Below are 72,089 nucleotides of genomic sequence, written 5' to 3'. Positions count from 1 at the left end.
AGCTATGGACACATATGCAGAGTTTCACAACATGAGGTACAAATAACATCACAATTATAATAGATAAAGGGTGGTAGATACGTGGGTCTCTGAAACTATTATAGTTTAAATTCGCCCTAAATATAGGATATAAAATAGCAAAAAATGTTCCAGTTAAGGAGCATAATTACTTATGAAACATAAATATTGAGCTTATATGGTAATGACAGCACCTGGTCTTTGCCTGTATGTAGAAGCTAATGCAGATTCTGCTCATATAAAGGGTATTATAGGATATTATTTTAGGGATAGTAAGAGTCCTATAAAAAAAAAAACTTGGACAAAGTATATCCTGGCAGCAAATTAGTTGTGGCTCCCATAAGGTGTCAAGTGTCCTACAGCTGGTGGAGGCTTAAAGGGAAATTAAATACTCTGCCTCAATAGGTAGAAGATGCAAGCATGAAGTATAGGGTAGTATAACAACAAGAGCAACTTGATATAAGTTAATATGTCGATAATATAGTTATGTTCTAACTAACTGTTGTGTAAGGTAGCGATAGTAGGAGTATCTTAATACCCAGGAATATATATATATATATATATATATAAGGCCAAGAAAATGTGTAATATCTACACTAACCACTTCATGTCACCTTAAATTTACAGGTTGTATATTCATATCGTAGATCTAGTATTATATCAACATTTGGCATGAAACAGTGCTCTGCAGTTAAACATATATACATCTTAATATTCACCTCCAATTAGTAAAATGTGAATATGGTATGGGGATATAATCAGTATAACTCTATACTATAGGTTAACTTAAAGCAGACTTAGGTATAGGAAAAACTATTATCAAACCATACAGCCGTCATCTACAGTATATGCCAATACAGTCTTCATGACTAGTTAGATGGGTCTCTGCGCTGCATACACTGAAAAGTGAAGTAAAGTTGGACATTCTCCTCAATTCCCAGCATGACCATATTCCCAAAATATAACAGCTGAGAAATGCTGGCGTTGATAATGGGACTGAAGAGGGTCCGGAGACAAATTCTGGTTAACCTACTCCTGAAGTCAAGAACTGAGTGATGCCTGGCGGGTAGGAAGACTGGTATGGTAGCCTATATGTAGGAAGCTGCCACTAGGTAACTTCAGATAACTGGTATGCCCTGCCATAGCTCAAAGGTTCCAATGGGACAAGTGTCACATAGTCTAGAGTCTTTTGTAGTCCTTTCTCTTTCTGCGCCGCTAACAGTAAGCTGTCTATAAGCCTTGTATTTATGTTAGAGCTGCCATGTGTCAGGAGGCCGGCCGCACCATACTGGGTATCGTCTAAGGAGAGGTCAATGTAGAGGCTGTACTGATGTGTAGTGTATCTATGGCTAGATGCGTAGTGGAGGTTACCTGCATTCCAGTTATATAAGGTAGAGTTCAGAACGTTTTCACCCCTCTCAGATTGGATTAAGTAGCACTTGACTGGGACTGCCCTGTAGAGGGGGATGGTCAGATCAGTTTGTGGTTTCCTGTTCTGTAAAGGATCATCGCTACTCTCTGCCATCTTAGGCGTATCACTGTCTCCCTGAGCACCTGGATTTCTGAGCACAAGCGTAAGTTCAGTAAAGTTGGCTTGCATCTGCAGAGAGAGCTTTGACAGCAGTGCTTGTATCTCCTCCATAGTCATGGTAGATGGTGTAGTTAGTATGAACTTCAGTATTCTTGTCAATAGCTACTCTGATCTAGATTATTGGGGAGCGCTATGAGAAATGCAGGGCTGATTCACCTTTGGCTAGATCCATTCCTAAAGCGTGTATGTAGGAATAAACTTATCTTATTAGAATCACCATATGATTAGGTAGCCAGGATGTAAAACTTTTAAGTAGTATGATAGCTATTTGCGCCAATATTTGACAGATTAATAGTTTAGCTTAAGGAGCTTCATTCAGTGCGACTAGTCATGGCCGCCTCTTAGCCATGCCCCCCTCCATGTTTTTAATACCTCTGCTAATGCTTGGTGAAAGTATATTGGCTAGCTATGAAATCCCTGAGGGAGCGAATTGAAGCAATATTGCCTGTTAGAAAAGCAAAAAGCAAACTTATATTGGCAATCTGGGGCTAGTCTGACACTCCAAAAACCATTACTTATATCCAGAACGGAATACCACCTACATGTGGCACTCAGTTTGGATACAACTTCAGGAGTAGAAGCAACTAGATTTGTAACAGGTGGGGTAACTTTATTCACCATACGAAAATCAACAGTTAACCTCCAAGTATTATTTGCTTTCTTTACTGGCCACAAAGGAGAATTATTAGAGGAGGAACATTTTCTAATTATCCCTTGGCTTTCAAGCTGACTAGGCCTGCCTCACAGGTTCAATAGCTTCTGCTGGAAAATTATACTGTCTTTGTGGAGGGGGGTCAGGGCCTACAATATTGATTTCAATGCCTTTTAATATGCCACAATCATTCTTATGTTGAGCCCATATGTCAGGGAAATCCATGACCAATCTCTTCAAATCAGGGTGACTTTCAGGGTCCGGCCACACCCTTTCTGAAGGAATTGATGCAATGGATGGTATATGACTGATGTAAGAGTCATCTAATATAACAGGCTTTCTCCCTCTAGTATCCCTCCACAAAACATTGTTACACTATCATCCACTATCATCCATTCTGATCTCATTATATCAGCACCAAGTATTGTACCCTCTGTGTTTTTGCTCTGCCAAATGGGAATTTCCTTAGTCCACTGATTGCCTAGTGTCATAGTCACATTTGGGATAAGGGATGCTTGGGACTGGGATCCCCCAAGTCCCACAATAAATGTCTGTCTTGTCCCTTGTGAGGGACTTAATGGTAAGCCTGTCAGAGTTACTGAAGCTCCTGTGTCTATGAGGAGTTTTGTGCGATGGCCCTCAATCACACCATAGACACAGGGACGTCCAGAATGATCCCTAAAGGTGTTACATATAGGGGCCATGTCATCCAGGGCCTGAGGTAGTCAATCAGAGCAGGATAACAGAGGAGAATTATTTTCATAATTCTTTTCATGATATCCGACTTCCCTTCCCCCCACAGTTATCACTCTCAAAACCTCATGCACTGGGCCATACAGATTAGTACCAGGCCTAAGCTTTGGGGTGTATTCCTGCCCTGTTTTATCTGGGGGCTTAATAAATATTTTTCCCTACCCAATTCTGGGCATAGCTTTCTTTTGGAGGTGCAGAGGGATATACTTTTCCCTGCCCTCATCCAGTTTCCTTCTAAATTCTCTTTAAAAATCTGCAATCTACTCGTCTGTTTTCATATTTATTGCAGTAATGGCAAGTACCTTTAAAGGGACCCTCTGAATATTTTTGTTTCCCTTCATTAGTGGTTACCACAGCAATTCTGTGTTGCCCTGTGCTCCTTTTCTTTAGAATGTTCTGCATAGCCTTAACTATAATAGATAACACACCCTCTAGTGTATTCTTTTCCTCAGCCATCATTTGTATGCTAGGGTCCAAGTATGTGAATTTTTTAATTAAATACTGCAACATATCATGAGGTGTCTGTTCTGGTGAAATTCTGTGTGTCAATCTATATAATTGTTCAAATTTAGCTGCAAATACCCATGGGTCATCATTTAATCTTACTTGCATTTCTGCAAGAGAGTGACTGTCTAAATCTCTACTCCCTGTGACTAGTTTACAAACTGCTTTTAATCTGTCCCCATCTGAACCCCATTTATCCTCCTTAAACCAATCTGTGTTCAAATTAACTGGGCCTGCAACTGGTGATTGTAATCTAGCTGCAATGCTGCCTGGAAGCCAAATCTTTAACATTATACATGCTTCTTTAGGCGAAGGAAAGTATTGTTTTATTGCAGACTCAAAATTTGACATGTTAGTAAATACATCTGCTTTAACATCATACACTGGAAAGAGAGGTTTTAACTTTACCAGTTGTCTCATTACTTTAGCTCTATCTTGGTTTTTAATGGTAGTTGATACCAGGGATGATGTTTCAGACGATGTAGTAGAAAAAAGTACATTTTGCGATTGAGTTAAATTTCTTCGACTGGATCTTAAACTGGGTGTTAGTGATAAAGTATCTGTTTGGTGTTCTGGGCTTAATGTTTTTGGCTTAGTTATCTGTGGAGTTAGTATGGGAATGTGTGTGCTCTCTGTATTTTGAGTGTGATCAAATCTTTCCTCACTGCGTGGAATAGGCACCCTCCTCCCATCAACATGTGGTCTTAGCACCCTTCAACCATCAACATGTGCCCCATCTTCCTCAGACAGAGATGGATTCTCCTTATTTAATACTGCAACAGGGGTTAATTTTGCAAGCCCCTGTCTCAATGAAGCTATAAGTTGGCCTCTCGCGTCACAATTTTCTTCTAAAGTATTAATATATTCTGCATTTACACCACACATGGGACAGTTCTCATTCAAAGTGTTACAATTGATCGCTGTTAACATGGCCATTGGGGGAGAATGATCCGAGATTGCTCTATTCATTTGGTCTTTGATTGATAAGCAACCGTTTCATACAATTCTGTAATTTAGATTTTTCTTTTGTTAAACAAAACCTCTTTTTATCAATAAACTTATTTTCATTCTCACATTGCAACTATAAATCTTTCAGTCTTTTAACTATATTAGTATTCTCATCAATAACAGGCTCAAATGTGCTACATTCTGCTTTTTTAACAATTAATTCCATACTCACACTTTGAAGTGTTTTCAGACTGCCAGCAAATCAGATTCACGTCCTGCGCGATATGATTTTCTCTGCGTCCTGTTCGACTGATCCTTAGGTATTCACCTAAATGACTCTTGAATCTGGTTCTGGCCAAGGACTTTATTGCTGAAGCGCTCACGCAAAACAGTATAGCAACAGAAAAACTAGGTTCAATTTTTGTCCATAAATCACACTTGTGTTATAAAAAGAATATGATTTGTACCCCTTTAAACAAGTGTAGTTGGTAAGAAAATTATCGCTGGGGCTCGCCAATGAAATAAATGAATGATAACTAAGACTCTATATTTCTTAGTGTCTGTTTGCTATACCTTTAGTGATATGCTAATATTCCTCTTAATAATCCCTTTTTAATTATTATACCCACTATAAAATATTAACACAATCACTAGCTTAATTAAACTACTTGGAAGGACATTAACTCACAAGTCATGTCTCAGAAATACAAAACTTTTATTACGAGGCTAAATAAACATTAATTACAATATGCAGATTAAATATAATTACACATATGCAGATCACTTATAAATACACAGTACTGAATTAAACATCAATATTACACTAATAAATTTGCCAATTCTATATAAAAGTATCTGGTGTGCTGTAATGGCTGTCTCAGTACTCACGTGATGTTATCAGAGCAAGATCCCAAAGAAAAAGAGAACGAACCTTGTGTGTAAATGGATTTTATTGTAAGTTTTTCATCCCTCCCACAATGATGATGTCACTCATATGCAAGCCCCCTTGTACTGTTTAAGGTATGGTTACAGCCATGCCAAGTGGTCAGAGGAAGGGCATCTGCCCACACATATAGCTTTATCATTAACCAGCTGGTCATCCTTAGGACTAAGGGTAATGTGATCTCTCTACATTCCAAAGTGACTATCTTCATCACAGTACATATGAATGAGTAGTTAACCCCTTCCTGAGTTCTTACAGTATTATGCCATATTACCCTATTCTGACCATATCTGAGTTCTTACAGATTATGCATTTATTACAAGTATATACCCACAGGTCTCATCGGTTTATTCACCCTAAGCCCCAGCGAGATTTGAAATTGCAACCCCTGGTTTACAAGACCAGTGTGCTATCCCCTGAGCTATGGAGCCATTTCCAGTTCCCCATTTCACCCCTATTGCCTTGTCAGGGCATGTGGACCCCATCATTTGCAAATTCGAGGGGAATATGACTCATTCAAAAGTAGTGATGTCGCGAACCTAAAAATTTCGGTGAACCGGGCGAACCGCCATTGACTTCAATAGGCAGGCGAACTTTAAAACCCACAGGGACTCTTTCTGGCCACAATAGTGATGGAAAAGTTGTTTCAAGGGGACTAACACCTGGACTGTGGCATGCCGGAGGGGGATCCATGGCAAAACTCCCACGGAAAATTACATAGTTGATGCAGAGTCTGGTTTTAAGCCATAAAGGGCCTAAATCACCTAACATTCCTAAATTATTTGGAATAACGTGCTTTAAAACATCAGGTATGATGTTGTATCGATCAGGTAGTGTAAGGGTTACGCCCGCTTGACAGTGACAGACCAAACTCCCTGTGTAACACACCGCAAAAAACCGCAAACAGTCCATTTGCACAACCACGAGATAGATAGATTTGATAGACAGATACATAGATTACATAGATCAATAGACGCAATATACATTTGATAGATACGAATTACATAGATCAATAGATGCAATATAGATTTGATAGATACGAATTACATCGATCAATAGATGCAATATACATTTGATAGATACGAATTACATAGATCAATAGATGCAATATACATTTGATAGATACGAATTACATAGATCAATAGATGCAATATACATTTGATAAATATGAATTACATAGATCAAAAGATGCAATATACATTTGATAGATACGAATTACATAGATCAATAGATGCAATATACATTTGATAGATACGAATTACATAGATCAATAGATGCAATATACATTTGATAGATACGAATTACATAGATCAATAGATGCAATATACATTTGATAGATACGATTTACATAGATCAATAGATGCAATATACATTTGATATATACGAATTACATAGATCAATAGATGCAATATATATTTGATAGATACGATTGATAGTTAGATAGATTTAATAGATAAATAGATATATTTGATAGATAGATCATTTCCCAGACAGAGAATTACAAGACGTGCGGTCTTGGACCCATGGTAAGGTTCCCAGAGGCAGTTGCGGCGCCAGGGGACGTGTATATGGCATGGATTTTCGGAACCGGGAGATGGAAAAAGATGCTTCAAATTTGGGGCACTGCGCGTGCAATCTATTGTGACACCAGATATGAGTGGTGTGTTAAGTAGTACTATTCTTAGCAGTTTAATACCTGTTACTCCCCCTATCGGGGGAGGTGTATATGGCATGGATTTTAGGAACCGGGAGATGGAAAAAGATGCTTGGTTGGTCCTCCTACTTCAAATTTGGCCGAAACACAAGTGGCTGTCACAAAACAGTCCGGCCACGAGATCGATAGATTTGATAGATAGATACATAGATTACATAGATCAATAGATGCAATATACATTTGATAGATACGAATTACATAGATCAATAGATGCAATATACATTTGATAGATACGAATTACATAGATCAAAAGATGCAATATACATTTGATAGATACGAATTACATAGATCAATAGATGCAATATACATTTGATAGATACGAATTACATAGATCAATAGATGCAATATACATTTGATAGATACGATTTACATAGATCAATAGATGCAATATACATTTGATATATACGAATTTCATAGATAAATAGATGCAATATATATTTGATAGATACGATTGATAGATAGATTTGATAGATAAATAGATATATTTGATAGATAGATCATTTCCCAGACAGAGAATTACAAGACGTGCGGTCTTGGACCCATGGTAAGGTTCCCAGAGGCAGTTGCGGCGCCAGGGGACGTGGTGTGTTAAGTAGTACTATTCTTAGCAGTTTAATAACTGATAGATACAAATTACATAGATCAATAGTTGCAATATACATTTGATAGATACGAATTACATAGATCAATAGATGCAACATACATTTGATAGATACGAATTACATAGATCAAAAGATGCAATATACATTTGATAGATACGAATTACATAGATCAAAAGATGCAATATACATTTGATAGATACGAATTACATGGATCAAAAGATGCAATATACATTTGATAGATACGAATTACATAGATCAATAGATGCAATATACATTTGATAGATACGAATTACATAGATCAATAGATGCAATATACATTTGATACATACGAATTACATAGATCAAAAGATGCAATATACATTTGATAGATACGAATTACATAGATCAATAGATGCAATATATATTTGATAGATACGATTGATAGATAGATTCGTTAGATAAATATATAGATTTGATAGATATATAATTTCCCTGACAGAGAATTACAAGACATGCGGTCTGTTACCCATGGTAAGGTTCCCAGAGGCAGTTGCGGCTCCAGGGGACGTGTATATGGCATGGATTTTCGGAACCAGGAGATGGAAAAAGATGCTTGGTCGGTCCTCCCGCTTCAAATTTGGGGCACTGCGCATGCAATCTATTGTGCCACCAGATATGAGTGGTGTGTTAAGTAGTACTATTCTTAGCAGTTTAATACCTGTTACTCCCCCTATCGGGGGAGGTGTATATGGCATGGATTTTAGGAACCGGGAGATGGAAAAAGATGCTTGGTCGGTCCTCCTACTTCAAATTTGGCCGAAACACAAGTGGCTGTCACAAAACAGTCCGGCCACGAGATAGATAGATTTGATAGATAGATACATAGATTACATAGATCAATAGATGCAATATACATTTGATAGATACGAATTACATAGATCAAAAGATGCAATATACATTTGATAGATACGAATTACATAGATCAAAAGATGCAATATACATTTGATAGATACGAATTACATGGATCAAAAGATGTAATATACTTTTGATAGATACGAATAACATAGATCAAAAGATGCAATATACATTTGATAGATACGAATTACATAGATCAAAAGATGCAATATACATTTGATATATACGAATTACATAGATCAAAAGATGCAATATACATTTGATAGATACGAATTACATGGATCAAAAGATGCAATATACATTTGATAGATACGAATTACATGGATCAAAAGATGTAATATACTTTTGATAGATACGAATAACATAGATCAATAGATGCAATATACATTTGATAGATACGAATTACATAGATCAAAAGATGCAATATACATTTGATAGATACGAATTACATAGATCAAAAGATGCAATATACATTTGATAGATATGAATTACATAGATCAATAGATGCAATATACATTTGATAGATATGAATTACATAGATCAAAAGATGCAATATACATTTGATAGATATGAATTACATAGATCAATAGATGCAATATACATTTGATAGATACGAATTCCATAGATCAATAGATGCAATATAAATTTGATAGATACGAATTGCATAAATCAATAGATGCAATAGATAGAATTTCCCAGACAGAGAATTACAAAGACGTGCGGTCTGTGACCCATGGTAAGGTTACTTCCTTTTGCACAATCGAGTACAGGTTGGGGTCCGGGATTGCATTTTGTGCAAAGAAATTGTGGCCGGGTATGAATTACATAGATCAAAAGATGCAATATACATTTGATAGATACGAATTACATAGATCAATAGATGCAATATACATTTGATGGATACACATTACATAGATCAAAAGATGCAATATACATTTGATAGATACGAATTACATAGATCAATAGATGCAATATACATTTGATAGATACGAATTACATAGATCAAAAGATGCAATGTACATTTGATACTAATTACATAGATCAATAGATGCAATATACATTTGATAGATATGAATTACATAGATCAATAGATGCAATATACATTTTTTTATATACGAATTACATAGATCAATAGATGCAATATACATTTGATAGATACGATTTTAAGGAGTGTGTGTCACCATAAGCTTACTGGTGTGTTTGTAAAAGCTAGTCCTGAGTGAAATTAAGCAATAGTAGTAGTTCCATCTGGAACAGGTAGTCCTGTCTGATTTTTTCAGGTATACCAGTTGCAGAGGTTCTGACCCTGCATTCTGGCTGCACCTCTCCCTGCAAGAGAGATCTGTTACAGAGTCTGTGGACCTGTATGCAAAGAGCTGGCCTGCCTGAAAGGAGCAGCAAGGCAGAGGGATCTATTCCTGCCTAGAAGAAACCAGAGGGCACGCTACCTGCTGGAAGTGTGCAGTGAGGCAGAGGGATCTATTCCTGCCTAGAAGCAGACAGGCAGAGGGGACGCTACCTGCCTGGGAGCCCACTGAGTCCAGCCCAGCTGGGGGAGATACAGCCGCTGGCTTGACCCCGGTCTCAGCCACAATAGCCCTGGTCCCACTATTTGGAGGCAGAGGGATCTATTCCTGCCAAGAAGCAGCCTGGCAGGGGGATTTATTCCTGCCTAGAAGCAGACAGGCAGAGGGGACGATACCTGCCAAGAAAGAGCTGCAGGGCAGAGAGGAGGTTACCTGACTGGGAGTCTACTGAGACCAGCCCAGCTGGGGGAGATACAGCCGCTGGCTTGACCCCGGTCTCAGCAACTATATCTCTGATCCCACTATCCGGTGGCCACCCCTGGGTTTGGACAGAGGAAGGGAGACCCCCTAGCGGAGTACCGCTACATCCGGGAGATGGAAAAAGATGCTTGGATACCCAGTACAGGTCGTTCTCCTTCAGCCTTTTTATACGAGGGTCCCCGACCCTCAACAGGCACGACAGCATGAAAGACCCCAAATGCCATGACTTACTTTTGCACAATCGAGTACAGGTATGGCATCGATTTTAGGAACCCGGAGATAATTTTTAGGAACCGGGAGATGGAAAAAGATGCTTGGACACCCAGTACAGGTCGTTCTCCTTCAGCCTTTTTATACGAGGGTCCCCGACCCTCAACAGGCACGACAGCATGAAAGACCCCATATGCCATGACTTCCTTTTGCACAATCGAGTACAAGTATGGCATCGATTTTAGGAACCCGGAGATAATTTTTAGGAACCGGGAGATGGAAAAAGATGCTTGGACTCCCAGTACAGGTCGTTCTCCTTCAGCCTTTTTATATGAGGGTCCCCGACCCTCAACAGGCACGACAGCATGAAAGACCCCATATGCCATGACTTCCTTTTGCACAATCGAGTACAGGTATGGCATCGTTTTTAGGAACCCGGAGATAATTTTTAGGAACCGGGAGATGGAAAAAGATGCTTGGACACCCAGTACAGGTCGTTCTCCTTCAGCCTTTTTATACGAGGGTCCCCGACCCTCAACAGGCACGACAGCATGAAAGACCCCATATGGCATGACTTCCTTTTGCACAATCGAGTACAGGTATGGCATAAATTTTAGGAACCTGGAGATAATATTTAGGAACCGGGAGATGGAAAAAGATGCTTGGACACCCAGTACAGGTCGTTCTCCTTCAGCCTTTTTATACAAGGGTCCCCGACCCTCAACAGGCACGAAAGCATGAAAGACCCCATATGCCATGACTTCCTTTTGCACAATCGAGTACAGGTATGGCATCAATTTTAAGAACCCGGAGATAATTTTTAGGAACCGGGAGATGGAAAAAGATGCTTGGACACCCAGTACAGGTCATCCTCCTTCAGCCTTTTTATACTAGGGTCCCCGACCCTCAACAGGCACGACAGCATGAAAGACCCCATATGCCATGACTTCCTTTTGCACAATCAAGTACAGGTATGGCATCGTTTTTAAGAACCCGGAGATAATTTTTAGGAACCGGGAGATGGAAAAAGATGCTTGGTCGGTCCTCCTACTTCAAATTTGGGGCACTGCGCGTGCAATCTACTGTGCCACCAGATATGAGTGGTGTGTTAAGTAGTACTATTCTTAACAGTTTAATCCCTGTTATGTGCCTTTTTTGGTTTGGGTTTTGTAGCCACACTGCAGCACCAGAGGCCAGAAAAAGTAGGCATGTACAAATGCCTGAAAAATTAGCTATTGTTGCAGACGCTGCTGTAGCAGCGGCCAGAAAAATTGATGTTTGTTTGACCGTTAGAAAGTGCCCTAAAACATTGCGGCTTGAACCCTAGTTGTTGGCGGATAAGTCACGCAAGTCGTCCGGCATTCGAAGATAAAATACAGCAGCGTGTGTACCATTTGTAGCCCAAGGCAGCTCATCTCATCAGGCCTTTTTTACTCTAATGTATCGCACAATGTCAATCCCTTCAGGATCCATCCCTCATTCATTTTAATAAAGGTGAGATTATCAAGACTTTTTTGACCTAGGCGACTTCTCTTCTCAGTTACAATACCTCCTGCTGCACTGAAGGTCCTTTCTGATAGGACACTTGAAGCGGGGCAGGACAGAAGTTCAATTGCAAATTGGGATAGCTCAGGCCACAGGTCAAGCCTGCACACCCAGTAGTCAAGGGGTCCATCGCTCCTGAGAGTGTCGAGATCCGCAGTTAATGCGAGGTAGTCTGTTGAGTGTTTCTCTGAGGCTGGATCCCGAAGGGCTGTGGCGATGCATAGGAGTTAAAAAGGTCCGCATGTCCTCCATCAACAACACGTCTGGAAAGTGTCCTATCCTTGCCGGCATGGTCGTGGGAGCAGGAGGATTACTTTCATCTTTTCCCCTGTTAGATTCCCGTTGTGCTGTGACATCACCCTTATACGCTGTGTAAAGCATACTTTTTAATTTATTTTTGAACTGCTCCATCCTTTCCGACTTGCGGAAATTCTGTAACATTTCAGTCACTTTATGCTTATACCGGGGGTCTAGTAGCGTGGACACCCAGTACAGGTCGTTCTCCTTCAGCTTTTTTATACGAGGGTCCATCAACAGGCACGGCAGCATGAAAGACCCCATTTGCACATGGTTGGATGCCGAGCTAATCATGTCCCGTTCCTCATCCTCACTGATCTCACTGAAGGTATCTTCTTCCCCCCAGCCACGTACAACACCACGGGTACCAGATAGGTGACAACAATGAGCAGCCTGGGATGCCTGTTGTGCTTGGTCTTCCTCCTCCTCCTCAAAGCCACATTCCTCCTCTGACTCCTCTTCCTCACAATCCTCTTCCTGCGTTGCCACTGGTCCAGCAAGCGATGCTGATAAGGCTGTTTCTGGTGGTGATGGAGACCACAACTCTTCCTCTTCACGATCATCTACGGCCTGATCCAGCACTCTTCGCAGGGCACGCTCCAGGAAGAAAACAAATGGTATGATGTCGCTGATGGTGCCTTCGGTGCAACTGACTAGGTTTGTCACCTCCTCAAAGGGACGCATGAGCCTACAGGCATTGCGCATGAGCGTCCAGTAACGTGGCAAAAAAATCCCCAGCTCCCCAGAGGCTGTCCTAGCACCCCGGTCATACAAATACTCGTTAACAGCTTTTTCTTGTTGTAGCAGGCGGTCGAACATTAGGAGTGTTGAATTCCAACGTGTCGGGCTGTCGCAAATCAAGTGCCTCACTGGCAGGTTGTTTCGCCGCTGGATATCTGACAAGTGCGCCATGGCCGTGTAGGAACGCCTGAAATGGCCACACACCTTCCTGGCCTGCTTCAGGACATCCTGTAAGCCTGGGTACTTATGCACAAAGCGTTGTACAATCAGATTACACACATGTGCCATGCACGGCACATGTGTCAACTTGCCCAATTTCAATGCCGCCACCAAATTACTTCCATTGTCAGAAACAACTTTGCCAATCTCCAGTTGGTGCGGAGTCAGCCACTGATCCACCTGTGCGTTCAGGGTGGACAGGAGTGCTGGTGTGCTGTGACTCTCTGCTTTCAGGCAAGTCAACCCCAAGACGGCGTGACACTTCCGTATCCGGGATGTTGAATAGTACCTGGGGAGCTGGGGGGGGTGCCGTTGATGTGGAGCTAGACGCAGCAGCAGAAGAGGACTCAGCTGAGGAAGAGGTTATGGAAGAGGATGGAGTAGGAGGAGTAAAGGAGGTAGCAGCAGGCCTGCCTGCAAGTCGTGGCGGTGTCACCAACTCCTCTGCAGAGCCACGCATTCCATGCTTGTCAGCCGTCAGCAGGTTTACCCAATGCGCAGTGTAGGTGATATACCTGCCCTGACTATGCTTTGCAGACCAGCTATCAGTGGTCAGATGGACCCTTGCCCCAACGCTGTGTGCCAGACATGCCATTATTTCCTTTCACACAAACGAGTACAGGTTGGGGATTGCCTTTTGTGAAAAGAAATTTTGGCCGGGTACCTTCCACTGCGGTGTCCCAATAGATACAAATTTTTTTGAACGCCTCAGACTCCACCAGCTTGTATGGTAAAAGCTGGCGGGCTAAGAGTTCAGACAAGCCAGCTGTCAGACGCCGGGCAAGGGGGTGACTTTGGGAAATTGGCTTCTTACACTCAAACATGTCCTTGACAGACACCTGACTGTGGGCAGATGACCAGGAACTGCTACGTAAGAGAGACTGAGTGGCGGATTGTTGAGAGGGGGCAAGGAGTACAGCAGTGGTTGATGTGGCTGAAGATGCTGGACCAGGAGGAGGATGGCGGCTTTGAGTTTGTGTGCTCCTTCTACTCATGTGTTCATCCCATCAGTGTTTGTAATGTGAGACCATGTACCTTCGCAAAGCAGTTGTACCTAGGTGGGTGTTGGACTTCCCACAACTCAGTTTCTTTTGGCACAGGTTGCAAATGGCATCGCTGTTGTCAGAGGCAGACACACACAAAAAATGCCACACTGCTGAGCTCTGCGATGACGGCATTCTGGTGGTGGCAACAGCATGCGTTGATTGGCGTGCTGTCTGGCTGACCCCGGGTGCCGATGCATGCTGTCTGACTGTGCCACTAGCTCCTTGCGATGACCTCTCCCTGCTTCCAACTCGTCTCCTCCTCTCTGTCTCCCCATCTGAACTTTCCCCCTCTTCTTCTTCTCTTCTAGCGGGCACCCACGTGACATCCACGGACGCATCATCATCAACCGCTTCACTTGTATCTGACAAATCAACAAAGGAAGCAGCAGCGGGTACAACATCACCATCATCATAACACCGTACGTCCATGTCTGTAATGTTGCCTGACTGACACATATCACTGTTATCTACATCCTCTGTCAATGATGGTTGCGCATCACTCATTTCTTCCAACTGATGTGTCAATAACTCCTCTGACAGATCAAGTGAAGCGGCTGTGGTGCTAGTGTTGGTGGTGGCAGCAGGCAGGCGAGTGGCACTGGTCACTTGAGAGGTGCCTGAAGCTAAGCTGGAGGTGGATGGTGCATCAAGGTTTTGAGCGGAAGCTGTAGAAGATTGGGTGTCCTGTGTTAGCCATTCAACTAGGTCCTCCTCAGAACTTTTCGTGTTCATGGCACGTGGCCTCTGAACACTGTGTATTATTGTAGGGTCAAAGGGAATCACAGCACCACGATCATGACGGCACCTGCGGGGTGGCCTGCCTCTGCCTGTCATTTTTTTTTTTAAATGTAGACTTACACTACTATTAAACAAGTGGGCAAGTGGGCACAGTATACGCTGTGAGCCTGACACAAAAAAGCAGACTGATGTTTCACAGTCAAAAATGTTTATTTTTTAAATATTTAAACTACTGTTACAACAAATATGAGTGGTGCCACTAACTTGGCAAGTGGGCCTGGCACACACGCTGGCAGGCAGGCAAATGCAATAAGATTACAATAGCAGACTGATGTTTCACAGTCCAAAAAGTTTTTTTTTAAATATTTACACTACTGTTACAACAAATATGATTGGTGGCACTAGTTGGCAAGTGGGCCTGGCACACACACTGGCAGGCAGGCAACTTCAATTAGATTACACTAGCAGACTGATGTTTCACAGTCAAAAAAGTTTTTTTTTTAAATATTTACACTACTGTTATAACAAATATGATTGGTGGCATTAGTTGGCAAGTGGGCCTGGCACACACGCTGGCAGGCAGGCAACTGGAATTAGAATACACTAGCTGAATGATGTTTCACAGTCAAAAAAGTTTTTTTTAAAAAATATTTACAATACTGTTATAACAAATATGATTGGTGGCACTAGTTGGCAAGTGGGCTTGGCACACACGCTGGCAGGCAGGCAACTGCAATTCGATTGCACTAGCAGACTAATGTTTCACAGTCAAAAAAGTTTTTTTTTTAAATATTTACACTACTGTTACAACAAATATGAGTGGTGCCACTAACTTGGCAAGTGGGCCTGGCACACACGCTGACAGGCAGGCAACTGCAATTAGATTACACTAGCAGACTGATGTTTCACAGTCAAAAAGTTTTTTTTTTAAATATTTACACTACTGTTATAACAAATATGATTGGTGGCACTAGTTGGCAAGTGGGCCTGGCACACACGCTGGCAGGCAGGCAACTGCAATTAGATTACACTAGCTGACTGATGTTTCACAGTCAAATAAAGTTTTTTTTTTAAATATTTACAATACTGTTATAATAAATATGATTCGTGGCACTAGTTGGCAAGTGGGCCTGGCACACACGCTGGCAGGCAGGCAACTGCAATTCGATTGCACTAGCAGACTGATGTTTCACAGTCAAAAAAGTTTTTTTTTTTAAATATTTACACTACTGTTACAACAAATATGAGTGGTGCCACTAACTTGGCAAGTGGGCCTGGGACACACGCTGGCAGGCAGGCAACTTCAATTAGATTACAATAGCAGACTGATGTTTCACAGTCAAAAAAGTTTTTTTAAAATATTTACACTACTGTTATAACAAATATGAGTGGTGGCACTAGTTGGCAAGTGGGCCTGGCAAACACGCTGGCAGGCAGGCAACTGCAATTAGATTGCACTAGCTGACTGATGTTTCACAGCCAAAAAAGTTTTTTTTTTTTAAATATTTACACTACTGTTACAACAAATATGAGTGGTGCCACAAACTTGGCAAGTAGGCCTGGCACACACGCTGGCAGGCAGGCAACTTCAATTAGATTACACTAGCAGACTGATGTTTTACAGTCCAAAAAGTTTTTTTTTTAAATATTTACACTACTGTTATAACAAATATGATTGGTGGCACTAGTTGGCAAGTGGGCCTGGCACACACGCTGGCAGGCAGGCAACTGCAATTAGATTACACTAGCTGACTGATGTTTCACAGTCAAAAAAAGTTTTTTTTTTTAAATATTTACAATACTGTTATAATAAATATGATTGGTGGCACTAGTTGGCAAGTGAGCCTGGCACACACGCTGGCAGGCAGGCAACTGCAATTAGATTACACTAGCTGAATGATGTTTCACAGTCAAAAAAGTTTTGTTTTTTTAAATATTTACAATACTGTTATAACAAATATGATTGGTGGCACTAGTTGGCAAGTGGGCCTGGCACACACGCTGGCAGGCAGGCAACTGCAATTCGATTGCACTAGCAGACATGTTTCACAGTCAAAAAAGTTTTTATTTTAAATATTTACACTACTGTTATAACAAATATTATTGGTGGCACTAGTTGGAAAGTGGGCCTGGCACACATGCTGGCAGGCAGGCAACTGCAATTAAATAACACTAGCAGACTGATATAAAAGTTTTTTTTTTAAATTTACACTAATGTTACAACAGATATGAGTGGTGGCACTGAGGATGGAAGTAGGCACAGTATATGCTGGGAGCCTGACACACAGGCTGGCACTAGTGGCAGGCTGGCCTGGCAACTAAAATTAAATAACACTAGCAGACTGATGTAAAAGTTTTTTTTTTTTAAATTTACACTAATGTTACACCAGATATGAGTGAGCAATTAGGCACAGTATATGCTGTGAACCTGACACACAGGCCTGATGGAAAATGAAATTAGATTACACTAGCAAACTGATGTCAAAGTTTTTTTTTTTTTTTTAATTTACACTAATGTTACACCAGATATGAGTGGTGGCACAGAGCAATTAATCACAGTATATGCTGTGAGCCTGACACACAGGCCTGATGGAAAATGAAATTAGATTACACTAGCAAACTGATGTAAAAGTTTTTTTTAAAATTTACACTAATGTTACACCAGATATGAGTGGTGGCACAGAGCAATTAATCACAGTATATGCTGTGAGCCTGACACACAGGCCTGATGGAAAATGAAATTAGATTACACTAGCAAACTGATGTAAAAGTTTTTTTTAAAAATTTACACTAATGTTACACCAGATATGACCAACATTGAATGAAAGTAAAAAAGAAACACATACCCACTAAAGCTGTTTAAGAGGCTACTCTATACCATAATGCAGGAAGATTACAGCCAAAATGCTATACTGCATGAAGTAAAGCAAGATCCAGGCCAAACATCCTGTCTGTACTTCCTAGTCATACCCATATGATTCCCCTAAAGGTGTATTACCGGCAATGTCACCAGGGGTCGGGGGGGGGGGGGGGTTACATTCTTAGAAAAATAAACCAAGTAGTACTACAAAATTAAAAAACCCAATGCTGCTCACTCAGCCTGTATTACTAAATGTAAACTTTGAAGGACACAAACATTAAGCTAAGCAGGGCTGTATGTAGCAAAGTACCAGCATCCAACTATGCTGGAGAGCCACAGTCCAGTCATTTTGAATAATGTGTCTGGGTTTCAGGTGCTCTGAAACCCGGACACATGATTTGTAACCTGGAGGTGGCAACCCTACCGGGACAGAATGAACAACTGGGTGGGACACTGGGACAGCGCCTCCAAACCGGGACAATCCCAGTAAAAGTGGGACTTCTGGTAAGCCTAGATATGAGTGGTGGCACAGAGCAATTAATCACAGTATATGCTGTGGGCCTGACACACAGGCCTGATGGAAAATGAAATTAGATTACACAAGCAAACTGATGCAAAAGTTTTTTTTTGTTTTAAATTTACACTAATGTTACACCAGATATGAGTGGTGGCACAGAGCAATTAATCACAGTACAGGGAGTGCAGAATTATTAGGCAAGTTGTATTTTTGAGGATTAATTTTATTATTGAACAACAACCATGTTCTCAATGAACCCAAAAAAACTCATTAATATCAAAGCTGAATAGTTTTGGAAGTAGTTTTTAGTTTGGTTTTAGTTATAGCTATTTTAGGGGGATATCTGTGTGTGCAGGTGACTATTACTGTGCATAATTATTAGGCAACTTAACAAAAAACAAATATATACCCATTTCAATTATTTATTTTTACCAGTGAAACCAATATAACATCTCAACATTCACAAATATACATTTCTGACATTCAAAAACAAAACAAAAACAAATCAGTGACCAATATAGCCACCTTTCTTTGCAAGAACACTCAAAAGCCTGCCATCCATGGATTCTGTCAGTGTTTTGATCTGTTCACCATCAACATTGCGTGCAGCAGCAACCACAGCCTCCCAGACACTGTACAGAGAGGTGTACTGTTTTCCCTCCTTGTAAATCTCACATTTGATGATGGACCACAGGTTCTCAATGGGGTTCAGATCAGGTGAACAAGGAGGCCATGTCATTAGATTTTCTTCTTTTATACCCTTTCTTGCCAGCCACGCTGTGGAGTACTTGGACGCGTGTGATGGAGCATTGTCCTGCATGAAAATCATGTTTTTCTTGAAGGATGCAGACTTCTTCCTGTACCACTGCTTGAAGAAGGTGTCTTCCAGAAACTGGCAGTAGGACTGGGAGTTGAGCTTGACTCCATCCTCAACCCGAAAAGGCCCCACAAGCTCATCTTTGATGATACCAGCCCAAACCAGTACTCCACCTCCACCTTGCTGGCGTCTGAGTCGGACTGGAGCTCTCTGCCCTTTACCAATCCACCCACGGGCCCATCCATCTGGCCCATCAAGACTCACTCTCATTTCATCAGTCCATAAAACCTTAGAAAAATCAGTCTTGAGATATTTCTTGGCCCAGTCTTGACGTTTCAGCTTGTGTGTCTTGTTCAGTGGTGGTCGTCTTTCAGCCTTTCTTACCTTGGCCATGTCTCTGAGTATTGCACACCTTGTGCTTTTGGGCACTCCAGTGATGTTGCAGCTCTGAAATATGGCCAAACTGGTGGCAAGTGGCATCTTGGCAGCTGCACGCTTGACTTTTCGCAGTTCATGGGCAGTTATTTTGCGCCTTGGTTTTTCCACATGCTTCTTGCGACCCTGTTGACTATTTTGAATGAAACGCTTGATTGTTCGATGATCACGCTTCAGAAGCTTTGCAATTTTAAGAGTGCTGCATCCCTCTGCAAGATATCTCACTATTTTTTACTTTTCTGAGCCTGTCAAGTCCTTCTTATGACCCATTTTGCCAAAGGAAAGGAAGTTGCCTAATAATTATGCACACCTGATATAGGGTGTTGATGTCATTAGACCACACCCCTTCTCATTACAGAGATGCACATCACCTAATATGCTTAATTGGTAGTAGGCTTTCGAGCCTATACAGCTTGGAGTAAGACAACATGCATAAAGAGGATGATGTGGTCAAAATACTCATTTGCCTAATAATTCTGCACTCCCTGTATATGCTGTGGGCCTGACACACAGGCCTGATGGAAAAAGAAATTAGATTACACTAGCAAACTGATGCAAAAGTTTTTTTTGTTTTAAATTGACACTAATGTTACACCAGATATGAGTGGTGGCACAGAGCAATTAATCACAGTATATGCTGTGGGCCTGACACACAGGCCTGATGGAAAATGAAATTAGATTACACTAGCAAACTGATGTAAAAGTTTTTTTTTTTTTAAATTTACACTAATGTTACACCAGATATGAGTGGTGGCAGTGAGCACGTAGGCACAGTATATGCTGTGAGCCTCACACACAGGCTGACAGGCAGGCAAATGCAATTAGATTATCAAAAAAAACACGACTGAAGTTCTAACCCTAAAAAGGGCTTTTTGGGCTGAAGTTCTAGCCCTAAAAAGGGATTCTTGGGGTGCTGTCCTTACAGCAGAGATCAGATGAGTCCTTCAGGACTGTAGTGGACACTGAATACACTAGCCTAGCTATCAATTTCCCTATAAATTCACCAGCAGCAGCACTATCCCTCCTCTCACTAAGAATGCAGGATCATAATGAATCTAAAATGGCTGCTGCCCAGGAGCTGGGAGGGTCTGGGAGGGAATGTCTGCTGCTGATTAGGTGAAATGTGTCTGCAGACTGTGAGATACAGGGTCAAAGTTTACTCAATGATGACGAATAGGGGGCGGATCGAACATCGCATATGTTCGCCCGCCGCTGCGAACGCGAACAAGCTATGATCGCCGGGAACTGATCTCCGGCGAACTGTTCGCGACATCACTATTCAAAAGTTGCCAATTACTTCTTTTACATGTGACTCATTCAAAAGATGCTAAATACTTCTTTTAGATAAGGGGTTTCATGCACCTCTAATTGTCTCGGCTGGGGAGATGGGGCAATGTTGGATGAGTGACATATCAAATTCAAAGTTTTAATCCAAAGATCCTCCTAAATAAACAACTGATCAGTGATTAGTCACTTATATATAAACATTAAAATATGTGGTAAAAGCCTTTTCAGCACATACAGACTTAGAAACTTGATTTTTTCTTTACCTCTGTAAAGATTTTATTTTCAGAGTTATGCTATGCATGTTGTATAGTTATTAGATTTTCTTTGGACATATGCAATTTATATTTAAAATCATGTCTAGAAATACACGAAATTCTGATCAATTTGCTCCTGCTAGTAACTTAGTAAAGGATTATGATGGTAGCCAAGAACAAGAAGGCCCATGCTTTCTTGCTTTTAAAAGTATCCTGTCCCAGCGAGCTTTGATGCGTGAAACCTGTTCTCTGCAAAGCTTTTGTGTCATCGAAATATTTCCCAATTTATAGCATGCAGTTTGTGTGATTATTGTTATTACTCTATACATATGCAATAGCTATTTAAAATCGTGTGTACGAATCCAACAAATTGGGAAAGCTTAGCTAACGTTAGTAGCGCTATTTAGGATTATGATAATCGATAAGAAGTGTAAAGCCAATGGAGTCTACCTTTTAAAAGGCATCAGGCGAAGCAGCGGTGGACTACGGCGATCTGCATTGAGAGAGGTCAGGGAGCTGGTAAGCTCATTTAATATTATTGATTTGCCCTAAATGGTCTGCTATTGTCCCCTGAAAGAAATAGTGGGAGCAAGGGAATACTACATCCCGGCACAGCGGACTTCAGCAGAGGGACCAGATATAACTACGCAGCTAAAATAAAAAGTCACTCCTAATGCTGTTGCCCTGCTGAGCTAGAACATAGAGAACTAAGAGGGCCCATTTTGTTGGGGAGAACACAGTACATATACAGGGAGCCTGCAGGCTTACTGAGCCCTCACTTAATAACACCAGAGACTGAGTCATTTCAAATCCTCTCTATGCGGAGAGCAGTAGACACCCCAGAAATGTTATAATCCCTCTAGATCTACAGATTGATCCCTATACATCCTGCTTAACACTGAGTTGGGTGCCTTTACAGAGATAAATTGCAGTGCCATAGCAGGGCTGTAGAGGTAACTTGATCTTGGTCTCTTCTATCATCAAGCTATTGCAACGCTGAAAGATCAGATTGTGGACTATCTAGGGGAGCATTTCTTTCTCTATACAGCTGATAGCTAACTGAGGATTCAATAAATAACACAACATTATTTAGCCACACATTGGCCTATCTTCGCCTCCCTTGAAGATTTATATACAGCAACTCAGTAGAGGGCTGTAGTCCGCCCCTGGGTTATAATCTGCTATCTGAAGACAAATAGAAGACCTACCTATAACTCCAAACAACCATTCCATCAATTAGCATGTGAATGACACCCTAGCCGCTCTGGGGGGAGTCTAACATTAAGTGTCTTAATGAAAACAACCTAAATGTGAGTCCCTATATGATGTGAAAACGCAGATACCTCTCAAGTTTCTATCTACAGCGATTGCCTGCCAGATTATAACTCCTACAGAAAAACAGAGATTGGATCAGGTTTCCCCTCTGATTAAATAGCCTGCAATTTACTGCTTAGGAAGAAACAGCCTCTTCTTGTGCTTAAATAGGAAGGACAAACTTCTAATCTCCTCAACATTTGCCCTAGGTACACCCAACCATCACTGAAATGGCTTCTAAACGACCCACTAAAGGGGACAAAACAATTAAATCTACAGCTGTGTCTGCATTTTTTAAATCTACCCAAGCAAGCAAATCAACAACGGAAGCAGAGGTGGATGATGATTCTGACACTGACTCGCTACAACAGCAGCAAGATAAAAGTCCATTAACAAAAGCTGACCTCAGAAACCTAGTGTCCAAAAAGGATATTGCAGACAATTTTGAAAAACTGTGGGAAAAAATTGATTCCATACATACATCCGTGACCAGCAGCCTCTCTGAAATCAAATCAGACCTAATGGACATGGGTAACAGAATAGAGACACTAGAAGACCAAAAAGACTCCATGGTAGATCAAATGGATGATATGTCTCAAACTATCTCCACACAACAACAAACACTGGAAGAACTACAAGATAAAATGGAAGACTTGGAGAGCAAAAGCAGGAGGAATAACATCCGTCTTAAGGGAATACCAGAAGAAGTTGCTCAGTCGGAGATACTAGCCTACCTTACCCAACAATTTACCCAGATCACGAATTCCCTGACTGATTACACCTTTCACATAGAAAGAGCACATAGAGCGTTAAAACCAAAACCTAAACCAGGGCTACCCCCAAGAGATGTCATCACCAAATTGACTTTTTTCCCAGATAAAGAAAAAATCTTGCAGGTAGCAAGGAAGCTCCCAACCTATAAATACCAAGGCAATGTAATCCAATTCTATTAGGATCTTAGCATCAAGACTCTGCAGAGGAGAGGTGCCCTACGTCCCCTCACCAGTCTTCTCAGAAAACATCAGATCTCATATAGATGGGGATTCCCGTTTGCCTTACATATCACAAAAGACTCTAGGACAATATCACTTAAAGAGCCAGAAGACATACCATAAATATGTAAGATCCTGGAGCTAGAATCCCCTACCATCCCAAACATGATATCTAATCCAGCGAAGAGCAAAGACCCGGACAGGCACTCAGATACATCCAAGTGGCAGACAATCAACAATAAGAAACAAAAAATAAAAGAAACGAGAGGAAAAATCTCCTAGACCACATCATAAACAATGTAGTACGATGGATATGGGGATTACATGATCCTCAACCCTTGAATGACAACTGGGAGCGAATGTAAACTAATGCAATCTGCTCCTAGTTATCTCACACTGACTTATAGATACAAAAGTTTCAGGTTAATGTTGAGATGTGCGCACCCCCCCAGGCGCATTATGTTTTCTCTTTTTTTGCACTTTTACCTTACTCCTATGATATGTTATAAGTTATTCTTTGGAAGTCCTCTAACTGAGGAGTTTGGATTACTGTTTCTTATGTTATTGACAATGTTTCTTTCCTTCAGCTCCTTACCCCTTCCCAGTGACGACATACCACAGACCACCAAAGGTGACCCTTATCATCCACATACCACTCGAATAGAGTTCCATGTCAGAGATTTACAGGTAACAAAAGCAACTCCACAGCATATTACCATAGACATGCCAACATGACTCCTAACATAAAGATATTGTTCCACAATGTAAGGGGCTTAAACACAGATGTCAAAAGACGAATGGCGATGTCACAATACACCTCATTACACGCTAATATCCTATTCCTTCAGGAGACACATTTGATTAAAGAAAAAATCCCTAAATACTGGGCAAAACACTTCAACACCCATTATCACTCTACAGCTACAGCCAAAAAGAGGGGCACATCTATACTCATTCACTCATCACTTAACTTTATAAAAGAAGATATAATTACAGACACTGAAGGTAGATATATTATAGTCAGAGGGAGAATATCTGATGCGGAGGTCACGCTATGCAATATCTATGCACCAAATGAGAATCAACACACCTTTTTTCAACACTTCTCACATTTGCTCACGCAGTGGTCCCACACCAAGATATTTCTGGCAGGGGACTTCAATGTCACTATGAGGCCGATCAGTCCAACAGATGTTAAACCTCTGACTAATAAGCAAGTTAGACATAACCGCATTGTTAAATCAATTACCGAAAGTTTGTTACCTCATTCCCTGATAGAAACATGGGCCACATTATATGGTCTGACCAACGACACCACATACTACTCGGCAGCACACAAATCTTACATCAGATTAGACTACATATTTACTAGCCAGATATTACAACCTTTACTAAGCAGCTCTCAGATAAACGCATGTGTGTGGTCCGATCACTCGATAGTAACATTACAGGTAGAGGGACTGAGCGACCCAAGACGGAGTAAAACATGGACTTTTGACAAAACATATATTAGCAATCCCCAAACACATAATGATATACTTAAATCACTAACAGAATACTGGCATATAAATACAGACAGTGCGTCTAATCCGGGAATCACGTGGGCAGCTCATAAAGCAGTTTTAAGAGGGATACTGATTAAGGAAAAAACATTACAGATTAGGAAATACAGGCAGAATCTAAAACAACTATACACAGAGATTGAAGAATTAGAAAGGAGACATAAACTCACCAAAGCAAAAATAACTCAACAGACCCTCCAAGCTAAGAAATCAGCGCTAGCTACACTCCTCCAAACTCAAGCCACTAGAGCTATTCAGAAACTTCAGGCACACTACTTTATATTCGCCAACAAACCAGACAGATACATGGCATATAAAATAAGAGAACAACATAGGGCCTCAACGATCACCCACATTGAAACACCAGATAACAAACTATCTTCACACCCACAGGAAATAGTAGATACCTTTGCCGCATTCTATAGTGAGCTGTATAACGGGAGAAAAGTTTCACATAACACAGAAACAGAATCACTTATTTCAACATTCTTTACTCCTGACTTATTACAATCCATCTCTAATAAACAAAAGGAAACATTAAATGCACCCATATCCACCATAGAAGTATTAGGAGCAATCAAAGACCTTAAACCAGGAAAAGCTGCGGGTCCGGATGGCTTCCCAGGCGAATATTATAAGCTCTTTAAAACAGAATTAATTCCACACCTTGTTAAATTTTGTAACTACGTTATGGAAGGAGGGGATATTCCATCTGAACTATTAGCGGCCAAAATAGTAGCTATCCCCAAACCTGGAAGGGACCATAAAAAATGTCAAAACTATCGTCCAATATCGCTTATCAATCAGGATCTTAAAATTCTTACAAAGATAATAGCAAACCGACTCAAGCATATATTACCCCACTTGGTCCATCCAGATCAAGTGGGTTTTATTAAAGGTAGGGAAGCCCCGGATAATATACGTAGAGTTACCAATTTAATTCATACCCTGAAAGAGACGCGGACGCCTTCTCTGCTCCTATCATTGGACGCGGAGAAGGCGTTTGACCGAATTGACTGGGACTATATGTTCCTGGTACTACATAAAATGGGATTTGAGGGGGCACTCATTAAAGCATTAAGAACTATTTACTCCTCACCAGGAGCACAGGTATCAGCGGCAGGCTACAAATCTCAACCTTTCCCAATACGTAATGGAACTAGACAGGGATGCCCCCTGTCCCCGCTGCTCTTTGCCCTATGCATGGAACCACTTGCCGCCAAGATCCGCTCACAGGTAGATATCACAGGAGTTAAGTTAAACAACACAGAATATAAACTAGCCCTCTTTGCGGATGATATACTACTAACGGTGATGAACCCACTGATATCGCTACCTAATCTCTATCAAACCTTGGCAAACTTTGCTGCCATTTCTGGTTTTAAAATCAATGAAGAAAAATGTGAAGCTCTCTCCATTATGATCCCCAGACAGCTTCAAATGCTTTTAGAGTCAAATTTCTGCTTTCGGTGGATGAAACAGTCCCTAAAATATCTAGGTATTCATCTACCAAGCTGCCCCACACATCTATATAGAGTAAATTACACCCCATTATTTAAACAAATTAAAAAAGATCTATCAAAATGGAAAAGTTTTAACTTCTCGTGGCTGGGTAGAGTGGCAGCGGGGAAAATGAATGCCCTCCCAAGGATACTATATTTATTTAGGACCCTACCTATTAAAATAGTCAAAGCGGATTTAGAGACATTACAAAAAGAGATTCAAATATTCATGAGAGGCGATAAAACGAACAGAATAGAGAAATCCATCTTAAATAGACACAAAAAACTGGGAGGCATTGGGGTCCCCAACTTGATAGATTATTATAACTCTGCCAGACTAGCCTAACCTAGAGGCAAATTTGGGCGGGTGGAACGAAAGTGATACAATCATCTGGGATCCAGTGAAAACACAGATCACCAAAGAGACACCTAGACCCTACACTGCAAATCTCACAGTAGCCACTTGGAAATTGGCAAAAACTAAATACAAACTAATCCCAAAACACTCCCAATACATGCCGATAAGATTTATATTGCCTAACGAACTACGGGCCCAACTTACAAAATGGGAAAATAAAGGCTTATATAGAGTTGTAGACTACTTAGAGGGTGGCACTTTAATGCCATTCAATCAACTTCAAACAAAACTAAACCCACTGAAATTACACTGGTACATGTACTTACAAATACAGTCCGCAATACAAGCATTCCTGAAAATCCCGAGAGATAACAACACCTCCCCGATAGAACACTTCTGTAGAACAACAGATCGCGACAAACATACTATCTCTATCTTATACATAGCCATACAAGCTACACAATCCAACACAAAAACATCGACTATGGTGGCATGGGAAAAGGAACTACTTATCCATAAAGACGTTAAGGAATGGGAAACATTGTTTCAGAAAGCAGAGAAAGGGCTTATAAGTGTGGACCTCAGAGAAAATGCTATTAAGACCATATACCGTTGGTATTTAACACCTACGAGAACCGCACATATGCATACACAAGGCAGTATTTACTGCTACAGAGGGTGTGGAGAAATAGGAACATACAGACATATGTGGTGGGATTGTAGGGAAATTGCAGGAATCTGGAGACAGCTATCCAACTTCCTTAGTCAAATCTTGAATGAAAATATTGTCCTCACAATATCACAGGCCCTCCTACATGAACACATTAGCATATACAATAAACATATTAACACATTTATTAGGATCCTAAGCACAATCACAAGGACATGCATAGCCAGATATTGGAAAACAGGTAGCCCAACATGAACAGAAATATATAACAAAATACAGCACACCTATACTATGTATGAGCTAGCATCTGGGTCTCTAGATAACAGAGAAACAGTTCAAGCGGTCTGGTACTATTGGATTAGTAAGTGACTCCTAGTTAGACAAGAAAGTCAGGGAAAACACCTTTCGGTGATTAAAATAATCACAACCAACTTCACCCATAGACGCACATAAAATACGGACTAAAAAAAGGAGGATATGTCGTCACTCCCTACCCCTTCCCCCTCCCCCTTCTTTTTCTGTCATTCTTTAACCCAGTTTTTTTTATACTTAGATCTGCCTTCTCTCAAAGGTGTCCTACCTAATCGTGAAAATCTTTAGATGAAACAGGTACTAGTAGAATTAAAATGTTATATTGTTCCATAATCATATAGCATAAGTTTAAACCCAAAATGTCACAACAGTATAATCCCCTTCTCAAACCTTACAAATATAAGAGACCCGGAAAATGATGAAAATATGGACTGATCACCTTTAAACTCATTACTACAGGACTTTGTTGTCATTTGATAATGATGGACTTGGAATAGTAGAATGTGATCTATTTGCAATTCATAACGGTTTTCTTCTCCTTTATGTGAATCAAAAGATGAATAACATTGCCACTTTGTAAGCCTTCTTTCTGGACCACCGAGTGGTAGAGGTAACCAGAGAAGAAGGTATGTTTATCTCTGTTATAATTTATTACTAAAATATAATAAAAAATATTCAAACATAAAAGGCATCAGGCTCCACCGAGATTTGCACTCGCAACCCTTGGTTTACGAGACCAGTGCTCTAACCCCTGAGCTATGGAGCCATTTCCGGATACCCATTTAACCCCTATTGCCTTGTCGGGACCTGTGAACCCCATTACTCTGAGGATCATTTGCAAATTCGAGGGGAATATGACTCATTCAAAAGTTGCCAATTACTTCTTTTACATGTAACTTATTCAAAAGATGCTAAATACTTCTTTTAGATAAGGGGTTTCATGCACCTCTAATTGTCTCGGCTGGGGAGATGGGGCAATGTTGGATGAGTGACATATCAAATTCAAAGTTTTAATCCAAAGATCCTCCTAAATAAAAAACTGATCAGTGATTAGTCACTTATATATAAACATTAAAATATGTGGTAAAAGCCTTTTCAGCACATACAGACTTAGAAACTGGATTTTTTCTTTACCTCTGTAAAGATTTTATTTTCAGAGTTATGCTTTGCATGTTGTAAAGTTATTAGAATTTCTTTGGACATATGCAATTTATATTTAAAATCATGTCTAGAAATACACGAAATTCTGATCAATTTGCTCCTGCTAGTAACTTAGTAAAGGATTATGATGGTAGCCAAGAACAAGAAGGCTCATGCTTTCTTGCTTTTAAAAATATCCTGTCCCAGCAAGCTTTGAATGCGTGAAAACTGTTCTCTGTAAAGCTTTTGTGTCGTCGAAATATTTACCAATTTATAGCATGCAGTTTGTGTGATTATTGTTATTACTCTATACATATGCAATATCTATTTAAAATCGTGTGTACGAATCCACCAAATTGGGAAATCTTAGCTAACGTTAGTAGCACTATTTAGGATTATGATAATTGATAAGAAGTGTAAAGCCAACGGAGTATACCTTTTAAAGGTCATCAGGCCCCAGCGAGATTTGAACTCACGACCCCTGGTTTACAAGACCAGTGCTCTAACCCCTGAGCTATGGAGCCATTTCCGGTTGCCCATTTCACCCCTATTGCCTTGTCAGGACATGTGAACCCCATTACTCTGAGGATCATTTGCAAATTCAAGGGGAATATGACTCATTCAAAAGTTGCCAATTACTTCTTTTACATGTAACTCATTCAAAAGTTGCTAAATACTTCTTTTAGATAAGGGGTTTCATGCACCTCTAATTGTCTCGGCTGGGGAGATGGGGCAATGTTGGATGAGTGACATATCAAATTCAAAGTTTTAATCCAAAGATCCTCCTAAATAAACAACTGATCACTGATTAGTCACTTATATATAAACATTAAAATATGTGGTAAAAGCCTTTTCAGCACATACAGACTTAGAAACTGGATTTTTTCTTTACCTCTGTAAAGATTTTATTTTCAGAGTTATGCTATGCATGTTGTATAGTTATTAGATTTTCTTTGGACATATGCAATTTATATTTAAAATCATGTCTAGAAATACACGAAATTCTGATCAATTTGCTCCTGCTAGTAACTTAGTAAAGGATTATGATGGTAGCCAAGAACAAGAAGGCCCATGCTTTCTTGCTTTTAAAAGTATATTGTCCCAGCGAGCGTTCAATGCGTGAAACCTGTTCTCTGTAAAGCTTTTGTGTCGTCGAAATATTTCCCAATTTATAGCATGCAGTTTGTGTGATTATTGTTATTACTCTATACATATGCAATATCTATTTAAAATCGTGTGTACGAATCCACCAAATTGGGAAATCTTAGCTAACGTTAGTAGCGCTATTTAGGATTATGATAATCGGTAAGAAGTGTAAAGACAACGGAGTCTACCTTTTAAAGGTCATCAGGCCCCAGCGAGATTTGAACTCACGACCCCTGGTTTACGAGACCAGTGCTCTAACCCCTGAGCTATGGAGCCATTTCCAGTTGCCCATTTCAACCCTATTGCCTTGTCGGGACATGTGAACCCCATTACTCTGAGGATCATTTGCAAATTCAAGGGGAATATAACTCATTCCAAAGTTGCCAATTACTTCTTTTACATGTAACTCATTCAAAAGATGCTAAATACTTCTTTTAGATAAGGGGTTTCATGCACCTCTAATTGTCTCGGCTGGGGAGATGGGGCAATGTTGGATGAGTGACATATCAAATTCAAAGTTTTAATCCAAAGATCCTCCTAAATAAACAACTGATCAGTGATTAGTCACTTATATATAAACATTAAAATATGTGGTAAAAGCCTTTTCAGCACATACAGACTTAGAAACTGGATTTTTTCTTTACCTCTGTAAAGATTTTATTTTCAGAGTTATGCTATGCATGTTGTATAGTTATTAGATTTTCTTTGGACATATGCAATTTATATTTAAAATCATGTCTAGAAATACACGAAATTCTGATCAATTTGCTCCTGCTAGTAACTTAGTAAAGGATTATGATGGTAGCCAAGAACAAGAAGGCCCATGCTTTCTTGCTTTTAAAAGTATCCTGTCCCAGCGAGCTTTGAATGCGTGAAACCTGTTCTCTGTAAAGCTTTTGTGTCGTCGAAATATTTCCCAATTTATAGCATGCAGTTTGTGTGATTATTGTTATTACTCTATACATATGCAATATCTATTTAAAATCGTGTGTACGAATCCACCAGATTGGGAAATCTTAGCTAACGTTAGTAGCACTATTTAGGATTATGATAATCGATAAGAAGTGTAATGCCAACCGAGTCTACCTTTTAAAGGTCATCAGGACCCAGTGAGATTTGAACTCGCGACCCCTGGTTTACAAGACCAGTGCTCTAACCCCTGAGCTATGGAGCCATTTCTGGTTGCCCATTTCACCCCTATTGCCTTGTCAGGACATGTGAACCCCATTACTCTGAGGATCATTTGCAAATTCAAGGGGAATATGACTGATTCAAAAGTTGCCAATTACTTCTTTTACATGTAACTCATTCAAAAGATGCTAAATACTTCTTTTAGATAAGGGGTTTCATGCACCTCTAATTGTCTCGGCTGGGGAGATGGGGCAATGTTGGATGAGTGACATATCAAATTCAAAGTTTTAATCCAAAGATCCTCCTAAATAAACAACTGATCAGTGATTAGTCACTTATATATAAACATTAAAATATGTGGTAAAAGCCTTTTCAGCACATACAGACTTAGAAACTGGATTTTTTCTTTACCTCTGTAAAGATTTTATTTTCAGAGTTATGCTATGCATGTTGTATAGTTATTAGATTTTCTTTGGACATATGCAATTTATATTTAAAATCATGTCTAGAAATACACGAAATTCTGATCAATTTGCTCCTGCTAGTAACTTAGTAAAGGATTATGATGGTAGCCAAGAACAAGAAGGCCCATGCTTTCTTGCTTTTAAAAGTATCCTGTCCCAGCGAGCTTTGAATGCGTGAAACCTGTTCTCTTTAAAGCTTTTGTGTCGTCGAAATATTTCCCAATTTATAGCATGCAGTTTGTGTGATTATTGTTATTACTCTATACATATGCAATATCTATTTAAAATCGTGTGTACGAATCCACCAAATTGGGAAATCTTAGCTAACATTAGTAGCACTATTTAGGATTATGATAATCGATAAGAAGTGTAAAGCCAACGGAGTCTACCTTTTAAAGGTCATCAGGATCCAGTGAGATTTGAACTCGCGACCCCTGGTTTACAAGACCAGTGCTCTAACCCCTGAGCTATGGAGCCATTTCCGGTTGCCCATTTCACGCCTATTGCCTTGTCGGGACATGTGAACCCCATTACTCTGAGGATCATTTGCAAATTCAAGGGGAATATAACTCATTCCAAAGTTGCCAATTACTTCTTTTACATGTAACTCATTCAAAAGATGCTAAATACTTCTTTTAGATAAGGGGTTTCATGCACCTCTAATTGTCTCGGCTGGGGAGATGGGGCAATGTTGGATGAGTGACATATCAAATTCAAAGTTTTAATCCAAAGATCCTCCTAAATAAACAACTGATCAGTGATTAGTCACTTATATATAAACATTAAAATATGTGGTAAAAGCCTTTTCAGCACATACAGACTTAGAAACTGGATTTTTTCTTTACCTCTGTAAAGATTTTATTTTCAGAGTCATGCTATGCATGTTGTATAGTTATTAGATTTTCTTTGGACATATGCAATTTATATTTAAAATCATGTCTAGAAATACACGAAATTCTGATCAATTTGCTCCTGCTAGTAACTTAGTAAAGGATTATGATGGTAGCCAAGAACAAGAAGGCCCATGCTTTCTTGCTTTTAAAAGTATCCTGTCCCAGCGAGCTTTGAATGCGTGAAACCTGTTCTCTGTAAACCTTTTGTGTCGTCGAAATATTTCCCAATATATAGCATGCAGTTTGTGTGATTATTGTTATTACTCTATACATATGCAATATCTATTTAAAATCGTGTGTACGAATCCACCAAATTGGGAAATCTTAGCTAACGTTAGTAGCGCCATTTAGGATTATGATAATCGATAAGAAGTGTAATGCCAACGGAGTCTACCTTTTAAAGGTCATCAGGCCCCAGCGAGATTTGATCTCGCAACCCCTGGTTTACAAAACCAGTGCTCTAACCCCTGAGCTATGGAGCCATTTCCGTTTGCCCATTTCACCCCTATTGCCTTGTCGGGACATGTGAATCCCATTACTCTGAGGATCATTTGCAAATTCAAGGGGAATATAACTCATTCCAAAGTTGCCAATTACTTATTTTACATGTAACTCATTCAAAAGATGCTAAATACTTCTTTTAGATAAGGGGTTTCATGCACCTCTAATTGTGTCGGCTGGGGAGATGGGGCAATGTTGGATGAGTGACATATCAAATTCAAAGTTTTAATCCAAAGATCCTCCTAAATAAACAACTGATCAGTGATTAGTCACTTATATATAAACATTAAAATATGTGGTAAAAGCCTTTTCAGCACATACAGACTTAGAAACTGGATTTTTTCTTTACCTCTGTAAAGATTTTATTTTCAGAGTCATGCTATGCATGTTGTATAGTTATTAGATTTTCTTTGGACATATGCAATTTATATTTAAAATCATGTCTAGAAATACACGAAATTCTGATCAATTTGCTCCTGCTAGTAACTTAGTAAAGGATTATGATGGTAGCCAAGAACAAGAAGGCCCATGCTTTCTTGCTTTTAAAAGTATCCTGTCCCAGCGAGCTTTGAATGCGTGAAACCTGTTCTCTGTAAAGCTTTTGTGTCGTCGAAATATTTCCCAATTTATAGCATGCAGTTTGTGTGATTATTGTTATTACTCTATACATATGCAATATCTATTTAAAATCGGTTGTACGAATCCAACAAATTGGGAAATCTTAGCTAACGTTAGTAGCACTATTTAGGATTATGATAATCGATAAGAAGGGTAATGCCAACAGAGTCTACCTTTCAAAGGTCATCAGGCCCCAGCGAGATTTGAACTCGCGCCCCCTGGTTTACAAGACCAGTGCTCTAACCCCTGAGCTATGGAGCCATTTCCGGTTGCCCATTTCACCCCTATTGCCTTGTTGGGACATGCGAACCCCATTACTCTGAGGATCATTTGCAAATTCAAGGGGAATATGACTCATTCAAAAGTTGCCAATTACTTCTTTTACATGTAACTCATTCAAAAGATGCTAAATACTTCTTTCAGATAAGGGGTTTCATGCACCTCTAATTGTCTCGGCTGGGGAGATGGGGCAATGTTGGATGAGTGACATATCAAATTCAAAGTTTTAATCCAAAGATCCTCCTAAATAAACAACTGATCAGTTGTTATTACTCTATACATATGCAATATCTATTTAAAATCGGTTGTACGAATCCAACAAATTGGGAAATCTTAGCTAACGTTAGTAGCACTATTTAGGATTATGATAATCAATAAGAAGGGTAATGCCAACAGAGTCTACCTTTTAAAGGTCATCACGCCCCAGTGAGATTTGAACTCGCGACCCCTGGTTTACAAGACCAGTGCTCTAACCCCTGAGCTATGGAGCCATTTCCGGTTGCCCATTTCACCCCTATTGCCTTGTCGGGACATGTGAACCCCATTACTCTGAGGATCATTTGCAAATTCAAGGGGAATATGACTCATTCAAAAGTTGCCAATTACTTCTTTTACATGTAACTCATTCAAAAGATGCTAAATACTTCTTTTAGATAAGGGGTTTCATGCACCTCTAATTGTGTCGGCTGGGGAGATGGGGCAATGTTGGATGAGTGACATATCAAATTCAAAGTTTTAATCCAAAGATCCTCCTAAATAAACAACTGATCAGTGATTAGTCACTTATATATAAACATTAAAATATGTGGTAAAAGCCTTTTCAGCACATACAGACTTAGAAACTTGATTTTTTCTTTACCTCTGTAAAGATTTTATTTTCAGAGTTATGCTATGCATGTTGTATAGTTATTAGATTTTCTTTGGACATATGCAATTTATATTTAAAATCATGTCTAGAAATACACGAAATTCTGATCAATTTGCTCCTGCTAGTAACTTAGTAAAGGATTATGAGGGTAGCCAAGAACAAGAAGGCCCATGCTTTCTTGCTTTTAAAAGTATCCTGTCCCAGCGAGCTTTGAATGCGTGAAACCTGTTCTCTGTAAAGCTTTTGTGTCGTCAAAATTTTTCCCAATTTATAGCATGCAGTTTGTGTGATTATTGTTATTACTATTTAAAATCGTGTGTACAAATCCACCAAATTGGGAAATCTTAGCTAACGTTAGTAGCGCTATTTAGGATTATGATAATCGATAAGAAGTGTAATGCCAACGAAGTCTACCTTTAAAAGGTCATCAGGCCCCAGCGAGATTTGAACTCGCGACCCCTGGTTTACAAGACCAGTGCTCTAACCCCTGAGCTATGGAGCCATTTCCGGTTGCCCATTTCACCCCTATTGCCTTGTCGGGACATGTGAACCCCATTACTCTGAGGATCATTTGCAAATTCAAGGGGAATATAACTCATTCCAAAGTTGCCAATTACTTCTTTTACATGTAACTCATTCAAAAGATGCTAAATACTTCTTTTAGATAAGGGGTTTCATGCACCTCTAATTGTGTCGGCTGGGGAGATGGGGCAATGTTGGATGAGTGACATATCAAATTCAAAGTTTTAATCCAAAGATCCTCCTAAATAAACAACTGATCAGTGATTAGTCACTTATATATAAACATTAAAATATGTGGTAAAAGCCTTTTCAGCACATACAGACTTAGAAACTTGATTTTTTCTTTACCTCTGTAAAGATTTTATTTTCAGAGTTATGCTATGCATGTTGTATAGTTATTAGATTTTCTTTGGACATATGCAATTTATATTTAAAATCATGTCTAGAAATACACGAAATTCTGATCAATTTGCTCCTGCTAGTAACTTAGTAAAGGATTATGATGGTAGCCAAGAACAAGAAGGCCCATGCTTTCTTGCTTTTAAAAGTATCCTGTCCCAGCGAGCTTTGAATGCGTGAAACCTGTTCTCTGTAAAGCTTTTGTGTCGTCGAAATATTTCCCAATTTATAAAATGAAGTTTGTGTGATTATTGTTATTACTCTATACATATGCAATATCTATTTAAAATAGTGTGTATGAATCCACCAAATTGGGAAATCTTGGCTAACGTTAGTAACGCTATTTAGGATTATGATAATCGATAAGAAGTGTAATGCCAATGGAGTCTACCTTTTAAAGGTCATCAGGCCCCAGCGAGATTTGAACTCACGACCCCTGGTTTACAAGACCAGTGTTCTAACCCCTGAGCTATGGAGCCATTTCCGGTTGCCCATTTCACACCTATTGCCTTGTCGGGACATGTAAACCCCATTACTCTGAGGATCATTTGCAAATTCAAGGGGAATATGACTCATTCAAAAGTTGCCAATTACTTCTTTTACATGTAACTCATTCAAAAGATGCTAAATACTTCTTTCAGATAAGGGGTTTCATGCACCTCTAATTGTCCCGGCTGGGGAGATGGGGCAATGTTGGATGAGTGACATATCAAATTCAAAGTTTTAATCCAAAGATCCTCCTAAATAAACAACTGATCAGTGATTAGTCACTTATATATAAACATTAAAATATGTGGTAAAAGCCTTTTCAGCACATACAGACTTAGAAACTGGATTTTTTCTTTACCTCTGTAAAGATTTTATTTTCAGAGTTATGCTATGCATGTTGTATAGTTATTAGATTTTCTTTGGACATATGCAATTTATATTTAAAATCATGTCTAGAAATACACGAAATTCTGATCAATTTGCTCCTGCTAGTAACTTAGTAAAGGATTATGATGGTAGCCAAGAACAAGAAGGCCCATGCTTTCTTGCTTTTAAAAGTATATTGTCCCAGCGAGCGTTCAATGCGTGAAACCTGTTCTCTGTAAAGCTTTTGTGTCGTCGAAATATTTCCCAATTTATAGCATGCAGTTTGTGTGATTATTGTTATTACTCTATACATATGCAATATCTATTTAAAATCGTGTGTACGAATCCACCAAATTGGGAAATCTTAGCTAACGTTAGTAGCGCTATTTAGGATTATGATAATCGGTAAGAAGTGTAAAGACAACGGAGTCTACCTTTTAAAGGTCATCAGGCCCCAGCGAGATTTGAACTCACGACCCCTGGTTTACGAGACCAGTGCTCTAACCCCTGAGCTATGGAGCCATTTCCAGTTGCCCATTTCAACCCTATTGCCTTGTCGGGACATGTGAACCCCATTACTCTGAGGATCATTTGCAAATTCAAGGGGAATATAACTCATTCCAAAGTTGCCAATTACTTCTTTTACATGTAACTCATTCAAAAGATGCTAAATACTTCTTTTAGATAAGGGGTTTCATGCACCTCTAATTGTCTCGGCTGGGGAGATGGGGCAATGTTGGATGAGTGACATATCAAATTCAAAGTTTTAATCCAAAGATCCTCCTAAATAAACAACTGATCAGTGATTAGTCACTTATATATAAACATTAAAATATGTGGTAAAAGCCTTTTCAGCACATACAGACTTAGAAACTGGATTTTTTCTTTACCTCTGTAAAGATTTTATTTTCAGAGTTATGCTATGCATGTTGTATAGTTATTAGATTTTCTTTGGACATATGCAATTTATATTTAAAATCATGTCTAGAAATACACGAAATTCTGATCAATTTGCTCCTGCTAGTAACTTAGTAAAGGATTATGATGGTAGCCAAGAACAAGAAGGCCCATGCTTTCTTGCTTTTAAAAGTATCCTGTCCCAGCGAGCTTTGAATGCGTGAAACCTGTTCTCTGTAAAGCTTTTGTGTCGTCGAAATATTTCCCAATTTATAGCATGCAGTTTGTGTGATTATTGTTATTACTCTATACATATGCAATATCTATTTAAAATCGTGTGTACGAATCCACCAGATTGGGAAATCTTAGCTAACGTTAGTAGCACTATTTAGGATTATGATAATCGATAAGAAGTGTAATGCCAACCGAGTCTACCTTTTAAAGGTCATCAGGACCCAGTGAGATTTGAACTCGCGACCCCTGGTTTACAAGACCAGTGCTCTAACCCCTGAGCTATGGAGCCATTTCTGGTTGCCCATTTCACCCCTATTGCCTTGTCAGGACATGTGAACCCCATTACTCTGAGGATCATTTGCAAATTCAAGGGGAATATGACTGATTCAAAAGTTGCCAATTACTTCTTTTACATGTAACTCATTCAAAAGATGCTAAATACTTCTTTTAGATAAGGGGTTTCATGCACCTCTAATTGTCTCGGCTGGGGAGATGGGGCAATGTTGGATGAGTGACATATCAAATTCAAAGTTTTAATCCAAAGATCCTCCTAAATAAACAACTGATCAGTGATTAGTCACTTATATATAAACATTAAAATATGTGGTAAAAGCCTTTTCAGCACATACAGACTTAGAAACTGGATTTTTTCTTTACCTCTGTAAAGATTTTATTTTCAGAGTTATGCTATGCATGTTGTATAGTTATTAGATTTTCTTTGGACATATGCAATTTATATTTAAAATCATGTCTAGAAATACACGAAATTCTGATCAATTTGCTCCTGCTAGTAACTTAGTAAAGGATTATGATGGTAGCCAAGAACAAGAAGGCCCATGCTTTCTTGCTTTTAAAAGTATCCTGTCCCAGCGAGCTTTGAATGCGTGAAACCTGTTCTCTTTAAAGCTTTTGTGTCGTCGAAATATTTCCCAATTTATAGCATGCAGTTTGTGTGATTATTGTTATTACTCTATACATATGCAATATCTATTTAAAATCGTGTGTACGAATCCACCAAATTGGGAAATCTTAGCTAACATTAGTAGCACTATTTAGGATTATGATAATCGATAAGAAGTGTAAAGCCAACGGAGTCTACCTTTTAAAGGTCATCAGGATCCAGTGAGATTTGAACTCGCGACCCCTGGTTTACAAGACCAGTGCTCTAACCCCTGAGCTATGGAGCCATTTCCGGTTGCCCATTTCACGCCTATTGCCTTGTCGGGACATGTGAACCCCATTACTCTGAGGATCATTTGCAAATTCAAGGGGAATATAACTCATTCCAAAGTTGCCAATTACTTCTTTTACATGTAACTCATTCAAAAGATGCTAAATACTTCTTTTAGATAAGGGGTTTCATGCACCTCTAATTGTCTCGGCTGGGGAGATGGGGCAATGTTGGATGAGTGACATATCAAATTCAAAGTTTTAATCCAAAGATCCTCCTAAATAAACAACTGATCAGTGATTAGTCACTTATATATAAACATTAAAATATGTGGTAAAAGCCTTTTCAGCACATACAGACTTAGAAACTGGATTTTTTCTTTACCTCTGTAAAGATTTTATTTTCAGAGTCATGCTATGCATGTTGTATAGTTATTAGATTTTCTTTGGACATATGCAATTTATATTTAAAATCATGTCTAGAAATACACGAAATTCTGATCAATTTGCTCCTGCTAGTAACTTAGTAAAGGATTATGATGGTAGCCAAGAACAAGAAGGCCCATGCTTTCTTGCTTTTAAAAGTATCCTGTCCCAGCGAGCTTTGAATGCGTGAAACCTGTTCTCTGTAAACCTTTTGTGTCGTCGAAATATTTCCCAATATATAGCATGCAGTTTGTGTGATTATTGTTATTACTCTATACATATGCAATATCTATTTAAAATCGTGTGTACGAATCCACCAAATTGGGAAATCTTAGCTAACGTTAGTAGCGCCATTTAGGATTATGATAATCGATAAGAAGTGTAATGCCAACGGAGTCTACCTTTTAAAGGTCATCAGGCCCCAGCGAGATTTGATCTCGCAACCCCTGGTTTACAAAACCAGTGCTCTAACCCCTGAGCTATGGAGCCATTTCTGGTTGCCCATTTCACCCCTATTGCCTTGTCAGGACATGTGAACCCCATTACTCTGAGGATCATTTGCAAATTCAAGGGGAATATGACTGATTCAAAAGTTGCCAATTACTTCTTTTACATGTAACTCATTCAAAAGATGCTAAATACTTCTTTTAGATAAGGGGTTTCATGCACCTCTAATTGTCTCGGCTGGGGAGATGGGGCAATGTTGGATGAGTGACATATCAAATTCAAAGTTTTAATCCAAAGATCCTCCTAAATAAACAACTGATCAGTGATTAGTCACTTATATATAAACATTAAAATATGTGGTAAAAGCCTTTTCAGCACATACAGACTTAGAAACTGGATTTTTTCTTTACCTCTGTAAAGATTTTATTTTCAGAGTTATGCTATGCATGTTGTATAGTTATTAGATTTTCTTTGGACATATGCAATTTATATTTAAAATCATGTCTAGAAATACACGAAATTCTGATCAATTTGCTCCTGCTAGTAACTTAGTAAAGGATTATGATGGTAGCCAAGAACAAGAAGGCCCATGCTTTCTTGCTTTTAAAAGTATCCTGTCCCAGCGAGCTTTGAATGCGTGAAACCTGTTCTCTTTAAAGCTTTTGTGTCGTCGAAATATTTCCCAATTTATAGCATGCAGTTTGTGTGATTATTGTTATTACTCTATACATATGCAATATCTATTTAAAATCGTGTGTACGAATCCACCAAATTGGGAAATCTTAGCTAACATTAGTAGCACTATTTAGGATTATGATAATCGATAAGAAGTGTAAAGCCAACGGAGTCTACCTTTTAAAGGTCATCAGGATCCAGTGAGATTTGAACTCGCGACCCCTGGTTTACAAGACCAGTGCTCTAACCCCTGAGCTATGGAGCCATTTCCGGTTGCCCATTTCACGCCTATTGCCTTGTCGGGACATGTGAACCCCATTACTCTGAGGATCATTTGCAAATTCAAGGGGAATATAACTCATTCCAAAGTTGCCAATTACTTCTTTTACATGTAACTCATTCAAAAGATGCTAAATACTTCTTTTAGATAAGGGGTTTCATGCACCTCTAATTGTCTCGGCTGGGGAGATGGGGCAATGTTGGATGAGTGACATATCAAATTCAAAGTTTTAATCCAAAGATCCTCCTAAATAAACAACTGATCAGTGATTAGTCACTTATATATAAACATTAAAATATGTGGTAAAAGCCTTTTCAGCACATACAGACTTAGAAACTGGATTTTTTCTTTACCTCTGTAAAGATTTTATTTTCAGAGTCATGCTATGCATGTTGTATAGTTATTAGATTTTCTTTGGACATATGCAATTTATATTTAAAATCATGTCTAGAAATACACGAAATTCTGATCAATTTGCTCCTGCTAGTAACTTAGTAAAGGATTATGATGGTAGCCAAGAACAAGAAGGCCCATGCTTTCTTGCTTTTAAAAGTATCCTGTCCCAGCGAGCTTTGAATGCGTGAAACCTGTTCTCTGTAAACCTTTTGTGTCGTCGAAATATTTCCCAATATATAGCATGCAGTTTGTGTGATTATTGTTATTACTCTATACATATGCAATATCTATTTAAAATCGTGTGTACGAATCCACCAAATTGGGAAATCTTAGCTAACGTTAGTAGCGCCATTTAGGATTATGATAATCGATAAGAAGTGTAATGCCAACGGAGTCTACCTTTTAAAGGTCATCAGGCCCCAGCGAGATTTGATCTCGCAACCCCTGGTTTACAAAACCAGTGCTCTAACCCCTGAGCTATGGAGCCATTTCCGTTTGCCCATTTCACCCCTATTGCCTTGTCGGGACATGTGAATCCCATTACTCTGAGGATCATTTGCAAATTCAAGGGGAATATAACTCATTCCAAAGTTGCCAATTACTTATTTTACATGTAACTCATTCAAAAGATGCTAAATACTTCTTTTAGATAAGGGGTTTCATGCACCTCTAATTGTGTCGGCTGGGGAGATGGGGCAATGTTGGATGAGTGACATATCAAATTCAAAGTTTTAATCCAAAGATCCTCCTAAATAAACAACTGATCAGTGATTAGTCACTTATATATAAACATTAAAATATGTGGTAAAAGCCTTTTCAGCACATACAGACTTAGAAACTGGATTTTTTCTTTACCTCTGTAAAGATTTTATTTTCAGAGTCATGCTATGCATGTTGTATAGTTATTAGATTTTCTTTGGACATATGCAATTTATATTTAAAATCATGTCTAGAAATACACGAAATTCTGATCAATTTGCTCCTGCTAGTAACTTAGTAAAGGATTATGATGGTAGCCAAGAACAAGAAGGCCCATGCTTTCTTGCTTTTAAAAGTATCCTGTCCCAGCGAGCTTTGAATGCGTGAAACCTGTTCTCTGTAAAGCTTTTGTGTCGTCGAAATATTTCCCAATTTATAGCATGCAGTTTGTGTGATTATTGTTATTACTCTATACATATGCAATATCTATTTAAAATCGGTTGTACGAATCCAACAAATTGGGAAATCTTAGCTAACGTTAGTAGCACTATTTAGGATTATGATAATCGATAAGAAGGGTAATGCCAACAGAGTCTACCTTTCAAAGGTCATCAGGCCCCAGCGAGATTTGAACTCGCGCCCCCTGGTTTACAAGACCAGTGCTCTAACCCCTGAGCTATGGAGCCATTTCCGGTTGCCCATTTCACCCCTATTGCCTTGTTGGGACATGCGAACCCCATTACTCTGAGGATCATTTGCAAATTCAAGGGGAATATGACTCATTCAAAAGTTGCCAATTACTTCTTTTACATGTAACTCATTCAAAAGATGCTAAATACTTCTTTCAGATAAGGGGTTTCATGCACCTCTAATTGTCTCGGCTGGGGAGATGGGGCAATGTTGGATGAGTGACATATCAAATTCAAAGTTTTAATCCAAAGATCCTCCTAAATAAACAACTGATCAGTTGTTATTACTCTATACATATGCAATATCTATTTAAAATCGGTTGTACGAATCCAACAAATTGGGAAATCTTAGCTAACGTTAGTAGCACTATTTAGGATTATGATAATCAATAAGAAGGGTAATGCCAACAGAGTCTACCTTTTAAAGGTCATCACGCCCCAGTGAGATTTGAACTCGCGACCCCTGGTTTACAAGACCAGTGCTCTAACCCCTGAGCTATGGAGCCATTTCCGGTTGCCCATTTCACCCCTATTGCCTTGTCGGGACATGTGAACCCCATTACTCTGAGGATCATTTGCAAATTCAAGGGGAATATGACTCATTCAAAAGTTGCCAATTACTTCTTTTACATGTAACTCATTCAAAAGATGCTAAATACTTCTTTTAGATAAGGGGTTTCATGCACCTCTAATTGTGTCGGCTGGGGAGATGGGGCAATGTTGGATGAGTGACATATCAAATTCAAAGTTTTAATCCAAAGATCCTCCTAAATAAACAACTGATCAGTGATTAGTCACTTATATATAAACATTAAAATATGTGGTAAAAGCCTTTTCAGCACATACAGACTTAGAAACTTGATTTTTTCTTTACCTCTGTAAAGATTTTATTTTCAGAGTTATGCTATGCATGTTGTATAGTTATTAGATTTTCTTTGGACATATGCAATTTATATTTAAAATCATGTCTAGAAATACACGAAATTCTGATCAATTTGCTCCTGCTAGTAACTTAGTAAAGGATTATGAGGGTAGCCAAGAACAAGAAGGCCCATGCTTTCTTGCTTTTAAAAGTATCCTGTCCCAGCGAGCTTTGAATGCGTGAAACCTGTTCTCTGTAAAGCTTTTGTGTCGTCAAAATTTTTCCCAATTTATAGCATGCAGTTTGTGTGATTATTGTTATTACTATTTAAAATCGTGTGTACAAATCCACCAAATTGGGAAATCTTAGCTAACGTTAGTAGCGCTATTTAGGATTATGATAATCGATAAGAAGTGTAATGCCAACGAAGTCTACCTTTAAAAGGTCATCAGGCCCCAGCGAGATTTGAACTCGCGACCCCTGGTTTACAAGACCAGTGCTCTAACCCCTGAGCTATGGAGCCATTTCCGGTTGCCCATTTCACCCCTATTGCCTTGTCGGGACATGTGAACCCCATTACTCTGAGGATCATTTGCAAATTCAAGGGGAATATAACTCATTCCAAAGTTGCCAATTACTTCTTTTACATGTAACTCATTCAAAAGATGCTAAATACTTCTTTTAGATAAGGGGTTTCATGCACCTCTAATTGTGTCGGCTGGGGAGATGGGGCAATGTTGGATGAGTGACATATCAAATTCAAAGTTTTAATCCAAAGATCCTCCTAAATAAACAACTGATCAGTGATTAGTCACTTATATATAAACATTAAAATATGTGGTAAAAGCCTTTTCAGCACATACAGACTTAGAAACTTGATTTTTTCTTTACCTCTGTAAAGATTTTATTTTCAGAGTTATGCTATGCATGTTGTATAGTTATTAGATTTTCTTTGGACATATGCAATTTATATTTAAAATCATGTCTAGAAATACACGAAATTCTGATCAATTTGCTCCTGCTAGTAACTTAGTAAAGGATTATGATGGTAGCCAAGAACAAGAAGGCCCATGCTTTCTTGCTTTTAAAAGTATCCTGTCCCAGCGAGCTTTGAATGCGTGAAACCTGTTCTCTGTAAAGCTTTTGTGTCGTCGAAATATTTCCCAATTTATAAAATGAAGTTTGTGTGATTATTGTTATTACTCTATACATATGCAATATCTATTTAAAATAGTGTGTATGAATCCACCAAATTGGGAAATCTTGGCTAACGTTAGTAACGCTATTTAGGATTATGATAATCGATAAGAAGTGTAATGCCAATGGAGTCTACCTTTTAAAGGTCATCAGGCCCCAGCGAGATTTGAACTCGCGACCCCTGGTTTACAAGACCAGTGTTCTAACCCCTGAGCTATGGAGCCATTTCCGGTTGCCCATTTCACACCTATTGCCTTGTCGGGACATGTAAACCCCATTACTCTGAGGATCATTTGCAAATTCAAGGGGAATATGACTCATTCAAAAGTTGCCAATTACTTCTTTTACATGTAACTCATTCAAAAGATGCTAAATACTTCTTTCAGATAAGGGGTTTCATGCACCTCTAATTGTCCCGGCTGGGGAGATGGGGCAATGTTGGATGAGTGACATATCAAATTCAAAGTTTTAATCCAAAGATCCTCCTAAATAAACAACTGATCAGTGATTAGTCACTTATATATAAACATTAAAATATGTGGTAAAAGCCTTTTCAGCACATACAGACTTAGAAACTGGATTTTTTCTTTACCTCTGTAAAGATTTTATTTTCAGAGTTATGCTATGCATGTTGTATAGTTATTAGATTTTCTTTGGACATATGCAATTTATATTTAAAATCATGTCTAGAAATACACGAAATTCTGATCAATTTGCTCCTGCTAGTAACTTAGTAAAGGATTATGATGGTAGCCAAGAACAAGAAGGCCCATGCTTTCTTGCTTTTAAAAATATCCTGTCCCAGCGAGCTTTGAATGCGTGAAACCTGTTCTCTGTAAAGCTTTTGTGTCGTCGAAATATTTCCCAATTTATAGCATGCAGTTTGTGTGATTATTGTTATTACTATTTAAAATCGTGTGTACAAATCCACCAAATTGGGAAATCTTAGCTAACGTTAGTAGCGCTATTTAGGATTATGATAATCGGTAAGAAGTGTAATGCCAACGGAGTCTACCTTTTAAAGGTCATCAGGCCCCAGCGAGATTTGAACTCGCGACCCCTGGTTTACAAGACCAGTGCTCTAACCCCTGAGCTATGGAGCCATTTCCGGTTGCCCATTTCACCCCTATTGCCTTGTCGGGACATGTGAACCCCATTACTCTGAGGATCATTTGCAAATTCAAGGGGAATATAACTCATTCCAAAGTTGCCAATTACTTATTTTACATGTAACTCATTCAAAAGATGCTAAATACTTCTTTTAGATAAGGGGTTTCATGCACCTCTAATTGTCTCGGCTGGGGAGATGGGGCAATGTTGGATGAGTGACATATCAAATTCAAAGTTTTAATCCAAAGATCCTCCTAAATAAACAACTGATCAGTGATTAGTCACTTATATATAAACATTAAAATATGTGGTAAAAGCCTTTTCAGCACATACAGACTTAGAAACTGGATTTTTTCTTTACCTCTGTAAAGATTTTATTTTCAGAGTTATGCTATGCATGTTGTATAGTTATTAGATTTTCTTTGGACATATGCAATTTATATTTAAAATCATGTCTAGAAATACACGAAATTCTGATCAATTTGCTCCTGCTAGTAACTTAGTAAAGGATTATGATGGTAGCCAAGAACAAGAAGGCCCATGCTTTCTTGCTTTTAAAAGTATCCTGTCCCAGCGAGCTTTGAATGCGTGAAACCTGTTCTCTGTAAAGCTTTTGTGTCGTCGAAATATTTCCCAATTTATAGCATGAAGTTTGTGTGATTATTGTTATTACTCTATACATATGCAATATCTATTTAAAATCGTGTGTATGAATCCACCAAATTGGGAAATCTTGGGTAACGTTAGTAACGCTATTTAGGATTATGATAATCGATAAGAAGTGTAATGCCAATGGAGTCTACCTTTTAAAGGTCATCAGGCCCCAGCGAGATTTGAACTCGCGACCCCTGGTTTACAAGACCAGTGTTCTAACCCATGAGTTATGGAGCCATTTCCGGTTGCCCATTTCACATCTATTGCCTTGTCGGGACATGTGAACCCCATTACTCTGAGGATCATTTGCAAATTCAAGGGGAATATGACTCATTCAAAAGTTGCCAATTACTTCTTTTACATGTAACTCATTCAAAAGATGCTAAATACTTCTTTCAGATAAGGGGTTTCATGCACCTCTAATTGTCTCGGCTGGGGAGATGGGGCAATGTTGGATGAGTGACATATCAAATTCAAAGTTTTAATCCAAAGATCCTCCTAAATAAACAACTGATCAGTGATTAGTCACTTATATATAAACATTAAAATATGTGGTAAAAGCCTTTTCAGCACATACAGACTTAAAAACTTGATTTTTTCTTTACCTCTGTAAAGATTTTATTTTCAGAGTTATGCTATGCATGTTGTATAGTTATTAGATTTTCTTTGGACATATGCAATTTATATTTAAAATCATGTCTAAAAATACACGAAATTCTGATCAATTTGCTCCTGCTAGTAACTTAGTAAAGGATTATGATGGTAGCCAAGAACAAGAAGGCCCATGCTTTCTTGCTTTCAAAAATATCCTGTCCCAGCGAGCTTTGAATGCGTGAAACCTGTTCTCTGTAAAGCTTTTGTGTCGTCGAAATATTTCCCAATTTATAGCATGCAGTTTGTGTGATTATTGTTATTACTATTTAAAATCGTGTGTACAAATCCACCAAATTGGGAAATCTTAGCTAACGTTAGTAGCGCTATTTAGGATTATGATAATCGATAAGAAGTGTAATGCCAACGAAGTCTACCTTTAAAAGGTCATCAGGCCCCAGCGAGATTTGAACTCGCGACCCCTGGTTTACAAGACCAGTGCTCTAACCCCTGAGCTATGGAGCCATTTCCGGTTGCCCATTTCACCCCTATTGCCTTGTCGGGACATGTGAACCCCATTACTCTGAGGATCATTTGCAAATTCAAGGGGAATATAACTCATTCCAAAGTTGCCAATTACTTCTTTTACATGTAACTCATTCAAAAGATGCTAAATACTTCTTTTAGATAAGGGGTTTCATGCACCTCTAATTGTGTCGGCTGGGGAGATGGGGCAATGTTGGATGAGTGACATATCAAATTCAAAGTTTTAATCCAAAGATCCTCCTAAATAAACAACTGATCAGTGATTAGTCACTTATATATAAACATTAAAATATGTGGTAAAAGCCTTTTCAGCACATACAGAGTTAGAAACTTGATTTTTTCTTTACCTCTGTAAAGATTTTATTTTCAGAGTTATGCTATGCATGTTGTATAGTTATTAGATTTTCTTTGGACATATGCAATTTATATTTAAAATCATGTCTAGAAATACACGAAATTCTGATCAATTTGCTCCTGCTAGTAACTTAGTAAAGGATTATGATGGTAGCCAAGAACAAGAAGGCCCATGCTTTCTTGCTTTTAAAAGTATCCTGTCCCAGCGAGCTTTGAATGCGTGAAACCTGTTCTCTGTAAAGCTTTTGTGTCGTCGAAATATTTCCCAATTTATAGCATGCAGTTTGTGTGATTATTGTTATTACTATTTAAAATCGTGTGTACAAATCCACCAAATTGGGAAATCTTAGCTAACGTAAGTAGCGCTATTTAGGATTATGATAATCGGTAAGAAGAGTAATGCCAACGGAGTCTACCTTTTAAAGGTCATCAGGCCCCAGCGAGATTTGAACTCGCGACCCCTGGTTTACAAGACCAGTGCTCTAACCCCTGAGCTATGGAGCCATTTCCGGTTGCCCATTTCACCCCTATTGCCTTGTCGGGACATGTGAACCCCATTACTCTGAGGATCATTTGCAAATTCAAGGGGAATATAACTCATTCCAAAGTTGCCAATTACTTCTTTTACATGTAACTCATTCAAAAGATGCTAAATACTTCTTTTAGATAAGGGGTTTCATGCACCTCTAATTGTGTCGGCTGGGGAGATGGGGCAATGTTGGATGAGTGACATATCAAATTCAAAGTTTTAATCCAAAGATCCTCCTAAATAAACAACTGATCAGTGATTAGTCACTTATATATAAACATTAAAATATGTGGTAAAAGCCTTTTCAGCACATACAGACTTAGAAACTTGATTTTTTCTTTACCTCTGTAAAGATTTTATTTTCAGAGTTATGCTATGCATGTTGTATAGTTATTAGATTTTCTTTGGACATATGCAATTTATATTTAAAATCATGTCTAGAAATACACGAAATTCTGATCAATTTGCTCCTGCTAGTAACTTAGTAAAGGATTATGAGGGTAGCCAAGAACAAGAAGGCCCATGCTTTCTTGCTTTTAAAAGTATCCTGTCCCAGCGAGCTTTGAATGCGTGAAACCTGTTCTCTGTAAAGCTTTTGTGTCGTCAAAATATTTCCCAATTTATAGCATGCAGTTTGTGTGATTATTGTTATTACTATTTAAAATCGTGTGTACAAATCCACCAAATTGGGAAATCTTAGCTAACGTTAGTAGCGCTATTTAGGATTATGATAATCGATAAGAAGTGTAATGCCAACGGAGTCTACCTATTAAAGGTCATCAGGCCCCAGCGAGATTTGAACTCGCGACCCCTGGTTTACAAGACCAGTGCTCTAACTCCTGAGCTATGGAGCCATTTCCGGTTGCCCATTTCCCCCCTATTGCCTTGTCGGGACATGTGAACCCCATTACTCTGAGGATCATTTGCAAATTCAAGGGGAATATAACTCATTCCAAAGTTGCCAATTACTTCTTTTACATGTAACTCATTCAAAAGATGCTAAATACTTCTTTTAGATAAGGGGTTTCATGCACCTCTAATTGTGTCGGCTGGGGAGATGGGGCAATGTTGGATGAGTGACATATCAAATTCAAAGTTTTAATCCAAAGATCCTCCTAAATAAACAACTGATCAGTGATTAGTCACTTATATATAAACATTAAAATATGTGGTAAAAGCCTTTTCAGCACATACAGACTTAGAAACTTGATTTTTTCTTTACCTCTGTAAAGATTTTATTTTCAGAGTTATGCTATGCATGTTGTATAGTTATTAGATTTTCTTTGGACATATGCAATTTATATTTAAAATCATGTCTAGAAATACACGAAATTCTGATCAATTTGCTCCTGCTAGTAACTTAGTAAAGGATTATGATGGTAGCCAAGAACAAGAAGGCCCATGCTTTCTTGCTTTTAAAAGTATCCTGTCCCAGCGAGCTTTGAATGCGTGAAACCTGTTCTCTGTAAAGCTTTTGTGTCGTCGAAATATTTCCCAATTTATAGCATGAAGTTTGTGTGATTATTGTTATTACTCTATACATATGCAATATCTATTTAAAATCGTGTGTATGAATCCACCAAATTGGGAAATCTTGGCTAACGTTAGTAACGCTATTTAGGATTATGATAATCGATAAGAAGTGTAATGCCAATGGAGTCTACCTTTTAAAGGTCATCAGGCCCCAGCGAGATTTGAACTCGCGACCCCTGGTTTACAAGACCAGTGTTCTAACCCATGAGCTATGGAGCCATTTCCGGTTGCCCATTTCACATCTATTGCCTTGTCGGGACATGTAAACCCCATTACTCTGAGGATCATTTGCAAATTCAAGGGGAATATGACTCATTCAAAAGTTGCCAATTACTTCTTTTACATGTAACTCATTCAAAAGATGCTAAATACTTCTTTCAGATAAGGGGTTTCATGCACCTCTAATTGTCCCGGCTGGGGAGATGGGGCAATGTTGGATGAGTGACATATCAAATTCAAAGTTTTAATCCAAAGATCCTCCTAAATAAACAACTGATCAGTGATTAGTCACTTATATATAAACATTAAAATATGTGGTAAAAGCCTTTTCAGCACATACAGACTTAGAAACTGGATTTTTTCTTTACCTCTGTAAAGATTTTATTTTCAGAGTTATGCTATGCATGTTGTATAGTTATTAGATTTTCTTTGGACATATGCAATTTATATTTAAAATCATGTCTAGAAATACACGAAATTCTGATCAATTTGCTCCTGCTAGTAACTTAGTAAAGGATTATGATGGTAGCCAAGAACAAGAAGGCCCATGCTTTCTTGCTTTTAAAAATATCCTGTCCCAGCGAGCTTTGAATGCGTGAAACCTGTTCTCTGTAAAGCTTTTGTGTCGTCGAAATATTTCCCAATTTATAGCATGCAGTTTGTGTGATTATTGTTATTACTATTTAAAATCGTGTGTACAAATCCACCAAATTGGGAAATCTTAGCTAACGTAAGTAGCGCTATTTAGGATTATGATAATCGGTAAGAAGAGTAATGCCAACGGAGTCTACCTTTTAAAGGTCATCAGGCCCCAGCGAGATTTGAACTCGCGACCCCTGGTTTACAAGACCAGTGCTCTAACCCCTGAGCTATGGAGCCATTTCCGGTTGCCCATTTCACCCCTATTGCCTTGTCGGGACATGTGAACCCCATTACTCTGAGGATCATTTGCAAATTCAAGGGGAATATAACTCATTCCAAAGTTGCCAATTACTTCTTTTACATGTAACTCATTCAAAAGATGCTAAATACTTCTTTTAGATAAGGGGTTTCATGCACCTCTAATTGTGTCGGCTGGGGAGATGGGGCAATGTTGGATGAGTGACATATCAAATTCAAAGTTTTAATCCAAAGATCCTCCTAAATAAACAACTGATCAGTGATTAATCACTTATATATAAACATTAAAATATGTGGTAAAAGCCTTTTCAGCACATACAGACTTAGAAACTTGATTTTTTCTTTACCTCTGTAAAGATTTTATTTTCAGAGTTATGCTATGCATGTTGTATAGTTATTAGATTTTCTTTGGACATATGCAATTTATATTTAAAATCATGTCTAGAAATACACGAAATTCTGATCAATTTGCTCCTGCTAGTAACTTAGTAAAGGATTATGAGGGTAGCCAAGAACAAGAAGGCCCATGCTTTCTTGCTTTTAAAAGTATCCTGTCCCAGCGAGCTTTGAATGCGTGAAACCTGTTCTCTGTAAAGCTTTTGTGTCGTCGAAATATTTCCCAATTTATAAAATGAAGTTTGTGTGATTATTGTTATTACTCTATACATATGCAATATCTATTTAAAATCGTGTGTATGAATCCACCAAATTGGGAAATCTTGGCTAACGTTAGTAACGCTATTTAGGATTATGATAATCGATAAGAAGTGTAATGCCAATGGAGTCTACCTTTTAAAGGTCATCAGGCCCCAGCGAGATTTGAACTCGCGACCCCTGGTTTACAAGACCAGTGTTCTAACCCCTGAGCTATGGAGCCATTTCCGGATGCCCATTTCACACCTATTGCCTTGTCGAGACATGTAAACCCCATTACTCTGAGGATCATTTGCAAATTCAAGGGGAATATGACTCATTCAAAAGTTGCCAATTACTTCTTTTACATGTAACTCATTCAAAAGATGCTAAATACTTCTTTTAGATAAGGGGTTTCATGCACCTCTAATTGTCTCGGCTGGGGAGATGGGGCAATGTTGGATGAGTGACATATCAAATTCAAAGTTTTAATCCAAAGATCCTCCTAAATAAACAACTGATCAGTGATTAGTCACTTATATATAAACATTAAAATATGTGGTAAAAGCCTTTTCAGCACATACAGACTTAGAAACTTGATTTTTTCTTTACCTCTGTAAAGATTTTATTTTCAGAGTTATGCTATGCATGTTGTATAGTTATTAGATTTTCTTTGGACATATGCAATTTATATTTAAAATCATGTCTAGAAATACACGAAATTCTGATCAATTTGCTCCTGCTAGTAACTTAGTAAAGGATTATGATGGTAGCCAAGAACAAGAAGGCCCATGCTTTCTTGCTTTTAAAAATATCCTGTCCCAGCGAGCTTTGAATGCGTGAAACCTGTTCTCTGTAAAGCTTTTGTGTCGTCGAAATATTTCCCAATTTATAGCATGCAGTTTGTGTGATTATTGTTATTACTATTTAAAATCGTGTGTACAAATCCACCAAATTGGGAAATTTTAGCTAACGTTAGTAGCGCTATTTAGGATTATGATAATCGATAAGAAGTGTAATGCCAATGGAGTCTACCTTTTAAAGGTCATCAGGCCCCAGCGAGATTTGAACTCGCGACCCCTGGTTTACAAGACCAGTGTTCTAACCCATGAGCTATGGAGCCATTTCCGGTTGCCCATTTCACATCTATTGCCTTGTCGGGACATGTAAACCCCATTACTCTGAGGATCATTTGCAAATTCAAGGGGAATATGACTCATTCAAAAGTTGCCAATTACTTATTTTACATGTAACTCATTCAAAAGATGCTAAATACTTCTTTCAGATAAGGGGTTTCATGCACCTCTAATTGTCCCGGCTGGGGAGATGGGGCAATGTTGGATGAGTGACATATCAAATTCAAAGTTTTAATCCAAAGATCCTCCTAAATAAACAACTGATCAGTGATTAGTCACTTATATATAAACATTAAAATATGTGGTAAAAGCCTTTTCAGCACATACAGACTTAAAAACTTGATTTTTTCTTTACCTCTGTAAAGATTTTATTTTCAGAGTTATGCTATGCATGTTGTATAGTTATTAGATTTTCTTTGGACATATGCAATTTATATTTAAAATCATGTCTAGAAATACACGAAATTCTGATCAATTTGCTCCTGCTAGTAACTTAGTAAAGGATTATGATGGTAGCCAAGAACAAGAAGGCCCATGCTTTCTTGCTTTTAAAAATATCCTGTCCCAGCGAGCTTTGAATGCGTGAAACCTGTTCTCTGTAAAGCTTTTGTGTCGTCGAAATATTTCCCAATTTATAGCATGCAGTTTGTGTGATTATTGTTATTACTCTATACATATGCAATATCTATTTAAAATCGTGTGTACGAATCCACCAAATTGGGAAATCTTAGCTAACGTTAGTAGCACTATTTAGGATTATGATAATCGATAAGAAGGGTAAAGCCAACAGAGTCTACCTTTTAAAGGTCATCAGGCCCCAGCGAGATTTGAACTCGCGACCCCTGGTTTACAAGACCAGTGCTCTAACCCCTGAGTTATGGAGCTATTTCCGGTTGCCCATTTCACCCCATTGCCTTGTTGGGACATGTGAATCCCAATTACTCTGAGGATCATTTGCAAATTCAAGGGGAATATGACTCATTCCAAAGTTGCCAATTACTTCTTTACATGTAACTCATTCAAAAGATGCTCAATACTTCTTTTAGATAAGGGGTTTCATGCACCTCTAATTGTCTCGGCTGGGGAGATGGGGCAATGTTGGATGAGTGACATATCAAATTCAAATTTTTAATCCAAAGATCCTCCTAAATAAACAACTGATCAGTGATTAGTCACTTATATATAAACATTAAAATATGTGGTAAAAGCCTTTTCAGCACATACAGACTTAGAAACTTGATTTTTTTCTTTACCTCTGTAAAGATCTTATTTTCAAAGTTATGCTATGCATGTTGTATAGTTATTAGATTTTCTTTGGACATATGCAATTTATATTTAAAATCATGTCTAGAAATACACGAAATTCTGATCAATTTGCTCCTGCTAGTAACTTAGTAAAGGATTATGATGGTAGCCAAGAACAAGAAGGCCCATGCTTTCTTGCTTTTAAAAGTTTCCTGTCCCAGCGAGCTTTGAATGTGTGAAACCTGTTCTCTGTAAAGCTTTTGTGTCGTCAAAATATTTCCCAATTTATAGCATGCAGTTTGTGTGATTATTGTTATTACTCTATACATATGCAATATCTATTTAAAATCGTGTGTACAAATCCACCAAATTGGGAAATCTTAGCTAACGTTAGTAGCACTATTTAGGATTATGATAATCGATAAGAAGGGTAATGCCAACGGAGTCTACCTTTTAAAGGTCATCAGGCCCCAGCGAGATTTGAACTCGCGACCCCTGGTTTACAAGACCAGTGCTCTAACCCCTGAGCTATGGAGCCATTTCCGATTGCCCATTTCACCCCTATTGCCTTGTCGGGACATGTGATCCCCATTACTCTGAGGATCATTTGCAAATTCAAGGGGAATATGACTCATTCAAAAGTTGCCAATTACTTCTTTTACATGTAACTCATTCAAAAGATGCTAAATACTTCTTTTAGATAAGGGGTTTCATGCACCTCTAATTGTGTCGGCTGGGGAGATGGGGCAATGTTGGATGAGTGACATATCAAATTCAAATTTTTAATCCAAAGATCCTCCTAAATAAACAACTGATCAGTGATTAGTCACTTATATATAAACATTAAAATATGTGGTAAAAGCCTTTTCAGCACATACAGACTTAGAAACTGGATTTTTTCTTTACCTCTGTAAAGATTTTATTTTCAGAGTTATGCTATGCATGTTGTATAGTTATTAGATTTTCTTTGGACATATGCAATTTATATTTAAAATCATGTCTAGAAATACACGAAATTCTGATCAATTTGCTCCTGCTAGTAACTTAGTAAAGGATTATGATGGTAGCCAAGAACAAGAAGGCCCATGCTTTCTTGCTTTTAAAAGTATCCTGTCCCAGCGAGCTTTGAATGCGTGAAACCTGTTCTCTGTAAAGCTTTTGTGTCGTCGAAATATTTCCCAATTTATAGCATGCAGTTTGTGTGATTATTGTTATTACTCTATACATATGCAATATCTATTTAAAATCGTGTGTACGAATCCACCAAATTGGGATATCTTAGCTAACGTTAGTAGCACTATTTAGGATTATGATAATCGATAAGAAGGGTAATGCCAACAGAGTCTACCTTTTAAAGGTCATCAGGCCCCAGAGAGATTTGAACTCACGACCCCTGGTTTACAAGACCAGTGCTCTAACCCCTGAGCTATGGAGCCATTTCCGGTTGCCCATTTCCGGTTGCCCATTTCCGGTTGCCCATTTCACCCCTATTGCCTTGTCGGGACATGTGAATCCCATTACTCTGAGGATCATTTGCAAATTCAAGGGGAATATGACTCATTCCAAAGTTGCCAATTACTTCTTTTACATGTAACTCATTCAAAAGATGCTAAATACTTCTTTTAGATAAGGGGTTTCATGCACCTCTAATTGTCTCGGCTGGGGAGATGGGGCAATGTTGGATGAGTGACATATCAAATTCAAAGTTTTAATCCAAAGATCCTCCTAAATAAACAACTGATCAGTGATTAGTCACTTTTATATAAACATTAAAATATGTGGTAAAAGCCTTTTCAGCACATACAGACTTAGAAACTTGATTTTTTTCTTTACCTCTGTAAAGATTTTATTTTCAGAGTTATGCTATGCATGTTGTATAGTTATTAGATTTTCTTTGGACATATGCAATTTATAGTTAAAATCATGTCTAGAAATACATGAAATTTTGATCAATTTGCTCCTGCTAGTAACTTAGTAAAGGATTATGATGGTAGCCAAGAACAAGAAGGCTCATGCTTTCTTGCTTTTAAAAGTTTCCTGTCCCAGCGAGCTTTGAATGTGTGAAACCTGTTCTCTGTAAAGATTTTGTGTCGTCGAAATATTTCCCAATTTATAGCATGCAGTTTGTGTGATTATTGTTATTACTCTATACATATGCAATATCTATTTAAAATCGTGTGTACGAATCCACCAAATTGGGAAATCTTAGCTAACGTTAGTAGCACTATTTAGGATTATGATAATCGATAAGAAGTGTAATGCCAACGGAGTCTACCTTTTAAAGGTCATCAGGCCCCAGCGAGATTTGAACTCGCGACCCCTGGTTTACAAGACCAGTGTTCTAACCCCTGAGCTATGGAGCCATTTTCGGTTGCCCATTTCACATCTATTGCCTTGTCGGGACATGTAAACCCCATTACTCTGAGGATCATTTGCAAATTCAAGGGGAATATGACTCATTCAAAAGTTGCCAATTACTTCTTTTACATGTAACTCATTCAAAAGATGCTAAATACTTCTTTCAGATAAGGGGTTTCATGCACCTCTAATTGTCCCGGCTGGGGAGATGGGGCAATGTTGGATGAGTGACATATCAAATTCAAAGTTTTTTTTTTTTATATATTCAATTTTTATTAAATTTTCACATCAACAGAGTGTAAAACAAACAAAATCCAAAAAATAAAGAAAGAAAACAGCGTAACTACAGTATTTCTTTAAGGACAGCTGTGGCACTTATACGCCCGTGACCTGAAGTTACAAAGGCCTTCAGCAGGTCAAAGTGCAGTCCATGTGCAATTGTCTCTTTTCATCTGAGCTTAAGTCTTTGGCTATCCCACTTAATGAAAGTTTCTAGAAATGCATACAGTATAGGGAGCCTGTGTTTCTAAGATATAGGACTGTGCTTATTAACAGATGACCTTTTATAACATTGCAAATTGTATACGCCTCAACTGTGCGCAATAAAATAAGATACGAACAGTTTTTATCAAAAAAAAATACAGGAAAATAAGGAAATATAACAACAGTAAATAAAAATTAAATAAATAAATAAATAATAATAAGTGAACCCAGTGTGCCCTGACCGAAAGCTAAATTCCATTTATATCCATAATTGTGTCTAAAAAAGGGGGTTATTCTCAATTGTGCCCATGTTGGAAAGACTCCCATAAGAAGAGCATATCTTCAAAGAAGTCCAAATTACCCACTTGCAAGTAATGAAACCTTTCCAACATCAAATCTTTGCTAACTAATCTCTTCCAATCATTAATATCAGGGGTTTTGGAGGACTTCCAGTATCTGGGGATCATCTGTTTTGCTGTATTTATCATAATTTGGAATAACTGCCTACGTATTTTACATGTTATTTGAGGTATGTGTTGAAGCAGAGTGACCTCCACATTTGGGTTTAGTTGTGTGTGTAGGACCTGGTTGATATTGTTAAAAATTTCTACCCAGAAGGTCTTAATGGGTATGCAGTCCCACCAAATATGTTTCATATGCCCCACCTGCTCACAACCTCTCCAACAGGTGCCTGAGTTTGTTTTATATATATGTTTGAGTCTTGCCGGTGTTAAATACCACCTCATACATATTTTTATATTGGTTTCTTTCGCCCCTGAAGAATGTGCAGACCGCGTTAGCCTTTTAAATCTATCAAGCCAATCCTTATGTGAAGTGTTTGTGTCCAGCTCTCTATCCCACCCCGTTGTGTATGAAGGTAGCTTTGGAAATCTATTCTCCAAAACTAATCTGTATAGTGATGAGACTGATCTGAGGGATTTTGACTCCTTTATGCACGCTTGCTCAAACTGTGTTGGGGGTCGTAAGAAGTCAGCTTTGCATCTATGTGATATAATAAAGTGTCTAGCTTGGTGGTAATTAAACCAAGAGGCAAAGAAAGGAACCGACATTGGATCTATTTGCTGTTTTGTTTTTAGCTTGCCATTGTTTAAAAGTGAGTGTATCTGTACGTAAGAAGAAGGCGAGGTGTCTAAGTTCTTTACATTTTGAAGGCCTGGGGGGAATTCAGGATTTATTAGTAAATTTGTGAGTGGGGAGCATTTTGTGGATATTTTTGGGAACATTTTAAGGACTAGTAACCAGTCCCTCCATGTTTCATTAGTGATACAGGATTTTGAGATATTAGGGTTTTTTAAAGCTGTAAGATTCCAGCATTTATTGCCCATGTAATGCGTGTCAGCTAAGTGGGTTTCTATCTGTACCCATCCTTTATGCTGTGCGCCCTCCGGCTTGCACCAATCAATGACTCTTTGAAGGGAAATGGCCAGTTTATATGAGCTGAGATGTGGTACACCTAGGCCTCCCTGTGCTGGTAATTTGTAAATCGTACTTTTATTAATACGTGGCGGCCTGCGTCGCCATATGTAGTCATTCATGATTTTTTGTAAAATATTAATCTCCGTGGAGATATGTTGGATGGGTACAGTTTGTAGGATATAGAGTGCTTTAGGTAACAGTACCATTTTGGCGGCTTGTATTCTGCCTAGCCAGGAAATGTTTTTTAATAACCAGGAGGAGGTCAGAGAGTGAAACTCTGTGATCAGCTCTCCGTAATTATGTTTACGCGTGGAAGATTTATCGGGTGTTAAATAAGTGCCCAAGTATTTAAGATACCTGGGTTGTACTTTCAAAGGGCACAGCGCTGTGATTTCATCTAGTGTCTTCTTCGGGATCCCTATCGGTAAGAATTCGGACTTGGACATGTTGACCGAGAAGTTAGAAACCATGCCAAAGTGTTCTAGTTCTGTCATTGCATGAGTAATAGATGTGAGGGGATCAGTTAGTGTCATTAATAAGTCGTCGGCGTATATGGCTAATTTGTGATGATTGTCTCCTATGTGTATACCTGTGATGCGAGAGTTTGCTCTAAGTTTGATTGCTAGGGGTTCTAATGAAAGGATAAACAATAAAGGGGATAGGGGACAACCCTGTCTGGAGCCATTTCGTATCTCGAACGCTTCTGATAGCGTCCCGTTCACTCTCACCTGAGCTGTTGGGTTAGTGTATAAGGCCATAATTTTGTGGATAAACTGTGCTGGGAAGTCGAATCGTCTCAGTGTCTCCTGTAAAAAGGTCCAGTCCAGTCTGTCGAAAGCCTTTTCGGCGTCAGTAGAGAGGAACAGTGCGGGGAGCTCAGTCTGAGAAACGTAGTCTATGAGGTTGAGTACTTTTACAGTGTTGTCCTTCGCCTCCCTTGTGGGCACGAAGCCCGCCTGGTCTTGGTGTATTAATTGTGGGAGAAACTTGTTAATTCGGGTCGCTAATATTTTGGCGTATAGCTTCAAGTCAGTATTGAGCAAAGAGATAGGTCTGAAATTGGCCGGCTTGTCTGGGTCCTTACCCGCTTTTTCCAGGACTGATATATTAGCTTGTAACATGGTGTCTGGGAAGGCTGAAATGTCTGTTATGTAATTAAACAAAGAAGTTAGATAGGGGGCCAAATACTTAGAGAATGTCTTGTAGTAGAGGCTAGAGAATCCGTCAGGACCTGGTGCTTTTTTTGGTTTTAGGGTGTTAATAGCTTCTAATACCTCTTTAATGTTGAAAGGTTGACTTAAAGCATCTTTTTGTTCTGCACTAAGTTTCGGGATTTGAACTTGATCTAAGTATTGTTGACATTTATGGCGATGAGTGTGGTCTGACCTGTCTGGGAATAAATTATATAATCTGTGGTAATATTTTTTAAATTCTTCAGCTATTTTGTGAGTGTCTTCAACATGTTTACCTGTGTCAGTTTTAATCGAGTGGACATATGTTTGTTGTTGTCTTTTTTTTAAAGCCCGAGCCAACCACTTTCCGGGTTTATTCCCTTCCCTATAAAATGTTTGTTGGAAGGATAATAGCTGCTTTTGTGCGTTTATCTGAAGTAGCTTATTTAATTGATCTCTTTTAGAGGTCAACTCTTCTAAAACTAGAACGTTATCCGGAGATTGTTTATGTAGGTAGTCAAGGTTAGATATGTCCTTGGCTAGTAAGGTGAGTTGTTCCCTCCTTTTCTTTGTTATAAGTGCCTTTGTTTTAATTAGTTCTCCTCTAATTGTGCTTTTATGAGCTTCCCAAATGGTCGGGATTTGAACATCTGGTGTATTATTCAAAATGAAATAAGATTTTATATGTTTGGCCAGCTTTTTTACCTGATTTTTCCCCACTAGTAAAGACTCATCTAGTCTCCATTGAAAGGATTTCAAGGGAGCCGAAGGCCACGCCAGCCTACAAGAAACTAATGAGTGATCGGACCAAGTAGTGTGTGAGATATCCGCAGCTTTAATGTATGACAGGGCCAGATGGTCTACCAGGACATAGTCCAATCTTGAATAACATTTATTTGGACTCGAAAAGAAAGTAAAATCTCTTTTCTGAGGGTTTAAGTATCTCCAGGTGTCGTGTACACCTAACAATTTGAGATTTTGCCAAATACTATGCATGTTAGAGGTTTTTTGTCGTGTGTCTGGGTTAGAGCAGTCAATCTTGGGGTTAAGGGGGACGTTGAGGTCTCCTGCAATAATCAGAGAACCTTTAGCATGCGTAACTATAGAATTGGTGATCGTGTTAATAAATTTGCTCTGAAATTTATTGGGGGCATACACATTAGCTAATGTAACTGGTTTGCCAAATAGGAGCCCTGTGATGCATAAAAATCTCCCTTCTCTATCACATTCTACATGAGTTTTAGTGAATGATATGTTTTTGTGTATTAATATACTGACCCCATTTGTTTTTTTAGCGGCGTTTGTGCTGTGGTAATGCTGTGGATAGCTAGAGGAGAAGTATTTGGGGATATGTTTAGATTTGAAATGTGTCTCCTGAAGCATGAGGATGTGCCCCCCCCCTTCTCTGCAGATCAATTATTGCCATCCTACGTTTATTTGGACAATTTAAACCTTTCGTGTTTTGGGTGATAATGACCAGTTCTTGTTGTTGTTGACCCTCCCTATTCGTCATGGTTTTCTATGTGCAGTGATGGGTAATGTAGTGGTAGCAACTTACCAAGTTCTCCTGATAACAGATCCGGGCACACTGGGCTAAACAATACAATAAAATTGACAACAATAAAATTAAGTACATGAACATAAGACAAAACAAAAAACCACATTCTTCTTCCAAAAAGTGGAAGAGTTACGAAAAACATCTAAACTACTAGGGAGATTATCTCCCAACTGGCTGAGCACATTGAGTTTACAATTTAAGAACAAAACATTGCAATCAGTAAGGCATGAACAGGATAGTCATAACAAATATTGATACTGAAGGGTTGGTGGCCCTGAACTACAGTCCAACTGTTAACCAATGAAAGTCCTTCAGGAGTCAGACCTAGGGGAAAGGAGAGAAAAAAAAGAAACAACAATGCAGAGAAATCGTTGCAACAAAGGAGAAAAGGATACAATCAGCTTCAGTGCGCTCATCCCTTTTCAGACTCCGGATTTTGACTGCCTATAGTCATTCTGCGAGACCTCTTCTTTTGTACTTGCTGCCAGATTTTCCTCTGAGGCAGCTGGACCATGCTAGACTCTTTGTTTTGCTGATCCTGTGTTCCCAGGGATTCTTCCAGCACTGGTGTAGGGATGTCTAGCTCTTTGCAGATTTTGTGGATGTCCCCTGGAGTAGTGCAGACCAATCTCCTCCCCTGCCATATGATTATTAGATGGAAGGGGAAACCCCATCTATAAGGAATGTTCATTTTCCTGAGCAACAAGGTAAGAGGTTTGAGCTCTTTGCGTTTGGTTAGAGTTCTTTGCGAAAGATCTGCAAACATCTGAATATTTGCGTTTTCGTACGTGATAGATTGCTTTTCTCGGGATGATTTCATGATCTCCTCCTTGACCTGAAAATTGGTAATACGTACTATCACATCCCTGGGAGGCTGTGAGTCCGGGGGCTTGGGACGAAGTGCTCTATGCGCCCTGTCAATATCTATCATCTGAGGTGACTCTGTTTGCATAAGGAAATTAAAGAGATCTTGTAGGTACTGCTCCAGGCCAGATGCAGGTATAGATTCAGGTATCCCTCTGATTCTAATATTGTGCCTCCTGCTCCTATTTTCTGCGTCATCTATTTTTTCCTCTAAGTCATGAATTACATCATTTTGCTTATATATGAGCTTATGCAGATCTAACAGTGCTGTCGCATGAGTGTCTTGTGTGTCTTCCACTACCTCCACTCTATGACCAATATCTGACAGTTCCTTTTTAAGGTCATTTATTTCATCTTTAATGCATTGCTTTACCTGCAGAATCAGGGTAGAGAAATCTTTTTTCGAGGGTAGTGACTCAAATAAGGCTTTGGGTACTGTGACAGCATCTGCCACTGTTTCAGATTCAGACTCAGAAGAGGAGTATGCATTTACAGAGTCCTGTTCTTCTAAAGGATTGAGTGTGACAGACTTGGTTTCTGCTGTTTTGAAAAAATTGTTTACAGAGGGTGTGGGGTGGCTTTTTTGCTTAGGTACTGTCCCTTTTCTACCAATTTTTTTAGGAGACATGATGATATTTCCCACAAGCTAGAAGCCAGTGCTGCGTGGTTAGAAAGTCTATATATCTTTTATTTTGAATTCCCCAGAGCACGGAGGTTATTAAAGTTATGCACTCTTCTAATGCATATGTCAAAAAAAAAAAAACTGCTGAATTATGTTTGCTGGACTGGTTGAATGTGGTGTAACTGCATGAGCACCCAGACTTTTATATGATATACCGTGTATCACCCAAGGCCTACCTCTAGATTAATTCCTTCTGTCTCCCATGCTGGCTTAGCAAAAAGTATGTTGCACGATGTCTTCCCCCTTTCATGCCTATCCTGCTCTTTTTCTTGCGATGTTTGCCTTTATAGCATCTTTGCTCAAGTCTTGCAATGATGGGATGTTTGTCCCCTTAGTTATGTTTTCATGATAGTGGAGTGGTGTGGTAGGGTGTTGGTGACTGCGTGTTTGCTTGCAGCCATTAAGCCTCTGCAGTTATAAAGATGGCGCGCTCCGCGCCCGGAGCTTTTGCGATTCTTACCAGACTCCTAGGTACAATTGGAAAAACGGCCTGTTGTCTGCCCCTTTCACCTTTAGCTTACCTCCGCTTCAGGTCAGGGTAGTTCTTCTGGAGTCCGGAGTGTGGTGCTCGCAAAATCTAGCGTGGATCAAGGCCTAGGCATAGCGTAATATTATCGCCCCAGTTGCGATCACGATCCGTCCATCAGCTTCATATTAGGCTATCTGAGCAATAGTTAGCCCAGTCCACTTTGCTGGGCGACTTTATCCCACCTCGATTAGGCTTTTTAATGCCACTCAGCCAGATAGGGCTCAGGAGCTCACTTAAGCCGCGGCCATCTCCTAGGCTGGCTAGCTCCGCCCCCCCGCAATTTTATCATCAAATTCAAAGTTTTAATCCAAAGATCCTCCTAAATAAACAACTGATCAGTGATTAGTCACTTATATATAAACATTAAAATATGTGGTAAAAGCCTTTTCAGCACATACAGACTTAGAAACTTGATTTTTTCTTTACCTCTGTAAAGATTTTATTTTCAGAGTTATGCTATGCATGTTGTATAGTTATTAGATTTTCTTTGGACATATGCAATTTATATTTAAAATCATGTCTAGAAATACACGAAATTCTGATCAATTTGCTCCTGCTAGTAACTTAGTAAAGGATTATGATGGTAGCCAAGAACAAGAAGGCCCATGCTTTCTTGCTTTTAAAAGTATCCTGTCCCAGCGAGCTTTGAATGCGTGAAACCTGTTCTCTGTAAAGCTTTTGTGTCGTCGAAATATTTCCCAATTTATAGCATGCAGTTTGTGTGATTATTGTTATTACTATTTAAAATCGTGTGTACAAATCCACCAAATTGGAAAATCTTAGCTAACGTTAGTAGTGCTATTTAGGATTATGATAATCGGTAAGAAGTGTAATGCCAACGGAGTCTACCTTTTAAAGGTCATCAGGCCCCAGCGAGATTTGAACTCGCGACCCCTGATTTACAAGACCAGTGCTCTAACCCCTGAGCTATGGAGCCATTTCCGGTTGCCCATTTCACCCCTATTTCCTTGTCGGGACATGTGAACCCCATTACTCTGAGGATCATTTGCAAATTCAAGGGGAATATAACTCATTCCAAAGTTGCCAATTACTTCTTTTACATGTAACTCATTCAAAAGATGCTAAATACTTCTTTTAGATAAGGGGTTTCATGCACCTCTAATTGTCTCGGCTGGGGAGATGGGGCAATGTTGGATGAGTGACATATCAAATTCAAAGTTTTAATCCAAAGATCCTCCTAAATAAACAACTGATCAGTGATTAGTCACTTATATATAAACATTAAAATATGTGGTAAAAGCCTTTTCAGCACATACAGACTTAGAAACTGGATTTTTTCTTTACCTCTGTAAAGATTTTATTTTCAGAGTTATGCTATGCATGTTGTATAGTTATTAGATTTTCTTTGGACATATGCAATTTATATTTAAAATCATGTCTAGAAATACACGAAATTCTGATCAATTTGCTCCTGCTAGTAACTTAGTAAAGGATTATGATGGTAGCCAAGAACAAGAAGGCCCATGTTTTCTTGCTTTTAAAAGTATCCTGTCCCAGCGAGCTTTGAATGTGTGAAACCTGTTCTCTGTAAAGCTTTTGTGTCGTCGAAATATTTCCCAATTTATAGCATGCAGTTTGTGTGATTATTGTTATTACTCTATACATATGCAATATCTATTTAAAATCGTGTGTACGAATCCACCAAATTGGGAAATCTTAGCTAACGTTAGTAGCACTATTTAGGATTATGATAATCGATAAGAAGGGTAATGCCAACAGAGTCTACCTTTTAAAGGTCATCAGGCCCCAGCAAGATTTGAACTCACGACCCCTGGTTTAAAAGACCAGTGCTCTAACCCCTGAGCTATGGAGCCATTTCCGGTTGCCCATTTCCCCCCTATTGCCTTGTCGGGACATGTGAACCCCATTACTCTGAGGATCATTTGCAAATTCAAGGGGAATATGACTCATTCAAAAGTTGTCAATTACTTCTTTTACATGTAACTCATTCAAAAGATGCTAAATACTTCTTTTAGATAAGGGGTTTCATGCACCTCTAATTGTCTCGGCTGGGGAGATGGGGCAATGTTGGATGAGTGACATATCAAATTCAAATTTTTAATCCAAAGATCCTCCTAAATAAACAACTGATCAGTGATTAGTCACTTATATATAAACATTAAAATATGTGGTAAAAGCCTTTTCAGCACATACAGACTTAGAAACTGGATTTTTTCTTTACCTCTGTAAAGATTTTATTTTCAGAGTTATGCTATGCATGTTGTATAGTTATTAGATTTTCTTTGGACATATGCAATTTATATTTAAAATCATGTCTAGAAATACACGAAATTCTGATCAATTTGCTCCTGCTAGTAACTTAGTAAAGGATTATGATGGTAGCCAAGAACAAGAAGGCTCATGCTTTCTTGCTTTTAAAAGTTTCCTGTCCCAGCAAGCTTTGAATGCGTGAAACCTGTTCTCTGTAAAGCTTTTGTGTCGTTGAAATATTTCCCAATTTATAGCATGCAGTTTGTGTGATTATTGTTATTACTCTATACATATGCAATATCTATTTAAAATCGTGTGTACGAATCCACCAAATTGGGAAATCTTAGCTAACGTTAGTAGCACTATTTAGGATTATGATAATCGATAAGAAGTGTAAAGCCAACGGAGTCTACCTTTTAAACGTCATCAGGCCCCAGCGAGATTTGAACTCGCAACCCCTGGTTTACAAGACCAGTGCTCTAACCCCTGAGCTATGGAGCCATTTCCGGTTGCCCATTTCCGGTTGCCCATTTCACCCCTATTGCCTTGTCGGGACATGTGAATCCCATTACTCTGAGGATCATTTGCAAATTCAAGGGGAATATGACTCATTCAAAAGTTGCCAATTACTTCTTTTACATGTAACTCATTCAAAAGATGCTAAATACTTCTTTTAGATAAGGGGTTTTATGCACCTCTATTTGTGTCGGCTTGGGAGATGGGGCAATGTTGGATGAGTGACATATCAAATTCAAAGTTTTAATCCAAAGATCCTCCTAAATAAACAACTGATCAGTGATTAGTCACTTATATATAAACATTAAAATATGTGGTAAAAGCCTTTCAGCACATACAGACTTAGAAACTGGATTTTTTCTTTACCTCTGTAAAGATTTTATTTTCAGAGTTATGCTATGCATGTTGTATAGTTATTAGATTTTCTTTGGACATATGCAATTTATATTTAAAATCATTTCTAGAAATACACGAAATTCTGATCAATTTGCTCCTGCTAGTAACTTAGTAAAGGATTATGATGGTAGCCAAGAACAAGAAAGCTTTTGTGTCGTCGAAATATTTCCAAATTTATAGCATGCAGTTTGTGTGATTATTGTTATTACTCTATACATATGCAATATCTATTTAAAATCGTGTGTACGAATCCACGAAATTGGGAAATCTTAGCTAACGTTAGTAGCACTATTTAGGATTATGATAATCGATAAGAAGGGTAATGCCAACGGAGTCTACCTTTTAAAGGTCATCAGACTCCAGCGAGATTTGAACTCACGACCCCTGGTTTACAAGACCAGTGCTCTAACCCCTGAGCTATGGAGCCATTTCCAGTTGCCCATTTCACCCCTATTGCCTTGTCGGGACATGTAAACCCCATTACTCTGAGGATCATTTGCAAATTCAAGGGGAATATGACTCATTCCAAAGTTGCCAATTACTTCTTTTACATGTAACTCATTCAAAAGATGCTAAATACTTCTTTTAGATAACGGGTTTTATGCACCTCTAATTGTCTCGGCTGGGGAGATGGGGCAATGTTGGATGAGTGACATATCAAATTCAAAGTTTTAATCCAAAGATCCTCCTAAATAAACAACCGATCAGTAATTAGTCACTTATATATAAACATTAAAATATGTGGTAAAAGCCTTTTCAGCACATACAGACTTAGAAACTGGATTTTTTCTTTACCTCTGTAAAGATTTTATTTTCAGAGTTATGCTATGCATGTTGTATAGTTATTAGATTTTCTTTGGACATATGCAATTTATATTTAAAATCATGTCTAGAAATACACGAAATTCTGATCAATTTGCTCCTGCTAGTAACTTAGTAAAGGATTATGATGGTAGCCAAGAACAAGAAGGCTCATGCTTTCTTGCTTTTAAAAGTATCCTGTCCCAGCGAGCTTTGAATGCGTGAAACCTGTTCTCTGTAAAGCTTTTGTGTCGTCGAAATATTTCCCAATTTATAGCATGCAGTTTGTGTGATTATTGTTATTACTCTATACATATGCAATATCTATTTAAAATCGTGTGTACGAATCCACCAAATTGGGAAATCTTAGCTAACGTTAGTAGCGCTATTTAGGATTATGATAATCGATAAGAAGTGTAATGCCAACAGAGTCTACCTTTTAAAGGTCATCAGGCCCCAGCGAGATTTGAACTCGCGACCCCTGGTTTACAAGACCAGTGCTCTAACCCCTGAGCTATGGAGCCATTTCCGGTTGCCCATTTCACCCCTATTGCCTTGTCGGGACATGTGAACCCCATTACTCTGAGGATCATTTGCAAATTCAAGGGGAATATGACTCATTCAAAAGTTGCCAATTATTTCTTTTACATGTAACTCATTCAAAAGATGCTAAATACTTCTTTCAGATAAGGGGTTTCATGCACCTCTAATTGTTTCGGCTGGGGAGATGGGGCAATGTTGGAGCCATTTCCGGTTGCCCATTTCACCCCTATTGCCTTGTCGGGACATGTGAACCCCATTACTCTGAGGATCATTTGCAAATTCAAGGGGAATATGACTCATTCAAAAGTTGCCAATTACTTCATTACATGTAACTCATTCAAAAGATGCTAAATACTTCTTTTAGATAAGGGGTTTCATGCACCTCTAATTGTCTCGGCTGGGGAGATGGGGCAATGTTGGATGAGTGACATATCAAATTCAAAGTTTTAATCCAAAGATCCTCCTAAATAAACAACTGATCAGTGATTAGTCACTTATATATAAACATTAAAATATGTGGTAAAAGCCTTTTCAGCACATACAGACTTAGAAACTGGATTTTTTCTTTACCTCTGTAAAGATTTTATTTTCAGAGTTATGCTATGCATGTTGTATAGTTATTAGATTTTCTTTGGACATATGCAATTTATATTTAAAATCATGTCTAGAAATACACGAAATTCTGATCAATTTGCTCCTGCTAGTAACTTAGTAAAGGATTATGATGGTAGCCAAGAACAAGAAGGCCCATGCTTTCTTGCTTTTAAAAGTATCCTGTCCCAGCGAGCTTTGAATGCATGAAACCTGTTCTCTGTAAAGCTTTTGTGTCTTCAAATATTTCCCAATTTATAGCATGCAGTTTGTGTGATTATTGTTATTACTCTATACATATGCAATATCTATTTAAAATAGTGTGTACGAATCCACCAAATTGGGAAATCTTAGCTAACGTTAGTAGCACTATTTAGGATTATGATAATCGATAAGAAGGGTAATGCCAACGGAGTCTACCTTTTAAAGGTCATCAGGCTCCAGCGAGATTTGAACTCACGAACCCTGGTTTACAAGACCAGTGCTCTAACCCCTGAGCTATGGAGCCATTTCCGGTTGCCCGTTTCACCCCTATTGCCTTGTCGGGACATGTAAACCCCATTACTCTGAGGATCATTTGCAAATTCAAGGGGAATATGACTCATTCAAAAGTTGCCAATTACTTCTTTTACATGTAACTCATTCAAAAGATGCTAAATACTTCTTTTAGATAAGGGGTTTCATGCACCTCTAATTGTCTCGGCTGGGGAGATGGGGCAATGTTGGATGAGTGACATATCAAATTCAAAGTTTTAATCCAAAGATCCTCCTAAATAAACAACTGATCAGTGATTAGTCACTTATATATAAACATTAAAATATGTGGTAAAAGCCTTTTCAGCACATACAGACTTAGAAACTGGATTTTTTCTTTACCTCTGTAAAGATTTTATTTTCAAAGTTATGCTATGCATGTTGTATAGTTATTAGATTTTCTTTGGACATATGCAATTTATATTTAAAATCATGTCTAGAAATACACGAAATTCTGATCAATTTGCTCCTGCTAGTAACTTAGTAAAGGATTATGATGGTAGCCAAGAACAAGAAGGCCCATGCTTTCTTGCTTTTAAAAGTTTCCTGTCCCAGCGAGCTTTGAATGTGTGAAACCTGTTCTCTGTAAAGCTTTTGTGTCGTCGAAATATTTCCCAATTTATAGCATGCAGTTTGTGTGATTATTGTTATTTCTCTTTACATATGCAATATCTATTTAAAATCGTGTGTACAAATCCACCAAATTGGGAAATCTTAGCTAACGTTAGTAGCACTATTTAGGATTATGATAATCAATAAGAAGGGTAATGCCAACGGAGTCTACCTTTTAAAGGTCATCAGGCCCCAGCAAGATTTGAACTCACGACCCCTGGTTTACAAGACCAGTGCTCTAACCCCTGAGCTATGGAGCCATTTCCGGTTGCCCATTTCACCCCTATTGCCTTGTCGGGACATGTGATCCCCATTACTCTGAGGATCATTTGCAAATTCAAGGGGAATATGACTCATTCAAAAGTTGCCAATTACTTCTTTTACATGTAACTCATTCAAAAGATGCTAAATACTTATTTCAGATAAGGGGTTTCATGCACCTCTAATTGTCTCGGCTGGGGAGATGGGGCAATGTTGGATGAGTGACATATCAAATTCAAATTTTTAATCCAAAGATCCTCCTAAATAAACAACTGATCAGTGATTAGTCACTTATATATAAACATTAAAATATGTGGTAAAAGCCTTTTCAGCACATACAGACTTAGAAACTGGATTTTTTCTTTACCTCTGTAAAGATTTTAATTTCAGAGTTATGCTATGCATGTTGTATAGTTATTAGATTTTCTTTGGACATATGCAATTTATATTTAAAATCATGTCTAGAAATACACGAAATTCTGATCAATTTGCTCCTGCTAGTAACTTAGTAAAGGATTATGATGGTAGCCAAGAACAAGAAGGCCCATGCTTTCTTGCTTTTAAAAGTTTCCTGTCCCAGCGAGCTTTGAATGCGTGAAACCTGTTCTCTGTAAAGCTTTTGTGTCGTTGAAATATTTCCCAATTTATAGCATGCAGTTTGTGTGATTATTGTTATTACTCTATACATATGCAATATCTATTTAAAATCGTGTGTACGAATCCACCAAATTGGGAAATCTTAGCTAACGTTAGTAGCACTATTTAGGATTATGATAATCGATAAGAAGTGTAAAGCCAACCGAGTCTACCTTTTAAACGTCATCAGGCCCCAGCGAGATTTGAACTCGCGACCCCTGTTTACAAGACCAGTGCTCTAACCCCTGAGCTATGGAGCCATTTCAGGTTGCCCATTTCACCCCTATTGCCTTTTCGGGACATGTGAACCCCATTACTCTGAGGATCATTTGCAAATTCAAGGGGAATATAACTCATTCCAAAGTTGCCAATTACTTCTTTTACATGTAACTCATTCAAAAGATGCTAAATACTTCTTTTAGATAAGGGGTTTCATGCACCTCTAATTGTGTCGGCTGGGGAGATGGGGCAATGTTGGATGAGTGACATATCAAATTCAAAGTTTTAATCCAAAGATCCTCCTAAATAAACAACTGATCAGAGCTATGGAGCCATTTCAGGTTGCCCATTTCACCCCTATTGCCTTTTCGGGACATGTGAACCCCATTACTCTGAGGATCATTTGCAAATTCAAGGGGAATATAACTCATTCCAAAGTTGCCAATTACTTCTTTTACATGTAACTCATTCAAAAGATGCTAAATACTTCTTTTAGATAAGGGGTTTCATGCACCTCTAATTATCTCGGCTGGGGAGATGGGGCAATGTTGGATGAGTGACATATCAAATTCAAATTTTTAATCCAAAGATCCTCCTAAATAAACAACTGATCAGTGATTAGTCACTTATATATAAACATTAAAATATGTGGTAAAAGCCTTTTCAGCACATACAGACTTAGAAACTGGATTTTTTCTTTACCTCTGTAAAGATTTTAATTTCAGAGTTATGCTATGCATGTTGCATAGTTATTAGATTTTCTTTGGACATATGCAATTTATATTTAAAATCATGTCTAGAAATACACGAAATTCTGATCAATTTGCTCCTGCTAGTAACTTAGTAAAGGATTATGATGGTAGCCAAGAACAAGAAGGCCCATGCTTTCTTGCTTTTAAAAGTTTCCTGTCCCAGCAAGCTTTGAATGCGTGAAACCTGTTCTCTGTAAAGCTTTTGTGTCGTTGAAATATTTCCCAATTTATAGCATGCAGTTTGTGTGATTATTGTTATTACTCTATACATATGCAATATCTATTTAAAATCGTGTGTACGAATCCACCAAATTGGGAAATCTTAGCTAACGTTAGTAGCGCTATTTAGGATTATGATAATCGATAAGAAGTGTAAAGCCAAACGAGTCTACCTTTTAAAGGTCTTCAGGCCCCAGCAAGATTTGAACTCGCGACCCCTGGTTTACAAGACCAGTGCTCTAACTCCTGAGCTATGGAGCCATTTCCGGTTGCCCATTTCCCCCATATTGCCTTGTCGGGACATGTGAACCCCATTACTCTGAGGATCATTTGCAAATTCAAGGGGAATATGACTGATTCAAAAGTTGCCAATT

At 38.6% G+C, this 72,089-nt stretch overlaps 15 non-coding genes across 15 annotated transcripts; all 15 read right to left on the bottom strand.

The window, feature by feature from the left end:
• Positions 1–29,673: 29,673 nt before the first annotated feature.
• On the bottom strand, positions 29,674–29,746 carry TRNAT-UGU (transfer RNA threonine (anticodon UGU)). The gene has a single exon. It is a non-coding gene; the product is annotated as a tRNA-Thr (tRNA).
• Positions 29,747–30,571: 825 nt separating this feature from the next.
• TRNAT-CGU (transfer RNA threonine (anticodon CGU)) lies at positions 30,572–30,644 on the bottom strand. Its single transcript has one exon. It is a non-coding gene; the product is annotated as a tRNA-Thr (tRNA).
• A 3,519-nt stretch (positions 30,645–34,163) lies between these two features.
• Positions 34,164–34,236, bottom strand: TRNAT-UGU (transfer RNA threonine (anticodon UGU)). The gene has a single exon. It is a non-coding gene; the product is annotated as a tRNA-Thr (tRNA).
• A 1,315-nt stretch (positions 34,237–35,551) lies between these two features.
• On the bottom strand, positions 35,552–35,624 carry TRNAT-UGU (transfer RNA threonine (anticodon UGU)). Its single transcript has one exon. It is a non-coding gene; the product is annotated as a tRNA-Thr (tRNA).
• Positions 35,625–37,347: 1,723 nt separating this feature from the next.
• TRNAT-CGU (transfer RNA threonine (anticodon CGU)) lies at positions 37,348–37,420 on the bottom strand. The gene has a single exon. It is a non-coding gene; the product is annotated as a tRNA-Thr (tRNA).
• Positions 37,421–42,735: 5,315 nt separating this feature from the next.
• TRNAT-UGU (transfer RNA threonine (anticodon UGU)) lies at positions 42,736–42,808 on the bottom strand. The gene has a single exon. It is a non-coding gene; the product is annotated as a tRNA-Thr (tRNA).
• Positions 42,809–44,123: 1,315 nt separating this feature from the next.
• On the bottom strand, positions 44,124–44,196 carry TRNAT-UGU (transfer RNA threonine (anticodon UGU)). The gene has a single exon. It is a non-coding gene; the product is annotated as a tRNA-Thr (tRNA).
• A 1,704-nt stretch (positions 44,197–45,900) lies between these two features.
• On the bottom strand, positions 45,901–45,973 carry TRNAT-UGU (transfer RNA threonine (anticodon UGU)). The gene has a single exon. It is a non-coding gene; the product is annotated as a tRNA-Thr (tRNA).
• A 1,704-nt stretch (positions 45,974–47,677) lies between these two features.
• TRNAT-UGU (transfer RNA threonine (anticodon UGU)) lies at positions 47,678–47,750 on the bottom strand. The gene has a single exon. It is a non-coding gene; the product is annotated as a tRNA-Thr (tRNA).
• An 806-nt stretch (positions 47,751–48,556) lies between these two features.
• On the bottom strand, positions 48,557–48,629 carry TRNAT-UGU (transfer RNA threonine (anticodon UGU)). Its single transcript has one exon. It is a non-coding gene; the product is annotated as a tRNA-Thr (tRNA).
• A 2,583-nt stretch (positions 48,630–51,212) lies between these two features.
• Positions 51,213–51,285, bottom strand: TRNAT-UGU (transfer RNA threonine (anticodon UGU)). The gene has a single exon. It is a non-coding gene; the product is annotated as a tRNA-Thr (tRNA).
• Positions 51,286–54,785: 3,500 nt separating this feature from the next.
• On the bottom strand, positions 54,786–54,858 carry TRNAT-UGU (transfer RNA threonine (anticodon UGU)). Its single transcript has one exon. It is a non-coding gene; the product is annotated as a tRNA-Thr (tRNA).
• A 9,409-nt stretch (positions 54,859–64,267) lies between these two features.
• Positions 64,268–64,340, bottom strand: TRNAT-UGU (transfer RNA threonine (anticodon UGU)). The gene has a single exon. It is a non-coding gene; the product is annotated as a tRNA-Thr (tRNA).
• Positions 64,341–66,063: 1,723 nt separating this feature from the next.
• On the bottom strand, positions 66,064–66,136 carry TRNAT-UGU (transfer RNA threonine (anticodon UGU)). Its single transcript has one exon. It is a non-coding gene; the product is annotated as a tRNA-Thr (tRNA).
• A 1,663-nt stretch (positions 66,137–67,799) lies between these two features.
• Positions 67,800–67,872, bottom strand: TRNAT-UGU (transfer RNA threonine (anticodon UGU)). The gene has a single exon. It is a non-coding gene; the product is annotated as a tRNA-Thr (tRNA).
• Positions 67,873–72,089: the final 4,217 nt, after the last annotated feature.

This window comes from Bombina bombina, chromosome 2 (genome assembly GCF_027579735.1).
Source record: "Bombina bombina isolate aBomBom1 chromosome 2, aBomBom1.pri, whole genome shotgun sequence".
Taxonomy (NCBI): domain Eukaryota; kingdom Metazoa; phylum Chordata; class Amphibia; order Anura; family Bombinatoridae; genus Bombina; species Bombina bombina.
This window is presented reverse-complemented; position numbering and strand designations above follow the sequence as displayed.